We start from the raw sequence: 72,089 nt of genomic DNA on the forward strand, positions 1-72,089 counted from the left end.
TTTCACAATATGACTATTATGGAAATGTTTTGCGTTGCTACACATGTATAATCTATATTGAATTTCTTGTCTTCTTGGTGGGAGTGGGTGAGGAGGGGAGAAGGGAGACAATCTGGAACTCAAAGCTTAAAAATAAATGTTAAAAAATTTTAATTGTTTTTTACATGCAACTGGGAAATAAGATATACAGGCAATGGGGTACAGAAATTCATCTTGCCCTACAAGAAAGTAAGGGGGATTAGGAAGGATAGGGCAGATTGGGGGAAGAGGTATTCATTATGCTTGCCATCTTGGGGTGGGGGGTAGGGGAGAGATGGGAAGAAAATATGTAATTCAAAATCTTTGGGAAATGAATGTTGAAAACTAAAAAGAAATTTAAAAAATTAAAAAGAAATTGAAATGAACATCAATTGGGGAATGCCTGAATAAATTGTAATAAGCAATTATGATGCAATACTATTTTTTTTAGTTGAATTGATGTCTGATTTGATTTTCTTTTTTATCAAATGCTTTATTAACTTCTAGTTTGCATCATTCATTTCCACAAGATTTTGAGTTACAAATTTTCTTCCTTGTTTCCCCTACCCACCATCCCAAAATAGCAATCCCACTGAATATCCCCTCCTCTAATCTGCTCTCTCCCATATCTACTCCCATACCCCCTCCAACTTTCCAGTAGGTGGATCTCTATGCCCCTGTATATCTTATTTCCCATTTACATGTAAAATAATATTGATAATAGTATACATATATATATATATATATATATATATATGTATATATACATATTCATTCCCTTCCTCCCTTGTCACCCACCCTTACTGGGAAGATAAGCAATACAATATAGGTTGTACATGTGTAACTATGCAAAACATTTCCATACTAGATATATTGTAAAAGACTGACTAATATCCTCTTATCCCACCTCCTACTTGTTCTATTCTCTACTTTGATCCTGTCCATTTTCAAAAGTGGTGCTTCCTACTTCCTTCCCCCCCAGCCTGCCCTCCCTTCCATCATCCCCCCTCTCATTCCCTTCCCCCCTACTCTCCTGTAGGGTGAGACACCATATTTAGTGTTTATGTCATTCCCTCCCTAAGCCAAATTCAATGAGAATAAGGTTGACCCATTCCCTTTTGACTTCCTGTTCTTCCCCTCCTTTGTAACCATTTTCCCTTACCTCTTCTATATGAGATAGTTTGCCCCAATCTGTCTCTCCCTATCTCCTCTCATTATATTTCTCTCTCACATCTTAATTTCTTCTTTTATGTATCATCCCTTCCCATTAAACTGGTCCTTTGCCCTCTATCTATGTATACCTGTAAACATATATACACACATTGACATATGTATTCATATGCCCACATACCCTCCTATATATACATATATGTATGTGTGTATATATACATACATGTATATACATTTCTATTCCCTCCAATTATTTTCATACTGAGAAAAGTTTCATAAGTTACAATTATTGTTTTTCCACGTAGGAATGGAAATAGTTCAATTTTGATAAGTTCCTTATGATTTCTCTTCCCTGTTTACCTTCTCAAGCTTCTCTTGCTTCTTGTATCTGGATGTTAAATTTTCTATTCAACTGTGGTTTTTTTTTCATCAAGAATGCTTGAAAGTCATCTATTCCACTAAATTACAGTGTTTTCCCCTGAAACATGATACTCAGTTTTGCTGGGTAGGTGATTCTTGGTTTTAATCCCAGCTCAGGGTAGAAGCTGCTAGATCCTGTGTTATACTGATTGTGTTTCCACAATATTGAATACCACAGTATTCAAATTGTTTCTTCCTGGCTGCTTATAATATTTTCTCCTTGATCTGGGAATTCTGGAATCTGGCTATAATATTCCTAGGAGTTTTCTTTTTGGGATCTTTTCCAGGAGGTGATTAGTGGATTATTTCAACCTCTATTTTCCCCTCTGGTTTTAAAACATCAGGGCAATTTTACCTTGAGAATTTCTTGAAGAATGATTTCTAGGTTCTTTTTTTGATCATGGCTTTCCAGTAGTCCAATAATTTTTAAATTATCTCCCCTGTATCTATTTTCCAGGTCAGTGGTTTTTCCAATGAGATATTTCACATTGCCTTCTATTTTTTCATTTTTTTTGGATCTGTTTAATAGTATCTTGATTTCTCATAAGGTCACTAGCTTCCATTTGCTCCAATCTAATTCTGAAGGAATGATTCTCTTCAGTGAGCTTTTGAGATTCTTTTTCCATCTGGCAAATTCAGCTTTTTAAGGCATTCTTCTCCTCATTGCCTTTTTGAGCCTCTTTTGCCATTTGAGTTGGTCTGTTTTTTAAGGTATTATTTTCTTCAGTCAGGTTGTTGACTCTCATTTCATAATTTTCTTGCATCATTCTCATTTCTCTTCCCAATTTTTCCTCCACTTCTCTTATTTGGTTTTCAAAATCCTTTTTAAGCTTCTCTGTGGCTTGTAACCAGCTTGTACTTTTCTTGGAAGCTTTTGGTGCAGGAGTTCTGACCACACTGTCTTCCTCATGTTCCATGCTTTTATCCTTTTTGTCCCCAAAATAGGAGTCTAATGTTGTGTTTCTCTGTTTGCTTTGCTTCCCTCATTTACCCATGCTGCCACTCAGTTACTTGACTGTTGGGCTTTTTGTCACAGTAGGACTCTGCCACCAGATAGGGGAGCTTTGTAGCAAACACTGGGGTTTTCTTAGCTGCTGAAGGTTTGGTGCCCTGTCTGAAGCCTCCACACACTCTGGCAAGCTGGTCACACACCCTAGAACCTCCACCCTAGACCACAATCCAGATCCAAGAAGATTAAAGTAAGTGTGATTACCCCTCAGACTGGTCGGTTGGTCCCCTGCAGGCCAGGAGTTGAAGCTGCCATGTGGCGGTGGCTGCATGGCCATGGTGCTTCAGCAGCTTCTCCCTCCAGGGAATAAATGCTAGACCACGCTCCCAAGCTACCAGATCCCAAAGTCCACACTGCACTGACCTCTCACTTTGTCCTTAGCATCTATGTGTTGATAATTCTGGAAACCACCACAGCTGATCATGATCTGAAGTCCCTCCAGCTAGCACAGGGCTGGGGTAGGCTCCCAGAGCACTGCACTGCCTGTTCCCTCTTGGTCTGCCAGTCTGTCTTCAGTGGCAGGTTAGCTTCTCTGTGTCTTTTGTGGGTTCTGTAACTCTAAAGTTTGTTTAGAGTCACCTTTTACATGAATTCGAGGTGGTGGGAGCCAGAGTCCAGTGAAAGTCCTGTTTCTACACTGCCATCTTGACTCTGCCCTGATGCAATACTATTGTATTATAAGAAATGATGAGCATGATGCTCTCAGAAAAAAAAAAAAACTAGAAACACTTGCATTGGTCAATGTAATGTGAAATGTATTGGGTACAAAGTAACAGTAATAGTGTACCATGATTGGTTGTGAATGACTTAGCTATTCTCAGCAATAAAATGATCCATGACAACTCTGAAAGGCTTAAAATGAAAAATGCTATCCATCCCCAGAGAAGTAACTAATGGTGTTTGAATTTAGATTGAAGAAACTTTTTTTTCACTTTATTTTTCTTGATATTTTTCTCTGTTTTCTTTCACAATATGACTATTGTGGATATGTTTTGCATGATTATAAATATATAACCTATACAGAATTGCTTCCCTTCTCAGTGTGGGGAGAGGGGAGGAGTAAGGAGGGAGACAGAAAGAGAATTTGAAACTCAAACTTTTCAAAACAAATGTTAAAAATTGTTTTTTTATATTCAACTGGGGAAAAATTAAATACTAAATAAATGTAAAAAATAAAAAGAAAGCTCCATTTATTTCCCTACCTTCCAATATTTTAATAGGAATGAATGCAGTGTTTTATCCAAAACTTTTTCTGCAACTATTGAGATATTGACATCATTTTCTGTTGTTTTTGTTATTCATTTGGTTAACTGTGCTAATAGTTTTCCTAATATGGAACCAGTTCTATATTCCTGGTATAAATCTAACCTTGTTATAGGTGTTCTGGGCACAACTACCACTTTGGTGCCATAGACCTCTTCTGCTGACCTCCTAAGTTGCTCTGGGCTGGTAAATTGTTTTACCCCATCTTTTTTGCTACTTCTATGGCACCAGAATTTTATTTGAGGTGTTATTTTAAAGTTGTTTGGAAGGGAATTGGGGAGAGATCAGGCAAGTTCCTATCTTTACTTGGCCATCTTTGCTCCTGAGGGTTCAATGTCTTTTCTGATATGTCCTTTTATGGACATATTTAGGACATGTTTAGGACCGGTCCTAAACAAAGTTCACTATTGAATGTAGCATCTGAGCTAGACAGGTGAATATGCTGTAGGATCAGGTGGTTAGTTACTAGTCTGGAGCAGCTTTTCACCTAATACAGAATCTCAAGTGGGTTGGTTATCCACTGGACACTCAGCTGGGCTATTCTGCTCTTCAACTGGTATTGCTCCTAGATGGAAAAATAGTCTCCACAACTTCACATTTTAGGATGAACTGAGGCCTACAGCTGGTGTAGTTTCATGCTCTTTCAAAAAGACCAAAGACCCTTAACCTAGGATAGGCATAAGAATCTCCATGACTTCTCTCTCAGGTGAGTTCTGAGGATTTTTCCCCTCCCTGAGAGTGGGTGTCTGTGCAAAGAGGTATACTTTAGCCTTTTCTTTGAATACCCTGGATAAGCGTTGGGTCTCCTCAGTGAGACACAGCATTCTGACTAATGAATGTGTATTGCCTTATTGAATAGTTTGTGATGAACATGAAGTATGCTTCCCAAATCATCATCTCTGCAGAATACAACCATCTGCCCCATCACCACCAAACAATTATGAGTAGTTATGAAATTGGCACAGGTAGATAAAGTAGAAAGCACCCACATTCTCAAGCCTTTAAAATAGAACAGGCTACCTCAGGCAAAGGTCTTCCTCTCCCCACTCACAGCAACTACTCAGCATCCAGGAAGTGTGCTCCTAGCAGCTCCGAACCCTGACAGTACTCGGCAGGAGTCCTTAGCAGAAATTCTGGCTGGCTCAAAAAGGGGTTCGCGCCTCCACCTCCACCTCAGACTGCCGCTGCCGCCGTCGCCCCCACTGCTAGCCACTGCTAGCCACTGCAGGAAACTCTAGCTTGGCTTCTGCTTCCTCTTGCCCCACCCCTTCCTGCTACATCAGTAAATCCAATGGGGCATGGAAGATCTTTAAATCCCATAATCCTTACATTCGGCCCCAAAATCTTTCATGTCCCTTACTTGGCAAAAATACATTAGGAATAACTAGTGTCAACAGAATTTCACAACAATATAACAAGGATAGAACACAATAAACACAGAAAACCATATTTTAGGGTGGGGCTTGAGCACAAGCTCCCCATCATTCCCCCCACCCTGAACAAATGGGACCCCAAAATCTTGTGGTAAGGGGCAAAGGTCTCTTTTTCCATGGCTACTTGCTGCTGAAATTGGATGTAGAGCTGTCCCTGTCCCAAGGGGTCCCATTTGAGAGGTCAGTTCTTAATATGCTTGATGCCAGGTCCAAGTGTGACACGTCACAGTTGCAGACAGGGGGTGACATCCAGCTTAAGATATCAGGCATCTACAGGTGGAGGGTACCAAGCCTGAGGAAACAAATCTAGCAAACAAGGTGAACAGACAAAAAGTCAAGAAGAAGCAAAGAGACAATAACCAGACTATTGTAGCCTCACTCACGGTAGAATAAATGAGTTAAGGGTACAATTTTGTAATCATCTTCTCCAGAATAAACAATAGTTACAGTGTTATCCCTCCTATGTGCTATAATCTCTGCAGCCTTTGGAACATCATCTGGCTTCCGTTTTACCCATACTTTAGCTCCTGATTTTATTCTATCAGTAGAACCAAATCCTTCAGTTCCTCTGACAGTTATTTTGGAAAGAGGGTCAGTTTTTACAAGTGGTATTGTTTTACAAGGAATGATAATCACTTGAACTATCCTATCATTTTTATGAATCTGTATGGGCCCTTCGCCTAAATTATGGAATGTTACAACAATTTCTCCTTCATAATTAGAGTCTATTTCTCCAGCCAATACATGTATTCCTTGAGCTGCTAATCCTGATTTGGGTAAAATCTGTCCAAAGTGATTTTTAGGGATTCTTATGCATATCCCAGTGGAGATTTTTCTTATTTCTTTTCTGTCCAAACAAAAGTCCTCTAAACAATGTAAATCATACACCACCGAACCAGGTGTTCCTGGGTACGGTGCTGGGACATCTGGCCTCAAGGTAAAACACTCAATATTTGGGATCTTATGTGTTTGTTGTTTTCTAATTTGCAGATTTGGGGTCATCATTCTGGCTAGAGGTGTACTTCCTCCCAATGGTCTATTATTCAAATTATGTAAAGCCATGAACAAATTATCCTTCCAATGTAGATATGAATTATTGGAACTTAACTTCAGTAATCCATTCATTCTTTCAATTAACCCAGATGCTTCTGGATAATATGGAATATGATATATCCATTGTATATTGTTTAGTATACAATACTTCTTCATTTCATTGCCTTTGAAATGTGACCCATTGTCACTTTGAATCTGCATTAGGGTTCCATAATATAGACTTATGAGATCTAGAGTTTTACAAGTGTTTTTCTGGGTTGCATTCTTATAAGGACAAGCCACTAGTACACCTGAATAGGTGTCAACACAAGTACATATAAATCTGCATCCTTTATCTAGTGGTAGTGGACCAATATAACCTATTTGCCAGATTTGGGCTAGGACTTTTCCTCTTGCTATCTCTCCAGTTACTACCTGAGGAACAATTTCCTCCTTTTCCAGTTGACATATATGACATTCTTCTGCTATCTGTTTTAACAGTGAATGAGAGATACTAATATCTCAATCTTGTGCCCACTGGTGTGTGGCCTGGACCCCCAAATGGCCTGCTGTTTGGTGGATCCATTTTGCTAATACTGGATCATCAGTTGTTGTCAAAGTAGGGACAATATGTTCAGTAGCAATCTTTGCCAGTCAATCAGCATGAGCATTGTATTCACGTTCTGGCATGGTGAGGGCCACATGAACATCTACATGAAAAACTGACAAGTCAGTGACCAAAGACATGTTCCAGATATCTTTCCACAATTCTTTGCCCCAGACTTGTTTTCCATGAATTTCCCAATTTTCATTTTTCCACATGGGCATCCATGTAGCTAACCTATTAGCTACTGCCCATGAATCAGTGAATATATGACACTGTCCTCCTTGTTCTATTTTGATGGCTTGATATACTGCCATAAGTTCAGCATATTGGCTATTTGCACCTATCCCAGTACTTTCCAAAGTCCTTCTAGTACATGGGCTATAGGCCACTGCTTTCCAATGTCTTTTTTGGCCCAAATATTTTGCTGTCCCATCAGTAAACCATGCATGTCTCTTTTGTTCCTCAGTTAATACATCATATCCCTCATTCCATTTTACAGTGGACTGTACCAACTGTTGCTTTAGCTCAGGGAGTGTGTCATTCCTCTCAATTTCTATGTTTTCTACAAATTCATGTAGAGCAGAGACTCCACTTTTGCCTGTTTTCACCCTATTTTGAATATACCACTTCCATTTGATGATACTAGCCTCTTGGGCATGTCCAATTCTGTGAGAAGCTGGGGTACTCATTACCCAGGTCATAATTGGGATTCCAGGTCTTAATATCACTTCATGGCCCAGAGTCAGTTGTTCAGTCTCCACCAAAGCCCAATATGCAGCTAACAACTGCTTTTCCAAATGTGTATACTGGACTCCAGATGAAGGGAGTTTCCTACACCAAAATCCCAAAGGTACATTTCGGCTTTGTTGTTTTTGCCATAAGCTCCAGTTTGCATAATCATCTTGTACAATCACTTGCAATTCCACTGGACCATTTTGCATGGGCCACAAATCTAGGGCCAATTGTATGGCAGCCTTGGTTTCTTCAAAAGCTTTACTCTGCTCAAGTCCCCAATAGAATTCATATTTCTTCTGTGTGACTCTATATAAAGGTTTTAAAATCTGTCCCAAATATGGAATGTGGTGCCTCCAGTATCCAAACAATCCTATAAACTTTTGGGCCTCCTTATTATTGGTAGGGGTAGGAAAATCCTGAATCTTTTGTCGGGCTTGAGGAAGAATCTCCTGTAGCCCCTTGTTCCATTGTATATCCAAAAATTTCACATTTTGAGCTGGTCCTTGAACCTTTGCAGGGTTAATTTCCCACCCTTTACTTTTCACATGCTCAATTAGAAGGGTCAAACTCCTTTCCACTTCTTTTGCATCTTTTCCCTGTATCATGATATCATCAATGTAGTGGGTAAGCTGTAACCAGGCAGCTTTAATTCATCCAACTGTTCAGCCACAATCCTGTGACAAATAGTGGGGCTATGTATGTACCCTTGTGGCAAGCTAGTAAAAGTATATTGTCTACCCTGCCAAGTGAAAGCGAATTGGTCCCATTGTTTAGGGTCTATTGGGATAGTGAAGAAGGAATTTGCCAAGTCAATAACTGCATACGAAGTCCCATCATATTTCTGGATCCTTTCTATTAAGGTGATGGTATCTGGAACAGCAGCATACAAAGAAGGAGTCACCTTATTCAACTGTCTATAATCCACAGTCATTCTCCATGTCCCATCTGATTTTCTTACTGGCCAGACAGTATTATTCCATCTTGTGGTTGTAGGGAGTAACACTCCTGCTTCAACATATTCCTTTATAGTAGTGGTAATTTCATCTTGCCCACCTTGCACACGATACTGTTTTAAAGTAATTACTTCAGAAGGTTCAGGTAAAGTGATTGGGTCCATTTTTATTTTTCCCATTAAAACTGTACTAATTTCTATCTTCCTTGCAGCAAATTGGTATTTCCCTTCAGGTAAATTCAGAGTCATGACTCTCAATATATCTATTCCAATGATGTATTCAGGAATGGGTACAACAACCACAGTATATTCTTTCTTAGGTAACTGCCCAATTTTCATTGTTATTTTAACTTGTCTGGCTGATATTTCAGCCCCTCCTAGACCTGTGATGGTAATAGGAGTTCCATGTTTAAACTTATCAGGGTTTCCATAGATAAGTGTGGCCTCAGCCCCAGTATCCAGCAGTGCCCTAGTCATAGTAGTTGATCCATTCTTCCAATATATTGTTAAACCAATAGGGGGTCTGCAATCTCTTTTGTATATTTCTTTAATCTGGGCTGGGGCTTGGCCTATCTCCTATTCTTTCTGAAGGTGGGGAAAACTCAGATACAAAAATTCAGATTCAGGAGTACCTGCAGGGGTGGTTCCTGCTTCCCTATTCATTCTAATGCTAAATACCTTTTCTTGGTACAACTTATGCAGCTCTTTAGTTGGAATACCATCTATTCTTCTAAAGTCCACCCTTGCTCTTAATAGAGCAATAAACAGTTCCCTTCTTGTTGGTCTATTTTGTCTCTGTATCCTCTGGCTGTTTACTCTTCTCTCTTGAGGCAATTTGTCTTTTTCCCATTCCCCTAGGTCACTTAATTATAAAATCTTATCCAGCACCTCTAAAAGAGGGTGCCCTATTTATCCAATTAATAGTCAGAATTAGGTGCTTATAGGCAGGAGGAGCCATCTTCACTATGATATTTCTATGAGGAACTCCTAGGGGGGTATCATAATATGCATTTGCATTTCCAATCATGATAGCAGTTTTCATTACCTCCTCCTTTAGCTTTCTCATACAGTCTCTAAGTGAGTACCAGGGTCTGTCTCCCCTAGGCCACATAGAGTCAGTAGGATATTGCTTTTTGCATCCCTCTACAGCTAAAGCTAACAGATTAGTTTTGTTGTTACCTCCTTGAATATGGTGATCCCTAAAAGCTTGGTGTACAAAAGGAATCTGACTGATACTTATAAATTTTAAGCAGTCCTCACTGTCCAGTGTTATTCCTCCGGCACCTTCATCAGTGATTCTTACTATCCAAGACACTAAAGACTCCCCCATTCTTTGGGTGAATCTACTCAATATATCAGTGATCTCCTGTTGAGTGAAATACTCAATTATCTCCCTGGACTCTGTTTTGCCTTGGTGGTTCTCCTGTCTTCTTCGTATGGGGAGAGCTTCTACATTAGAAGACTCCTCATCTAACCTTGCTCCATTCTCCCCACACACATTCTCCTGGAAGCTGTCAGGGCAACTCTGCCCAGCCTTTACAAAAGCTGCATAAACATTCCTTCTGCTAGTTTTTTGCTTCCTTTTAGCTATATGAACAGTAGCTTGTTCCTGGACCACATGAGTCCCTCTAGTTTGCCCTTCTGAATGCCATGACACAGAAGAACCCTCAGGCAAACCAGCTGACTCCCTAGCCATCCAAGCTCTTTCCTCCAGCAGCTTATCCCTACTTTTACACATAAGGTGATAACTTGTTAGCAGGACCCAGCCTCTCCTGCACACTCCTGCCAGTTCTTTGCCTGGTTCTATGGGTATTCCTTGCAAACATCTTTCCAAATCTCCAGGTTCTCCCTCTTTTATCCTTGGTTCCCAGTTTTCACAGGGCCCTGTGCTTTTGGCCCATTCTCTGGCTAGAGAGGAATAAGGAAAATCCTCCCATCCTGGAATAACCATTTCTCCCTCTAAATCCCTACTGTTTCCAAATAGAGGCCTGACATTTTGTGATCCCATCCTGGTCGCCAAATGTATCAGCAATGCCATATTCACAATGCCTATGGAAATTACAGATATGCTGATATAATTATCCATCACAAAATACATCAGGCTTGCCATATGGGGGAATAAGCTAGAAAATTTATTAAAATACCAAAAGACTGAGTCCCAAAACCAGAAAGTCAAAGCCATCAGAGTAGTTATGAAATTGGCACAGGTAGATAAAGTAGAAAGCACCCACATTCTCAAGCCTTTAAAACAGAACAGGCTACCTCAGGTAAAAGTCTTTCTCTCCCCACTCACAGCAACTACTCAGCATCCAGGAAGCATGCTTCTAGCAGCTCCGGACCCTGGCAGTCCTCAGCAGGAGTCCTTAGCAGAAATTCTGGCTGGCTCAAAAAGGGGTTCGCGCCTCCACCTCCACCTCAGACTACCGCTGCCACCATCACCGCCACTGCAGGAAACTCTAGCTTGGCTTCTGCTTTCTCTTGCCCCACCCCTTCCTGTTACGTCAGCAAGTCCAATGTGGCATGGAAGATCTTTAAATCCCATAACCCTTACAGCCACTGAAAGAAGCTGCTAACTTCTGTTGAAATGTGAACACTCCTGAAAGACAGAACTTTAAAATGTTGTTACTGAACATGAAAAAGTGGCTTTGGCAATCTGAGAATGAGTAGTTTGAAATCCAGAGGTAGGAACATATGAAGATCCATTCTTTCTCCCTTCCAAGTTCCCGGCCATTGGGGTATTTATTTTCATGGTGGCAGTCAGATTATCATTTTCAACACTGGCATTTGACTAAGACTCCAGGGAATCAGTCTCTATGGATAGAGGCAAGGGTTACCAGTACAGTAAAATCATCCATCAACAAGGAAGGAAGGAAGAGGTTGTTCCTTTGAGTTAAGGTTATCTTGTGGCCATTCCCCAAGAAAAGAGATAGAGGAGCATCTAGGCATAGACTGAATTGGGTTTTGCAGGGTTTTTCCCTTTATTTGGCATTATTTTAATTGCTTAGAACAATCTAAAACAGAGATGGGGAACCCGTAGCCTTAAGGCTACATGTGACTTTCTCGGTCCTCGAGTGCAGCCCTTTGACTGAATTCAAACTTCAAATCCAAACAACAAATAATTGTTCTGTGATCATTTATCCACCTGGGGGAAAAATAAATACTAAATAAATACAAAAAAATAAAAAGAAAACTCCATTTATTTCTCTGCTTTCCAATATTTTAATAGGAATGAATGCAGTATTTTGTCTAAAACTTTTTCTGTAATATTGAGATAATGACATCATTTTATGTTATTTTTGTTATTGATATGGTCAATGAACCAATTCACATTTTTCTTGGAGACTTTTTATGTAGGAGCTTTGACTTTGTTGTCATGTTCTGGTTGTATATTTTGATCTTCTTTGTCTCCAAAGTAAGATTCTATACTCCGAGGGTTTTTTTTTTACACTGCTTGCTCATCTTCCCAGCCAAATACTTGACTTTCTAACTCTTTGTCAAGTTATGACTCTACTTCCAGTGGGGGTGGGGGGAGGAGTGGGTTTACTGTCCCAGGCTGCAGAGATTTTGTATCAGTTGCTTGATCCCCCACCATCTGTAGGATCAGAGCTCCAGAAATAGTCAGTACTGTTGTTGCTCCTGCTGCTGCCTCTGCCTCCACCTCCACCTCCATTGTCCTGGGGCTGGGGCTAGAAGCCAGTAGAATGATGTTCCTCTTTCAGCCAGGTCCCACAGAATTTTTCCACTGACCTTCTGTGCTGTCTTTGATGTTTGTGGGTTGAGAAGTCTGGAAACTGCCACAGCTGCCAGTGATTCAGTCCCTTTGACCTGCTCTGGTTCATTTGTACCAGCATGGTCCATACTGTACTGTGTTCTGCTCCCATTCTGGTGCAATAAATCCATTCTATCAAACTTCCAGGTTGTCTTGGGCTGGAGACTTATTTCACTCTGTCATTTTGTAGGTTCTGCAGCTCCAGAATTTGTTTAGAGTAATTTCCTATGGGTATTTGCTGGGATTTGGTGGAGATGTAAAGCAAGTCCCTCCTTTTACTCTACCATCTTGGCTCCACCCCACCCTCTCTTTTTTCTGCTCATTTTTCTGTGTTGCCCTTGCCTCTTAGAATGTAAGCTTCTTAAAGTAAGGAGTTTACATTCTTTACTGTCTTTGTGTTTGTTTTTGTATCCTGAGTACTGAATTCCTGTTATATTGTAAGATTTTAATGAATTCTTGTGGCCAGCCTGCTGCTCTATCTAGCCAACCTTCTTAGAAAATACTACCTGCTGTCTACCTAGAGATTTCATTTGGCACAATTTTCCAAAGTTAAGTATCATTAATCTTGTTTTAGAGGAGGGGTAGAGAACCTGTTCTAATAACAGCTGCGCAAAAGTCCAGAAATTTGGGACATGGCACTCTCCACTCTGGAAGCAGAGTTCTATCATAGCAAAAAGCTAAAAAGTCAAGTAATTGGCTGGGAAAATGAGCAAACAAAGGACAATACATGAGTCTACAGAATCGTTCTTTGGTGACAAAGAAGATCAAAACATAGAACCAGAAGAAGACAACATAGTCAAAACTTCTGTATCAAAAGCCTACAAGAAAATCAAGAATTCATGGCAGGTCATGGAGGAGCTCAAGAAGCATTTTTGAAAATCAAGTAAGAGAAAGATAGGAAAAATTGGAGTGAGAAATGAGAGTGATGAGAGAAAATAATGAAAAATGAGTCAATAGTCTGCTAAAGAAGACCCCCCCAGATACTGAAGAAAATAACATCTTAAAAAATAGACTAACTCAAATGCCAAAATAGTTCCAAAAAGCCAATGAGGAGAAAAATGCCTTAAAACAGATTTAAAAGAGTGAAAAAATAGAAGACAATGTAAAAATCTATCATTGGAAAAACCACTGACCTGGAAAATAGATCCAGGAAAGATAATTTTTAAATTATTGGACTACCTGAAGAGTCTGGACGTGGTTTTTCAAGAAATTTTCAGGGGAAAATGCCCTGATATTCTAGAAACAGAGGGTAAAATAGAAATGGAAAGAATTTGCCAATCACCTCTTGAAAGAGATTCCAAAAAGAAAGCTCCTAGGGTTATTGTAGTAAAACTCCAGAGTTCCCGAGTCAAGGAGAAAATATTACATTCAATCAGGAAGAAACAATTTGAGTATCGTGGAAACACAATCAGGATAATACAATATCTAGTGGCTTCTACATTAAGGGGTCCAAAGGCTTGGAATATGATATTCTGGAGGCCAAAGGAGGTAGGATTAACACCAAGAATCACCTGTCCAGGAAAACTGAGTATAATACTTTAGGGGAAAATATGGATATTTAATGAAACAGAGGACTTTCAAGCATTCTTGATGAAAAGAGCAGAGCTGAACAGAAAATTTGACTTCCAAGTACAAGAATCAAGAGAAGCATGAAATGGTAAACAAGAAAGAGAAATCATAAAGAAATAATTAATGTTGAACGGTATACATTCCTACATGGAAAGATGACATTTGTAACTCATGAGACTTTTCTTAGTGTTAGGATAATTGAAGGGAATACACATATATGTGTATATGGGCACGTGTATGTATTTATATAAGTGTATGTGTGCATATGTACACATAGAGGGCACAAGGTGAGCTCAATATGAAGGGATGATATCTAAAAAATAAAATTAAGAGGTGAGAGAGGAATATATTGGGAGGAGAAAGGAAGACATAGAATAGAATAAATTATCTCATATAAAAGAGTCAAGAGAAAGCTGTTACAATGGAGGGGAAGAGAAGGGAGGTGAAAGGGAATGATTCAACCTCACTCTCACTGGATTTGGCTTAAGGAGGGAATAACATACACACTCAATTAGGTGTCAACCTATAGGAAAATAGGAAGGAAGGGAATCAGAGGGCGCATGATAGAAGGGAAGGCGGATTGGGGAAGGGGTACACAGAAGCAAACACTTTTGCAAAAGGATAATGTCTGAGAGAGACAGGCCAGGATGCCAAGCCTTCGATGAGCAGAGAGAGGCAGGCCAAGACAAGGCCTGATCAATGCAGCGAGTTATCCCAACAACCACAAGGGCCATTACCAGGCCTATCAATGAAGGGCTGGGACTGGACAGAGCAAGGTAAGAATCAAATGCAGGGCCCTTGGCAGGGTCAGCAAATACTCCTGGGACTACCAATTCATAATCCAGAAATTTTAAAAGCCCCTCTCTGGACCTCCAGGGACCAGGATGACAGAGTGAACCCTGGCTGCTCCAAACCCCGCCCCCTCTGAAAACAGAGTAATTATTGCCCCAGGGCAAAACCCTAAACAGTAAAGGCTTGGGAACCCTAGAGGAAGGATGTGGCTAGGGTTCTGCCTCAAAATGGGTAGAAACCAGACTGCAAAGACAAAGACTCTGGAGTCCTACTATCATCAAAGGGAGGAACCAAAGAGTGAATGTAAATAGGAATTGTTTCTGCTTTGGCCAGAAACCCTGAGGGTCTTCCCTTCTCAGATTCATTTTTTTTCTGACTAGGTAAAGAGGCTATTCTCTGCCTCATTTCTTATTTAGCCTTAATCACTGAACAGGTATTGCCTCAGTCAAACTGAGACCTGTTAAAGACCTTATCTTAAAAGGCTAAGATCCCACATTACATCCTGGGCCATTAAAGAAAATGTGAGGTTGGTGACTGCATAACTCTCTCTCACTTAAATCCAATTCAGCTGCAGGTCATGGCATCACATCCCAGATGTGATGCTCTTCTTTGAGAGTGAAGGGTGTGTGTGGGGGAATTGAAACTTCTCAGAACTTTCCTCTCCCTTCCCCCACTACTTCTTCTGCTGTTAATCAGCAGCAAGCCCTTTCAGGAGGCTTTCAGATTTCCCCCTCTTCCCTTTCCCTTGCTGTCAATCAGCCTTCTTTTCGGGCTCCTCTGTTGTTTACCACTGGGGAAGATTTTTACTCTGAGACTTTAGCCAACTGCCCCACCACCACCAATAGGAGAAGGGACCCCATTAGGGCATAAATTCTTGTTCTGCCTTTTGTAAAGTGCCTTTTCCTCATGATTGGTCATGGGGAAGACTGTCCTCTTCACCTGGGCAAGAGAATAAATTCCTGTTCCTATCCTAAGAGATCTCCATGCTCTTGATTAAATTTTGGATGAGATTTTTCACCACAAACAAGGGCAAACAATAATTAATCCATTGTCAAGTGCTGACATTTCTACCTTGGCGACTCCTCTCAGGGCAATCTCCTTGGCCCGGGCTCTAGGTACCTCATGCCAGAACTATTTTAATAGCCTGCTGAGGGCTCTCCACACCTCAAAGTCTCATGCTACTCTAGGCCATTCTCTACTAAGATGTGAAATTGTTCTTTCTGAAGGGCTGGTCTGACCATGTAATTCTCTTATTCAATAAAGTCCAGCGATCCTCTTTTACCTACAGGAATAAAAATAAAATCCTTTTTGACTTTTAGACTGTGAACTCCTTCAAAGTAAGGACTGTTGTGCCTGGTTTTCCCCACCCCACTACCTCAAGTAGATAACTGCTGGGTCAGCTCTGCCCTCCCCCACTGGGTCTCCACCCTTTCCCCCAGTCAGCTCACTTTCGTAGAAGTGGGTGGACTTCTGGGTCAGGTGAGGGAGTTTCAAGGTGTGTACTGACCAATCACTGCTTATGTAAGGCCCCCTTTATAAACTGAGGTTCTGCCCCAGATCGGGGCTGTTGCTGGCTGCTGCTATTGCTATTGCTGTACCTGGGACATGTGGTAGTAACTGCTCAGCCTGCCATGTGGCCTGATCAACCAACATGGTGTTTTAATAAAAGGCCCATTCTAAAATCATTACTTGGGTCTTGCTCACGTTAATCTAGGTACAGCAGGACCAGCTTCTGCCTTTCTTTGTATGCCCCAAATTTATCACAATGCTTTACACACAGAAGGCACTTAATCAATGCCTACTCATCTGACTTGACTAATCTTATGGGGCCTCACCTTCCTCATCTATAAAATAAAGGGTCTAGGCAAGATGGGCCTGGGAAATCTCTTCCAGCTCTAGATCTATGATCAATAATGAAAGAACAGGGGCAGCTAGGTGGTGCAGTGAATAGAGCACTGGCCCTGGAATCAGGAGGACCTGAGTTCAAATCCAGCCTCAGACACTTAACACAAAAACTAGCTGTGTGACCCTGGGCCCTCCAATTACCCTCCAAAAAGTAAAAAAAAAAAAATAACGAAAGAGCATTGATTACAGAAAACATATCAAAGGAAACATTGAAACCCATGATCTATTGCTTTCTCACCAAAGAATATGCCAGAGGGGCAACTGACTTGAAAATGGACAGGTTACAGAGAGACTGAAGAGAATTCTCTTGGGATTCACCTGCTCCCAACAATTACTTAATTCCTCATTTCCCTATGAGATTTATTTCTTTCCCCTACATTACTATATATCCCTAAATTCCTAAGACCTTTGCTTCCAAAAATGATGATTTCATACATAAGATTCATATCTGCCCAAATAAAGGAGTTTGGCAGCCTAGATTCCAATAATCTAGACAAATGTCTACATCCTTCCAATAGTTCATTAGTGGAGATAAAAAAAATTAACATTCCAATGTTTCAGAATCTATAGGAACCCCAAAACTGAGACATTGCTCAGAGATGATATTGTTTCTATACAAAAAAGAAAAGTAACTGAGCAATCTTGGGTGTTTCATCCCCACCAGCCCTTTAGGGAGCTACCACTCTCCCCATATCTCACCAGCTCCCATTTACTGCTCTGACTGTCAGTTTTCTGCACTCTCCTAAGAGGGAGAAGAGCCCAACTTGGATGCAGAGCAGAGGAGGCCTAGTATCCTCATTTCCACCCAATCTGACATTTCTGCTACTGGTCAGAAATGGCCTCTCATAAAAATCATTAGGAAAAAGTAAGTTCTGGGCAGCCTCACTCCTTACATGGAATGAACTGATCACAAACATCACTCATGTAGAAAGTCTTTCCTGATAAGCATTATGGGTAAATGGTATGATAATTAAAAAAATTTAATTTCCTTCTACTTACCCCCAAATAGCACTAATTCAAGGGGAACTTGGATGAGACTGAGTTAAAGTCACTAATAAAACACTAACAAACTTCTATCAAAGGTCCAGGAAATGGATGGAAGTAGATTTCATAATGGTGGCCAAGAGGGAGAACTGTTAACTAAGTAAGACTTAAGAGGAACTCAGACAAGAAAACAATTGTGTTTACCCATAAATTGAGAAGACTTTGCATGACAATATCAACAGCCAGAATAATTGTTGATGGGGGAAATGACTTTCTCTCAATCATCTCTGATAAAGGTATATTATCTAAGACATGTAGGCAATGAACAAAATTTATAAGGCCAAGAGCCTCTGCCAATAGATGAGTGATCAAAGAAAATGAATAGTTCTCAAGTTTGCTCCAAATCACTAACAACAAGAGAAATGGAAATTAAAGTAACTCTGAGGTTTCACCCCTTCCCCAGCAACATTTTAAGATGATAACACATGAAAATTTTTTTTCATTTTCAAATGCTTTATTTTTTTTTTTATTAAGCAATCAGGGTTAAGTAACTTGCTCAAGGTTACACAGCCAGTTATTTCTGGGTGTGGTGCTGAGTGTCTGAGCCCGGGATTCGATCTCCAGGTCTTCTCAACACTGGAGCCAGTGCTCTTACTTGCTGTGCTACCTGGCCGCCCCTCAAATGCTTTATTAACTTCTGATTTACATCATTAATTTCCACCAGATTTTGAGTTGCAAATTTTCTCCCCATTTTTTTCCCTACCCACCACCCCAAAATAGCAATCCCACAGAATAACCCTCCTCCAATCTGCTCTCTCCCATATCTTCTCGCATATCCCCATCGAATTTCCAGTAGGGCATAGTGGATCTTTATGCCCCAGTGCCTGTATATCTTATTTCCCAATTACATATAAAATAGTATTAATAATAGTATATGTAAACATTTGATTTTAAAACTTTGAATTCCAGATTCATTTCCTTCCTCCCTTGTCACCCACCCATACTGGGAAGATAAGTTGTTCAGTATAGGTTGTACATGTGTACCTAATGGAAAAACATTAACATAGGGAGTAGAAGCAGGACCTCCAAGCAGCTCTGGCTTCCACTTTCCCCAATCAATGTAAAAAGGGGATTCTGAACAAACTGTGGAGCTGCAGAACCTACAAAACGACACAGAGAAGCCAACCTCCCACTGAGGACAGCCTGCCAGGCCGGCAGGAATCAGCCAGCACATAGCTCTGGGAGCCAAGCCCAGGGCGGGTCTGACCAGCTGCCTGCCAGAGGGACTCCAGATTAGCAGCAGTTGTGGACGTTTCCAGAATTATCAACACATAGATGTGAAGGACAAAGGGAGAGGTCAGTGCAGTCTGGACATTGGGACCCAGTAAGTGAGAGTGCCTGGCTTTTGCACCCTGGGTAAGAAGCCACTGAGATGCCTTGGTGTAGCCGGCACCATGTGTAAGCTTCAGCTCCTGGCCTGCAGACTGTAGGGGGACTAAGCGACCAGTCTGAGGGGTAATTGCTATTGCTTTAACCCGCTTGGATCTGGATTGCAGTCTAGGGTGGAGGTCCTGGGGTGTATGTCCAGCTTGCCAGATCATGTGGAGGCCTCAGAGAGGGCACACATCTAATACCTCTGGCAGCTGAGAAAAGCCCAGCAGTTGGGATGGAAGCTCCCCTGTCTGGTGGCAGAGTCCTACTGTGGCAAAAAGCGCAGGGGTCAAGTGACTGAGGGGTGACATGACCAGGTAAAGGAAACAAAGCAAACAGAAGATTTCAACATTAGACTCCTATTTTGGGGACAAAAAGGATCAAAGCATGGAACAGGAGGAAGACAGTGAAGTCAGAAGCCTGCACCAAAAGCTTCAAAGGAAAATACAAGCTGGTTACAGGCCATAGAGGACCTTAAGAAGCAGATAAGAGAAGTGGAGGAAAAATTGGGAAGAGAAATGAGACCAATACAAGAAAATTATAAAATGAGAGTCAACAGCCTGACTGAGGAAAACAACACCTTAAAAAACAGACTAACTCAAATGGCAAAGGAGACTCAAAAAGGCAATGAGGAGAAGAATGCTGTAAAAAGCCGAATTTTCCAGATGGAAAAAGAATCTCAAAAGCTCACTAAGCAGAATCATTGCTTCAGAATTAGATTGGAGCAAATGGAAGCTAATGACTTTATCAGAAATCAAGATGCTGTTAAATGGATCCAAAAAATGAAAGAAGAGAAGGCAATGAGAAATATCCCATTGGAAAAACCACTGACCTGGAAAATAGATCCAGGAGAGATCATTTAAAAATTATGGGACTACCTGAAAGCCATGATCAAAGTAAGAACCTAGAAATCATCCTCCAGGAAGCTCTCAAAGAAAACTACCCTGATGTTTTAGAACAAGAGGGCAAAATTGAGGTCGAAAGAATCCACCAATCACCTCCTGAAAAAGATCCCAAAAACAAAACTCCTAGGAATATTATAGCCAGGTTCCAGAATTCCCAGATTAAGGAGAGAATATTACAAGCAGCCAGGAAGAAACAATTTTGATATTGTGGAAACACAATCAGGATAACCCAGGATCTGGCAGCTTCTACACTGAGGGATTGAAGGGCCTGGAATATGATATTCCGGAGGGCAAAGGAGCTGGGATTAAAACCAAGAATCGCCTACCCAGCAAAACTGAATATCATGTTTCATGGGAAAATATGGTCATCCAGTGGACTAGAGGACTTCCAAGCATTCTTGATGAAAAAACCAGAGCTGAATAGAAAATTTGATATTCAGATGCAAGAAGCAAGAGAAGCATGAGAAGGTAAATAGGGAAAAGACATCATAAAGAACTTATCAAAGTTGAACTATTAACATTCCTACATGGAAAAACGATAACTGTAACTTATAAAACTTTTCTCAGTATAAGGATAGTTGAAGGGAATATAAAACATATATATATATATATATATATATATATATATATATATATATATATGTGTGTGTGTGTGTGTGTGTGTGTGTGTGTGTGTGTGTGTGTGTGTATATGTCTATATATGAGGGTATATGGGCATATGAATACATATGTGAATGTGTGTATATATGTTTACCGGTATACATAGATAGAGGGCACAGGACCAATCTAACAGGAAGGGATGACACTTAAAAGGTGAAATTAAGAGGCGAGAGAGGAATATAATGAGAGGAGATGGGGAGAGACAGAATGGGGTAAACTATCTCATATAGAAGAAGCAAGAGAAAATGGTTTCAATGGAGGGGAAGAATAGGAAGGGAAAAGGGAATCAGTCAACCTTATTCCCATTGAATTTGGCTAGGGGAGGGAATTAAATACACACAGTATTCTCACCCTACAGGAGAGTAGGGGGGAAGGGGATGAGAGGGGGGATGATAGAAGGGAGGGCAGGCTGGGCAGGAAGGAAGTTGGAAGCACCCACTTTTGAAAAGGGACAGGATATATACTATATTTCCCTCCCTCATATCACACCTCCCACTTGTTCTATTCTCTACTTTGATCCTTCCTGAGCCAAATTCAGTGAGAATAAGGTTGACCCATTCCCTTTTGCCTTCCTATTCTTCCCCTCCATTGTAACCATTTTCCCTGGCCTCTTCTATATGACATAGTTTACCCCATTCTGTCTCTCTCCATCTCCTCTCATTATATTCCTCTCTCACCTCTTAATTTCACCTTTTAAGTATCATCCCTTCCTATTAAATTTGTCCTGTGCTCTCTATCTTTATATTCTTGTAAATATATATACACACATTCACATATGTATTCATATGCCCATATACCCTCTGATATATATTTCTATTCCCTTCAACTATTTTCATACTGAGAAAAGTTTCATCAGTTACAATCATCATTTTTCCATTTAGGAATGTTAATAGTTGAACTTTGATAAGTGGCTTATGATTTCTTTTCCCTGTTTACCTTCTCAAGCTTCTCTTGCTTTTTGTATCTCAATGTCAAATTTTCTATTCAACTCTGGTTTTTTCATCAAGAATGCTTGAAATTCCTCTAGTCCACTGAAAGACCATATTTTCCCATGAAACATGGTACTTAGTTTTGCTGGGTAGGTGATTCTTGGTTTTAATCCCAGCTCCTTTGCCCTCTGGAATATCATATTCCAGGCCCTTCAATCCCTCAGTGTAGAAGCTGACATATCCTGTGTTATCCTGATTGTGTTTCCACAGTATTCAAATTGTTTCTTCCTGGCTGCTTGTAATATTTTCTCCATGATCTGGGAATTCCACAGCCTGGCTATAATGTTCTTAGGAGTTTTCTTTTTGGGATCTTTTTCAGTAGGTGATTGGTGGATTCTTTCAACCTCTATTTTTCCCTCTGGTTCTAAAACATCAGGGCAATTTTCCTTAAGAATTTCTTGGAGGATGATTTCTAGGTTCTTTTTTTGATCATGGCTTTCAGGTAGTTCAATAATTTTTAAATTATTTCTTCTGGATCTATTTTCCAGTTCAGTGTTTTTTCCCACAATATATTTCACATTGCCTTCCATTCTTTCATTTATTTGGATCTGTTTAACATCATCTTGATTTCTTATAAAGTCACTAGATTCCTTTTGCTCCACTCTAAATCTGAGGGAATGATTCTCCTCATTGAGCTTTTTGAGATTCTTTTTCCATTTGAAAAATTTGACTTTTTAAGGTATTCCTCTCCTTGTTGCCTTTTTGAGCCTCTTTTGCCATTTGAGTTAGTCTGGTTTTTAGATTTTATTTTCCTCAGTCAGGCTGTTGATTCTCATTTTGTAATTTTCTTGCATCAGTCTCATTTCTCTTCCCAATTTTTCCTCTACTTCTCTTATCTGCTTCTTAAGGTCCTCTGTGGCTCGTAACCAGCTCATATTTTCCTTTGAACATTTTGGCGCAGGGTTCTGACTTCACTGTCTTCCTCCTGTTCCATGCTTTGATCCTTTTTGTCCCCCAAATAGGAGTCTAATGTTGCATTCTTCTGTTTGTTTTGCTTCCTTTGCCTGGTCATGTCGCCCATCCATCACTTGACCCCTGGGATTTTTGCCATAGAAGGACTCTGCCTTTCGTCCCAAATGCTTGGGTTTTCTCAGCTGCCTGAGGTATTAGTTGGGTGCCCTCTCTGAAGCCTCCATGTGCTCTTTCAAGCTCATTACACACCCCAGGACCTCCACCCTAGACTGCAATCCAGATCCAAGAAGGTTAAAGCAAGAGCGATTACCCCTCAGACTGGTCACTTGGTTCCCCTACAGTCTGCAGGCCAGGATCTGAAGCTGCCACGTAGTGCAGGCTACACCAAGGTGTCTCAGTGGCTTCTCACCCTGGGGGCAAAAGCGTATGCTCTCCTAACTACTGGTCCCAAAGTCCAGACTGCACTGACCTCTCCCTTTGTCCTTCACATCTATGTGTTGATAAATCTGAAAATGGACAAAGCTGCTTGTGATCTGGAGTCCCTCCAGCTGGGGGCTGGTCAGGCCCACCCTGGGGCTAAAGCCTCTGGCTCATGCGGGCCTGGGCTCAACTTCCAGAGTGCTGCACTGGCTGATTCCTACTGGCCTGGCAGGCTGTCCTCAGTGGGAGGTTAGCTTCTCTGTGTCATTTTGTGGGTTCTGTAACTCCAAAGTTTATTCAGAGTGCCCTTTTATATGAATTGGGGAAGGTGGAAGGTGGAGCAGCATGGAGTTCCTGTTTCTACTCTGCTACCTTGACTGCCCCCCATGAAAATTGTTAATGTGGAAAGGATTATCAAAGAGAAGCAGACTGATTCCCTACTTGTGGAGATATGAAATGGTACAACTGTGAAAAAAAAAAAAACTATTTGTGGTTGTGCTTAAAAGTGTCAACATCTTCATACCCTTTGATCCTGAGATTCCACTGCTTAAAAATATATGCCAAGGGTGTCAAAGATGGAAAAAAATGATCTCAGATATGCATATATATATTATATACATATATATATATATCAAAATGTTCATAGCAACACTTTGTGGAGGTAAAGGAATAGAAATAAAGTAGGTGGCCATCAACTGAGAAAGAACTAGGCAAATCTTGGCACATGAATGTAATGGAATTGTATTGCAATAGAATAAAAAAAACAACGAAATTGAGAAATTCAGAGAAACATGTGAAAACTTAAATCAAATGATAAAGAATGTTATAAGCAGAACCAGGAAAGAAAAAAGCTCAAGACCACAAAATGAGGGGAGGATTAAAATGATGCTGATTGTAATTATCACTACCAAGCTTGGCCACAGAGAAGAGAAAACAAGCATTTCATGGAAGAAGTGGGGGAAATATTGGTATAAAATATTGCATATATTGTTGGATATATTTGAGTCATTTGATGGTTACTATAGAAATTTTGAGAAAAATTTTGTTATGAGGAAAGGCCAAAGAGGGGCAGGGTATATATTAAGCAATGAATATAACATAAATGCAAAAGGTATTACTAAAACTTTAATTTGTTTGAAGTGCAATGGAAAGACACCTGATAGACAAGCATGGGCTACAGTATATATAGAAGAATTGAACCGAAGTGATAGAAGAAAGTTATTAGAGAGATGTATCACCAGAGTGAGGGGAGAGGGAAAGGTAAGGATTTCTGGGCAGACAGATGGTGAGGGCCACTGGTTTCTATGTAATATCAAGAAATATAGAGGAAGGCCACCAGCAGGCAACTTCTAGAGGAATTATGGAAGGAAATGGAGAAGAGGCACACAGGATGAAAAGGTGTAGATGGATTGAAATCTGCACCTCTGAAGGCATTTCATACTTTGACAGATTCTACAAATCCCAAGTGCTGAAGTTTCCTCCCTCTGCTCCCCCCATTTTGTCTCCATATCACCAAGTACCAGTTGATTCTTAGTTTCCCAATTCTTAGGGTGAAGGTTCAAGGGACAAAAATGGATAAAATACGGGTACAGGAACAAAGGAGTGTGAAGGGGGTCTTTGAAGCTCTGTTAGGGAAGGGCCAAAGAGCCCAGACAGAATCAAAGGGAAGGAACTATTCCAGGGAAGGGGTCAGTAGAGTTAATGTCCTGGAGATCTGGGCAAAAGCAGGGGCCTCCAAACATGGGACAGAGGCAGAGAGGAGGCAACAGTTCCAGGGGACAGAGCCACAGGATCAGCTCAGGAACCCTGCAGAGGACAGAGAATGGACACAGAAGAGTCTACATGGGGGTCTGAAGCCACAAGTAGAGCCACTTATTCTCACCAAGAGTTCCCAAGTCTCTTCTTAACTTCAGGCCCCACTGGGTAGAGATTATAGGTATAAGAACCCTGATCCCACCTAGGCAGAAGGATCTTATCTGTTGATTGTTAGCCATGATTTCCTGGATAGGAAGAGAGACAGATATAAAAATGATAGTAAATCCTAGAGGCTCAGAAACAAAAGGCACCAAGCTTTTGAGCATTGTGGGACAGGGGACTCTTAACACTGCTTAACCCAGTACCTAATACCATAGAGGAAGCACTTAATTGATGCTTTATCCATCCATCTAAAACTGAGTGAGTGGATGAAGGAGAGGGGACATAACAGAGGGAAGGGCTAAAGGCTGGAACCTGACATCCCTCCCTAAGCTGTCTCTACTAGTGAATAAAGGATTCCCTAAGACCCTTGAGCCCTGGGATCTGGCCCTTCCTTGAAAGGAAGAGCTGAAGTCAGAGCCAGACCACCCCTTCACCTCTAACATGGAGTCAGATTTCTGGCATAACCAAATATCTTCTCTCCCCTGGAGGAGATCACAGAGGAGAGGGCTCAGGGCTTTTCCCAGAGTACTTCACCTTTCTGACTCCTCTTGTGGACAATTAGGCTAACCCCAAAGAAGATCAAGCCCAGCATGAAGCCCCCAACTCCGATCAGTATCTTACTCTGGGCAGACTGAGACTGTGCTCCTGGGGAGCAGAGACACCAAGGATCAAAACTTTCCCTCCAGGAGCCAGCCCCATGTGGGGAGCAGACGGGTCTGAGGGCAGCCTGAGAAGGTGGCTAAATCCTGTCTAAGAAAGGAAGGGACAGATGTGCAAAGGGCCTTTCAGAGCTCAGGAAGTGAAAGCTCACCAGGGGACACTCCCATCAATCCATCTCAAAGCCTGGCTCCCCTACCCCAGGGGAAGGGGTTTATAGGCTGATCACAGAGACCAAGAGGTGCCAGCAACTGACGGTGTAGGACATACGGTGAACTAAAGAGTCAGGCTAGGCAAGCATAGTTGGATAACAATGCTGCTTTAATGGAGTAGTATAATTGATTATATATCTTTCTTGTTTATGCATGGAAAGTTTTACAGTGAACTTTGAATCACCGGTTTCTCATGAATTCACACAGCTAAACATAGATATCAGTAATGACCTTGACTACCAAGCTGCTTCCTGCATGCCCAGACTGCTTGTAAGAGACACAGCAATATTTCTTGATACTGACTGTCAAATATTCTTCTTGGGGGAAGATATGGCACAGCTGTTCAGAGTGAACTTTGTACCCTCCTGGATTCAAACAAGTCAACAAGTCTGGACTCAGACATAACTCAAGTCCTTGAACTCAGAGCAAGTCACAAGTCTCTGGACTCAGACACAAGCTCAAGAATCCATTAGACTTGTTCCCCCACACAGAGAGAGGCCAGCTCCCAGGCCTGGGGCCAGTGAGGAGAATGACAATATTCTAGGTCTCCATAGCTCTTAGGTCAGCACTGCCAAGAGGGGCTGGGGTGAGGAAAGGGGGGAGGGTTAGTAGCACCACATGGGGTTTGTATCAGCTCAGGTCAGAAGAAAAGAGGGCATAGGATACACACTGAGGGATCTCAGAGCTAGCTCCATATCCTGAACAGTGTTAGAAATGGAGAATGAGGAAGCACTTTCTCACTCCAGTCCAAGATGGCAGGTCTCTGAAGGCTGGAGTACTCCAATTGGCAAGTGTAGACATCTCCATGCTTTGGGGTCATTTCCAGAATCACCAGGATGTGGTAGGTCCAGTCTCCATTGCTGATCAGGCCTGTGGACACAGCCCCAGCTGTCTCTTCCTGCCCATTCAGGAACCACCTGACTTCAATGTCCCCAGGACAGAAACCAGTGACAGAGCATCCTAATCCCTTTCCCTCATACTTCTTCCTTCCCATTCTCCTTCTTTGTTCCCAATCTCTCCCCTCCCCCTATCTTCCTTCCTGGCTCCTCCCACCTCCATCTCCTCCCTTCCTCCTCTCTCCCAATCCATCACCTCCCCCTCCCTTTATCCCTGCTCCCCCTTGTCTCTCTCCTGCTCTGGGGGCCCCTGTCCTCACATCTGCTATTCTGACCCCCCCCCACCTTCTTTCCTCTGCACCTGCCCTCTAACATCACAGCCTCTTCCTCCTCCCCTCCCTCTACACTTCTAGCACCTTCTCTTTTCTTCCCTCCCTGCTCTGCCCCTTCCCCAGGACGCCCACCCTTCTCCCGATCTCTCTTTCCTCTCCCTGGGTCCCTGCTGGGCTCCCTTGGTCCCCTCTCGCCTGGAGAGCACACTCACCACATCTGGGCACTAAGAATGGCTTACACCTTGTAGTTGTGCCTGAACAGAGTGTCCACGTAGGCCCGTCTCTGCTTCAGGAAATCCTTCTGGCTGTTCCAATACTCAACATCTGGCCGCCCCAGCCCCGGCACCGCCACAAACACCCCCACAAACACCCCCACGCCGCGTCGCTGTCGAAGAGCACACATTCCTCTGGATTGTAGATGTATTTCAGCACATACCACACGTGCTCCGTCCTGTTCACAAAGTAACACTCAAACTTAAGTTGCTCCCTGAAGTTCTCTGGGGGCAAACCCAGGGAAGTGCCAGCCCTGGCAGACACCCTGCCCTTGAATCCCTGACCACAATTTGGGCCTGACCAACGAAAATCCAGGCAACATTGGGCTGCTCTTCCTGCGCATGCTCATCCCCACTCTCTCTGAGGTCCAGAGACAGCAAGTGACTTTTCTGAGCTTACACCCACAAATCTGTAATGGAGGCAGGACTAGAACCCAGACCTTGAGGTTCCGAGAGAGGAGTCCTGTTTGTCTGCAGTGTCTTAACCACCTCTCAACCACACCCAGTCTGCTGCAAATACTCCCAGGAAAGTATTCAAGTATTGTCATATAAAATAGGTTTCAAATCAGATCATGAAGGAATAAACAGAGGAATTTATAAGTGATCAGAGAAGCACAAGGGAGCCATTGCTGTCTGTTGAGGAGAGGAGTGACTTAATCAGATTTGTTCTTAAGGAAAAACATTTTTAGATGTGTGACAGATGGTATGGAGTGAACAGAGACTTGAGGCAGGGACAGTGATTAGGAAGCAGTCATAATAATCTAGGTGACAGGTGATGGAGGTCTCAGCAGAAAGGGTTGCATGTAGAAGGAAACTGAGATTAGTTCAGCAAATATTGAATGGTGGTAATTGAGTGAACCCCACTAATTCCATCTTGTGACTCAGTTCTGTAGCTGGCTCAGTTCCCTTTCTATTAGATTACGAGCAGAGTCCAATTTCTGCCTTGTCAGAAAATTGTGTTCAATTGTGGGGTTTAGAAGAAAACCTTATTTCATTGTTTGAACCCAGGGCTTCATGGCTGGTGTGTGAGAAGGAAGAGTTTGGAGTCTGAGTCTGATATCAGAGAAGGTCTTTATTTTTTCTCATGAGAAAGGGCCCTGCCCCTGTTGCTCAAATGGTGTCTGTTAAGGAGAGCACCATATATAAGCAAGGCCATGGTTACATACTCCCTGATGCAGAAACCCCAACCCCCAACTGGCCTTCACTCCCTTTGGTGGGGAGGCAGGCTCACGATCTTGGGAATCTATCTTGGAGACAAAGAACACAGAAACATTTGGGTGTCCAAGGCAAGGCCAGGAAAGCAGTTTTTTCCTTATTTGGCATATCTTGTGCTGGGGTAGCCCTGGGGATGGTCTCCATTGCTCTAAGTCCCAGATTCCTGTAAGGTCAGGTGATTTCTAAACTTGGGCCTACTGGATGCTGAAGCCACTCTAAATTTGATGTTTCAGAATGGGGAAACTTCACTGCAAGTTATCCCTCAAACTGGGAAACTGGACCAGTTCTACGTGCTACTTAGAGACCCTTAACAAAGGCTGAGGTTGTGCTGAGCAGAAACAAGGGCAGATCCAGAGACTGAGGCAGAGTTTTATCACAATTGCACATCCCAAGTCACCTATAAATCTTATCTGAAAACTAGCCTCTTACTAATCAATTGGTTATTGGTTCCATGTTCCTTTTCCTGTTCACAGACCCTTGGGGGCGGGGGACACCACTTTTTATGATTTCAGGCAATTGCACATGTTCACTCTCCCCCTTCCAGCTTTGGAAGTTCCTAATCCTTCCTCCAGTTAGAATTCAAGTTACCTAATTTTTGTTTTCTTTTAATTCATTGGCCTTATTTCATTAATTATTTTTTATATATAAAAATCTGTTTCCCACTATATTTTGGGCCCAACCCTAAGCTGAGAAGGTTTGGTCACAGTTTGTTAGTGATTAGCATACATTGTTTAATAAATCAATATGATCAGAAACTCAAACCTTTGTTTCCTCAGTCATTTCATCTTTCACATGCCACATGTAAGGAATGTTATGTCAGTGACTCTGGGGGGAGGCAGAGTGAGGGAGTGAAAGATAAAACCAATATCATGAACCATGAGACTACAAGAATTGCATTATGTTCATTAGGAATAGGAAATTCTTAAAGAGATATGGTTAGGGTAGAAAGCAATGAGCTCAGTTTTGGACATGGGTTTAAGAGAGCTCAGAGATATCAGGTCTGAAATATCCAGGAGACAGATGGTGTTGCTGGACAGAGACTGGTGCAGGAACCAGAGAGTTGGAGTCATCTGAACAGAGATGGGAACTAACTCTATGGGAGCTGATGAAGTCACAGAGAGGAGATAGAGGAGAGAAGAGGGGCCAGGCTAGAACCTTAGGAAACACCCCCAACATTTAGGACATAGGATATAGATGGATAAAACAGCAAAGGGGACTGAGAAAGAATGACCAGATGGGCAAAGAGAGAACCAAGAGAGAGCAGAGTCACAAAAACCCAGAGAGGAGAGAATACCCAGGATCTGAGGGTGGAAATGGTATGATGCAGCAGAAAGTTCCTGAAAGATGAAGCCTGAGAAAAGACCATGGGCTTTGCCAATTAAGGCATAGATGCTTCCACAGAGAGACAGAGACAGACAGAGAAAGATAGACAGATATGAATTGACAATGGTTAAAAAAAGAAAATATAATTGGTATATCATTGAATTTTGGTCTACAAATATCCTTTAAAATGTATAGCCCAATAGATTTTTTGATAATAAAAAATGTTCCCTTTTTCAGCAACAGGAAATAAAAGATTGTCCTAAAATGTTCCATTGCCTATTTATGTGAGTGAGTGTTTTGACTTTTTCTAATTTTAAATAAAAATTCAGAAATGTACTTGATGCAGAACCAAATTTTACATTTAGAATTTTCAAAATTATAAGCGTGATAAAATTTTATATTTCATTACCATGTGATATAAATTTTAATTTGGAACTTTAGGAAAAAAGTTACCATTCTAGTTATTGTAAACACTTAATAAATCTAAGAGAATTTTATGGCTGTTTTGTAAAATAACCCCAGGCATTCACCACACATATTTCTACAGAAGGAGATTTGTGGAGCAAAAAGCAATGAAAATCACTGCTATAAACTAAACCCTATGATCCACCCTGTGACTGAATCATTATGTCTTTGGAAACTACATTGCCCAATGAGAAAGGGCATAAAAGAGGAAGCAGAGTTTGGAGGGGGATATTTGATATACTCTAATCAGAGTAATGGTAAACAAAAGGGTCAAAATGAGTTCTTCCATCTCTCAGTAAAAAGAAAAGGTACAGGAGAAGTTAGGAGGCAAAGAGGGATTGAAAGAGGAGGAAAGAGAGAGAGAGAGAGAGAGAGAGAGAGAGAGAGAGAGAGAGAGAGAGAGAGAGAGAGAGAGAGAGAGAGAGAGAGAGAGAGAGAGAGAGAGAGAGAGAGAGAGAGAGAGAGATCCATTAGCTCTATGGAGAAGAGTAGGAATTCAAATTAAGAGTACTGCATAGGGGGAGAGATATATCCCATAACAAATGAGGTGTTCAATTTACAATGGTTTGATTCTTGGGGACACCATGATCCATGGTTAACTTATTTCCTCTGACACAGTAGTCTATAGCCTTACCTAGGAGAAAGACATCAGAGTTACTAGGGGCTCCTGAATTTCATAAGGGTGAGAAAGCAAGGACTCAAAGAAAGCATTGATTGTCAAATGAAAAAGAAAATGATCACAAGGAAGTTGAATTGCAGTGATTTGGAACACGTGGTAATTTCTACTTTGGAATAAGGCTTCTATACTCATCAACTTCCCTGTGAATTGATACTTTACAACCAGGGCACAATACAAAAGAGAGACGAGGAGGCAAGACCTACATTGGAAATAACATCAAAAATTGATTTGAAGAGAAAAATGAAACTTGGTATTTTTGAAGTTTTAATTTCATGAGAAACACAAAGACATTAATGAAGGAGTAAATACACATCAAAACAGAATCAAGGAATAAAAACTAAAAGTATACATTAAGAAAGGGAAATTAAGTATAGAAAAAAAAGAAATCCTTTTTTTACCAAAGGATATAATTTTTTGGAAGAATTTGGAGAATTAGAGAGGGAGAATTTTGAATTAAATAATTAAATGAGAAAAGAAAAAGAAAGGGGGAAATAGGTAACTATAAGAAAGAAAGGAAATAAAATTAAAAGTGGAGTAAACATTAAAACTGAATAAAAGATTGACAAACAGAAGGGAGTGGTTATCAATAACAGGGAAAGAGCCTTAGAAAGCAGGGTTGTTTGAAATACTCTAAACAAAAGTAACTGTACAAAGTAATAATTTAGAAGGAGATAAAAATCCTTATTTGGAAACAAAAATTCTGAAGAGAAAAATGAAAAGAGCTGTTGGTTGGTGTATCAGGGAGAGATGACAATGGATTTTGGTGAAATGAGTCAAAGAACAGAGAGCAAACAGGAAGAGGATTTGGGGTTCCTGAATACCAACTTCAGCTACATTGCAATTTTACTAAAAGTCATCCCTGTTCTCAATCAATCAATCAATCAATCAGTCAACAGTTATTTAATAAGGGATTACAATGTGCCAGAAACTATGATAAGTGCTGTGGACAAAAAGCAAAAGTACTTCCCTTGTACTCCTGGTTGGGGCTCTCTGAGGAGTTGGTGTTTAGTGTTTCCTTGGAGTGTTTCCAACAAAGAATGACATATTCAGTACCAGCAGTTTTACAATCAGAAAATATGAAGCTAACTCTCTTAACTTCATTTTATTTTTTTCTTTTTCAATCATGCATTCATTTATGTATAGCTTACAGGATATTTAGCCATGAAGATGTTGATTAGACAATCATTATCCAAGGATAACTCAGTTGGATTTTTGTTCTTTTTTTGGCATTTAGGAGGGAGGAAGGCATGGCAATTGGGGCTAAGTGACTTACTCAAAGTCACACGGCTAGTAAGTGTTGTGTCTAAATCCAGATTTGAACTCAGGTCTTCCTGACTCCAGGGCTTGTTTTCTATTCACTGTGTCACCTAGTCGCCCCCTCTCTTAACTGTAAATGTGAATATATTGAGCAATCCAATAAAATTAAAGAGAGTGAAAGATTGAATAAGAAAACAAAGTTTCCCAAGATGTTGCTTACAAGACACTCTACTAAAAAAAAATAGAATAGCATTTCTATAACAATAACAAATTATCATGATAAATATGGACATCCTTGTTTTATCCCTGTCATAACTGGAAAGGCCTTTAGTGCTGTTTCTCTATCACAGATAGTGTTAGGTCTTCAGATTTAGATAGATTCTATTTGTCACACTAAGGAAAGATCTATTTATTCCTATTCTTTTCAACATCAAAAAAAAAAAAACAACAACAAATAAATGTAAGGTGGTATTTTCTCATAAGGCTTTTTCTTCACTTCCCCAAAATAGATTCAGAGGGCTGAAAACTCTCAACCTTCTCCACAAAACATTAGTCTAAGTCTTTCTTTCCTACCATTTTTACTGTCATGCTTAAATCACTAAACTCATTTTAACTTCGTTGCTATTGGGGGATAAGCTTGGCTTGCTTTCCCCTTAGAGGTGAAATAGGAAGGATTTTAATGAAACTAGATTATTTGGTACCCAGTCTTAGATATTATAGAAAACATTACAGAATGAGAATAATGTGGAGGGAATTTTCCCCTTCTGTCACTATGGAGGCAGTTCAGAAGTTGATACTGTGCTGGAGAAACCAAGAGGACTGATCCAGGATATAGTTTCTTTTGTCTTCATGATTGCATATTAACTAACTAAACAACCATATCCTACACAACCTTCACCAAGCCCTCTCTCACTTCCCTATCTCTGACCCAGGCAGGGCTTATTTCCTGTTGCAGACACATTCCCTGACCCCAAATGCACTAGTACCACTTTTTTTTTTTTCAAATTAGTGGTCCTGAAATCTATAGCCAGGAGCTCTTTGATCATACAAGAGGAGGCTAAGGATTCCCTGTCTTGGGGAAAGAGTCCTCTGAGCTATCATAGAATTATCTTCCAACCAAGGCTATCTTGTAGGTAGGAAGTACCACATGAAGGATCTTCTGACACTACCCAACTATCTCGCCTGCAGCATGTCTTGGCCTGGAAGCTGGACTTTCCAATAACTCCATCTTTGGGGTCTATAATTTGATTGACATTTGTCAGAACCTTGAAATTCATTATTTCAGCCTGCACAATGTCTATTTGTGAGTGTTTCATGAATACCAGGGACCATCTGTCAAGGTCAGAGTTGTTAAAATGGGAAAATGGCAGGATCTCTCAATTCCAGGAGGGTGTTTTTTTTGCCTTTCATTGTATCAAGTCTTTGTTGGAAATAGTATACATTGTGTTGCTCTTAATCGGTCTAAGGGAGTTTGGAGACCTTCTCTGTCCTTAGTAGACCTAATGCCTTCCCATAGAGCCCATGGTGGGAGGAGCTTGGCAAAACAGCAGAACAGGAAGGGTGGAACAGGAAGGAGAAGAGCAAAGCTTGAACATGAGCTAGGATCAAGCAAAACTGAGAGGAAGAATGCTTGTGATTTTGGCACTCTGTAGCAGGGTCTGTTGGTCTGTCAGACAAAAGCATGCTGTCTGTTATTTTTAGAGAGAAGTCCTGAAAGGGAACTTTATTGCTGTTACAGAAGCCCTGAAAGAGAATTTTACTTCTGTTTGCAGAAGTCCTGGGCCTTTACTGTTGTTTGGGTTTTATTTCTCAGTTAGAAGTGTTGTCTGTTGATTTGTGTTACTTTGTCAGACAGAAAGTGAATCGAAATGACAGTGCTGGCAATGTGTGTAAATATTGTTGTTGCTCTGTTAAGCTTTGTCTTCCTAGAAACAGAAACTTCAAAGAGTTTGGAGTGGAATAGTAAGCTGAAGCAGCAAACAGGAGAGGAGGGCTGCCTATGTGAGAGTCCAGGCAAGAGTCATGTGAATCCAGGCAAGAGCTGGGAGCAGTCAGCCTGTGGAATAGGAGCCATGGGGTTTGGAAGTCAACCTCGAATTAAGATGAAAGAACACTTTACTTGGGTACTCTATATTGATTGATGAGATTGTGATTTACTGTAACCTAGGGGTGAATGATGTTAATACTTTCTACTATCCCTTAAATATGATTGGAAGTCAGCCTCCAGTCAAGATGAAAGAAGACTTTACATGGGTACTCTATATCGACTGATGGGATTGTGACTTACTAAATTATATGTTTTGTTTAAGACTATGTGGCCACCTTAGTAATAAGTTGTTATGTTATATTGTTATGAATGTTGTGCTTCAGTTTCTTTAATGTTTTGCTTTAGTTTATTGCTGAATAAATAGAGAGTTCACTATACTATGTGATTAGATCCTTAAAGTTATGCACAATAACAGTCCTTGGGAGAGCTGTTTGTGACTGGTTTTACATCTCTGTCTTCTGGTTGCTTACAATTTAGTTGAGGAAAGAAAGACTTACTTCCAGCTTTTTGAAGTCATTATTGTTTTTTCTTTTAATCAGAGCTCTGAGATCTTTCAGAGTTTTGTTTGTCTGCTATTTAATATGAAGTGGTCCTGCTCAGATCCTGAAATTTTGTGCTTGGTAGGTACCTATTTTGTATCCATTTCTAGAGATTCACAATGTGATGTGCTTTCTCAGATGGAGATAATTTTAATTCATTGCAATGAGGTACTCTACTAAGTGTGGGGAGAAGTACCAGGTTAGTGGATAGTGATGATCTCAAAAAAGAAACCCTGAAGAGGATGTAAAATATGTTCTCTGGAGCTTTTAGAGCTAAGGTGCTACAGGTTTCTACTTAGGAAAAAAGATCATTATCTATGAAATCAAAACTTTTGCATTAAAGGAAAGATTTCTCAGCATTTAGAGATATAGCTCACAATAGTGGGAGATAAAAATTACATAGGTAAATAAGAAAAAGAACAGATGGGAACCTAGAGCCTAAGGAATGTGACTGTATCTCCACATAATTTAACTCCTAGAAATAGGCATGTTCTTTTGAGACAAGTCAATATAAAGCCTTTTCTCAAGAAGTTTCTAGCTTTCCCTTGATTCATATTTCTGCCATCACAACATCTCTCTTATTTGTCCCCTTCCTTTCCTCACACAGCCACCATCCTTGTTCAGATCCTCATTACTTCTCTAGATATTTCTCTCTGGACTTTGCCACCATGTTCAAGCTGCCTTCCTCCCTTGTCCCTAAATTCCACTTCTGTCAATGATGATTTCCCCTAGAACCTCCACTTTCAGGAATGGCCCCAAATAGTCATGCTTCATTTTCCAGATGTCAGCACAATACCTTCCAAGGGCACCTTCCCTCTCTCCCTCTGCCCCCAAGGTCTTGTCAAATTCTTCTAAATGTTGTCTTCTCCCATTCAAATGGGAGCTCCTTGAGAGCAGGATTGTCTTTGTGCCTGTATTTGTATCCCAAGCATTTAGGACAGTGCTTGGCATATAGTAAGTGCTTCATAAATGCTTGTGGGTTTGTTGACTTGACTCTTGTCTGGACCACTAAAATAGGCTTCTAATTGCTCTTCCTAATTCCTGTTTCTCTACACTCCAATTCCTTTTCCACTTAGGTGCAGAAAATGTTTTTCCTTAAGCATAGATTTGCCCATGTCATTCTCCTAATCCATAAACTCTGGTGGTTCCCTGTTATCCATAGGATCTTTTATTTCACATTTCAAGCTCTTCATAAGCTTCCCCTTTCTTCCCTTTCCAGTCTTCATACACTTGACTTTCTTCCCATATTCTAGACTCAACCACCCTGCCCTACCTGCTGCCTTCACTCATAACTCTTCATTGTTCATCACTGTTCCTTGTCATTGGCCATACCCCATGCCTAACAAATTCTTTCCTCATTTCTTACTCTTTTTTCTCTGAATGATTTACCTCAAATATCCTCCTTTTGGGGAGGCCTTTTTCACATTCGATAGCAGTCAAATTATCTGAGATTATCTTCAACTTCCTTTCTCTCATCTAACTCCTCTCTCTCCAAATATATGTACATATGTATGTATATATGTATCTATATGGCTATATATCTGTGTATGCGTGTGCACACACATGTATACATGCATGTATACTCATGTACTTACCTGTATATGTATGTGTATATATGTATGTGCATTTGAATTCTTAACTTACGGATTTTGGTCTAAGAAAGAAAAACATAATTAAGTTGTGTCCATTGTTTATTTCTCTAAGAGTGGGCAACATGCATGTGTGGGAGCTGCAATATTGGAACTGAGCTCATTTGGGGTAGGGTGCACAGTTTATATGGGGTAAACAGGGGTGATTTCACCCAATCATCATCTTACCTCTGAAGAAAAGAAATATGTCTTTTATCAGACCACCCCCAGGCTTTGGGCTATCTAGACAAAAGAATCTGTCTTCATGAAAGCCTCAGGAGAACACAATGGGCTTCCCTACCTTAGATTAAATTACTTGCGAGCTTGGATGGGGTTTGACCAGGATAAGGAGAATGAATGCAATCTCATTATCAGTAATGCTCTTCTGAAGAAAACTGAGCTTAAAGACAGGTCATCCCAACACTGATGCCGGTGCTCTTACTCGCTGAGTCACCTGGCTGCCCCTGTGATTTCCATGTCTAACCTTTGGATCCTGGAACAAATTTTAAAGATCTATCCATCTTTGTACCTCACCCTGCTCCCCCCATCTCCCATCCTCCACTATTAAATTTTTCCTAAAACTTTCATAACTAATCAGTGAAAAAATGAAGATGAGAAATTGAATTCCTTGGTCTGTACCTTAGGCCTTTTCCTGTGCCCTGTTGTCTATGAAGACATTGGCCCTCTTCCTCTGGGTATCAGAGCTGAGGGCCTAGTTCATTTGCTACTAGTGTAGGTTTGTGTAGTTAATGGCCTTACCTCGACCTTCTCTTGCCTCAGCCCTACATTGAAAACCCCATGAAATGACATAAGTCTATATGAGGACAGGGAAAATGAGTTATGTGGAAGAGGAGACTAAGAGAGAAAAGAGTCAAGGATGGATGATACCTAAGTTGACTCAAGGATGGACGCTACCTAAGGTGAGAGCCTGGTGGGGTGGGACCTCAGGTCAGACACAAATAGTCTGTGTGAACATTTGGGGTGGGTACTCTAAACTTGTACATACTGCATTTCCTTTGAACTCTTTCAGTTCTGCTTTGGTAACAGAGCACAGCACCTCTTCTGATGTGGGCACACGATGCTGAGGAGTCTTGTGCCAGTATCTCCCATATCACACAATCAATTCCAAAGTTCTTGAGAGAGACCTTGTATCATTTTTTCTGACCACCATGTGAATCTCTGCCCCATGTAAGTTCTCCATAAAATAGTCTTGGCAAGCTTATGTTTTGCATTCAAACAATGTGGCCAGTCCACTGGAGTTGTGCTCTCTAAAGTGGAGTTTGAAAGTTTGGCAGTTTAGTTTGTGCAAGGACTCCAGTGTCTGGTGCCTTATCCTGCCAGGTGATCTTCAGAATCTTCCTAAACCAATTCAGATGGAAGTGGTTGAGTTTCCTGGCATGGTGCTGGTAGACTGTCCAGGTTTCACAGATATATACGGATGAGGTCATCACAATGGCTCTGTAGACCTTCACTTTGGTAGTCAGTCTACTACCTCTTTTTTTTCTCATACTTTCCTTTGGAGCCTCCCAAACACTGAGATAGCTCTGGCAATGCATGCTCTTCAACCTCATTATCAATGTGTACATCTCTGGAAAGTATACTACCAAGCTAAGTGAACGTATCCAACAGCCTTCAAAACGTCTCCATTTGTTGTAACTGAAAGATGGTAGGTAATTCAGAGCCTAGGATGTCCTGGTCAGAACTGCAGTCTCACTGGTTGCTGCCTCATCCCTACTGGTTGCTGCTGCTTCTTGGGGCTTACAGGAGCCATGCTGTGAGAATACAACCATCCTAGGGCTTTCTAAGGGGAGTGCTCCTCTATTGTTGCCTCTAGAAGCAGAACCTTGAAGCGCTCTGGGTCTACAGTGGAGTTGGGATGCTATGGGTTTGCTTGCTTGTGCTCTTTGCTTTTGTCCATGGGTGACTGGTTAACTTTTTTGAAGATTTTTGGAGTAGAAGAAATCATGTTTGGCAGTTTCTTATCCAGTTTTTCTATGATTATTTGACCTGGTATGAATTTCAGATTTTTGTTGGAGTAATGTGAGGAGCTAGGCAGTCTTCCAATGTTTAGGCACCATCTTGTTCAGAAGCCAATATTTTCTCCTTAAATAGATTAAGAGTTTTGGGAAGGCAGGGACTGTTTCAATGATGGTTTGTATCCCCTAGCCTCTAGGAGACCCTTAATAAAATGCTTCTTATTTGATTGATGTAAGTTTCATAGAGGCATCTATGGCATCTGACAGTGATAAGTCTATGGGGACACTGCTGAATGGGAAGGAGAGAATTCCATTTCAGAGCTCTTTGCAGCTCCTAATGTGGTCAAAGCACCAAAGTGTGAGATAGATTAGGGAAAGATAAAGAGGTTAGACAAGAGAAGGCCTAGCTTTTGTAGAGGTTATGATTACTTTCAGGTAGGGGGATTAAGATCTGTGCCAAAAAAACTCTATTAAAAATTAATACATAGGAGAGTTACAAAATGCATTGTGCAAAGCCAGGGGGATATAAATATTCCAGACAACTAGAATCTGAAGTTTTCTGGAGGATGTGACATTTGAATTAGACATTATAAGGTTAATTTGGGGGGCATCTAAGTGGCACAGTGAGTAAAGCACCGGCCCTGGAGTCAGGAGGACCTGAGTTCGGATCCAGCCTCAGACACTTAACACACACACACACACACACACACACACACATACGCACACACACACAACTAGCCGTGTAAACTTGGGCAAGTTCCTTAACCCCAATTGCCCTCCAAAAGGCAAAAAATAAAGGTTAATTTGGACTAACAGAGATAAGAAAGGAAAGTTTACGTATCTACAATCTGTAGTTGGACACATACTTCTTTTTTCTGCACATATGGTAACAGGGGATTAGTTGGGTAGAGTCTGGCTGATTTCTTTTTGTCTGTCATTAGTCTGATCTCAATGTCATCTGTCTGCCAATATGAGAACATTTGTCCTCAGAAGGGGTAGAAAAAACAACTGCACTTTCTTTTGACTAGGCTAGGAATCTTTACTAGATGTTAGGCCAAATGACCAAATTTCCCTTTAATCTGGTATGCTGTGTCCCTATTCAGTATCTACTGTGTGCTCTAATTCAAAGCAACAGAGACCCTAATACAGAACAATAAAGGGAGAAGGCCTAGTTAGTGCTTTTGAGTCATAACTATGGTGATAATCTAATGCAAAACCCATCAATGTCCATTTGCAGCTTCGGGGTTGCTATACGTGTAAATGAAAGAGTGAGGATTTCGACTGACCATAGGAAGGTGAAATTGATCTAACTTGATCAATCTCTCTCTACCCTTTGCCTACTCATCTACATGGGTGAGCAGAAGAGACTAAGAGTTCTGAAAGTTGGGAATGCTGAAACTTTGGTGCTGTGCATGATTTTAATTGAACACGGAAAACAGTGGGATTCCTTTCTTTACCTTTACTTTATCCATGATGAATTCTCAGTGAGATGCCAGTGTATAACCTTCTTCAAACATCTAAATTTTAAGGTTTGTATAGCCCTTATTATGACATTACTAGAGCAAATGACCTGTAGGCCCATTTCACTAGACTAGTGGTCCTTTCAGTCCAAGGAAATCACATTTATAGAGTGCTTAGCACAGGGCCTGACTAAGTATACACTTAAGAAAAAGTTATTCCCCATCCTCTCCCCTCCTCTTCCCTTTCCAACCCTTAGACTTCTACTTCTGTTCCCATCCGTCTATCCATAAACCAGTGATCCCAGGCCAGCCTTTTTGATCTGACCATCCTCCAACATCAGGGACTATTAAAAAACAAAGATAGCTGTTCTGATGAATCATATTCCCTGTATTATGATAACCAGATGTTCCCCTCAGATAGTCACTTGAAGGAGCCAAAAGAACTTCTTGCTCTTCTTCCTTGGTCCTCTCTGGTTCATAAGAGCAAATTGGGAACCGTTTTCTTGCTGTGGAAGTCAGAAAGAGACTGGCTGCTCCAAATTGACGCTCCTTGGGGGGCGGGGGGAGGAGAGGGCGGGGAAGCATTGTTTCTCTTGCCTATTGATCAATGGGCAATAACCACACTTGCTGTCCACCACAGGGACTATTGTAAACTTGCATGTTGAATTAGCAAAATATTGCATCTATTATTTGGTTCTTTTTATTGTAGACATTTCTATTAATGACACTGTCTGATGCCTTCTGTAATCTAACTGATGATTCTGGATTTAGATCTAGATCAAGTCTTCCCTGGCACTCATGCAGACTCCACTGACATAGCTAAGAAGGTCTTTAAGGAATTCATTGCCAATAAGGATTGACAATCACTTTAGGCAGTAATAATTGCACACATTTAATTGGTCAGATGGGAAAATATTTCTATATAATATATGAACATGTTATATAAATATATAGTATAAATACAAAATTAATATTACATAGTTATATTTTGAACATCTGACATAAAATGTGTGCCACTATTTTATATATGTTATACATATAAAAGAACTAAAGTATAGCTACCATCTCCGATCCATCAGGGCTGTGGAAAACAGAAATGTCAATATAAACACATGATTGGTCAAAGTTTGTTCAAGAAATTGGTTTCAAAGAGCTTGCAACCACAAAATCTAATTGAAGGCTCTCTGTTTATGGGAAAGGAGAGCAAGGGACCCATATTTATACTCCTTAACTACATTATGACTGGATCATATGACACACCTATATTACAACAGGATACTACAACGCTGGCAGTAATCTGAGCCAGACTGAAGTGTAATCTAGCCTGACTTTTGAATTGTATCCCAATGCTCAATATGATTCAGTCTGGCCTAATCTGTTTATTCTCCTTTTATGCTAACCTGTGGGTGTTTTATGGTTACATGCCCCAAGAATGTATCTCCAAGCTAGACTAATAATACCTCCCTGACACTGACCCAGGTTAGGGGGAGGGATGGGCTGGGGTGGTTGTACCAGCAGGCTCCAGTCCACCTGCAGATCACAGGGTGACAGAAAGCTCATCTGGCTCCAGCTGCTAGTGTCCTCTAGTGGTTCTATTTTTAAGAAAGGACAGGAAAGTGTCAAAATGCTGGAGAGTTCCCTGACTGGGGTCAGATTATGAAGGCCTTCAGATGCTAAACAGGGGACTGATTATTTAATTCTAGGGACAATTGGGAGCCACTGGAAGTTTTTGAGAAGGAGATACTACAGTCAATCTTATTATGCTTCACCAATATCATTTAATCACTTTTTTGCATTATGAATTCAAGAAGCTAAGGAAACTGAAGGCAAGGAGACCAAGTAGGAGACTATTGCCATATTCCAGTGAAGAGGTAACATCCGAGTTCCTTGGTAATTGCTAGATTCTAGCAATTGGGTGATCTTCTTCCATCAGGAAAATCTAGGTGTTCTAAGAGAGTCTTCCAATGAAACCTCTGCCTAAGAACTAATAATGTAGTTCAGTGCTGATCCAGACTGGTTCTCCCATCTCTGAGGTTGCCCAATCCTGGAGCACATAAGAGAGCATTTAAGTTCTTATTCTGCAAGTTTATTGTCAGTTCCTGTGAGCTGGGGACTACCCTGACTGTCACTCTTGTGTCTCTTGTCCTTTCCCTGTCCCCAGAATGCTGTGCTTGTGGACACAAGTTCTGGTGATGACCCTACTGGTGCTGAATTCCCTAGTGGCTGCAAGACTAAAGACAGCCGGGGCGGCCAGGTAGCTCAGCAAGTAAGAGCACCGCCCCAACATTGGGATGTCCTGGGGATCGAATCCGGGCTCAGATACTTAGCACCACACCCAGAAATAACTGGCCGTGTAACCTTGAGCAAGTTACTTAACCCCAACTGCTTAAAAAAAAAAGACTAAAGACAGCCCAGGTAAGTATAGAACAGTAGCTACCCAGACAGTATAGGTGGAGAAATATGAGAAATGTTCCTCTCCACATGGCCCAGACCAAAGAAGGGCTGGGAGTAGGCTGGCACTTGGCAGGATGGAAAGGTGGGAGAAGCTAGTCTCTAAAGTCCCATTATCCTATTCCTGTGATTCCCTTCTCCCTTTATCCCAGGTATAGTCTTGCTTCCCCTTCTTTTCACTGTTCCTAAACTCATCCTTTCTCAGGGGATCAGAGTCTCTCCCCATCAAACTTATATCTAAACTTTCTTGTCTTCCTAAACACCTTCTCATAGATGGTCTAATTTACTAAACTGATTTCAACTTTGGTGTTTGTAGGGTAAGAGCTTTCCTGATTTGCTTACTCCTCTCCAGAAAAAATGAGAGGATTTGAAAACCTTGTGCTAAGCCAAGGTATTTGGGGTCCACCCCTAGCCTTAGGTTTAACAGGGTAATGGCAGGCATTTTTCTGATGCATCCCTCCCAGTTTTGAGGCACACTATGAGCTAGACAGACCAAGGGGACTAGCCCAGCATGGGATTTGTTTTATCTTCAAGATCCCTTGTTAATGAACTGAAGAAATATTCAATGTCCAATGTCCCCTAAATTTCTACTTCTCTGTTTCAGTCTGGGATTATTTCCTGTTGTGACTGACAGATATACATCCTGGGCCCAAATCAGCCATTAGTATCACTGGTCTCCTTGCTACTGCTTCCTGAATGCAGAGTCTAGATCATAGGCCTTCTTGAATATAGATGGGATTAATCAACCCAAGAATAAGCATTTATTAAGTGCCTCCCATGTGTCTGGCCCTATACTTGCTGCTGAGGATAGGAAGGAACAAGACCCAACCTAGTTCCTGCCCTCAAGGTGCTTAGAGTCTCTCAGAGGAGACAGCTGGTACAGATAGAATTCAACACAAGTACAAGCTAATTTAGGGAGGGAGGGCACTAGCATGTCTGGGTATCAGGAAAGACTTCATGTTGAAAGTGTTGCTGGATCTTTGTTCTGAAGGAAGTAAGGCACTGTAGCAGGTAGAGAAGAAGAGGGGCTGCATTCCAGGCACAGTGAACAGCCAATGCAAAAAATGAAGATGTGAGATGGAATGTGGTGTAGGGACAGTGAAAAGATTAATTTGGTGAGGCCATAAAGTTCAGGGAGGGGAAAAATGTATATAATGAAACAGGAGAGGTAGGTTGGGGCCACTTTGTAAAAAAAAATCTCCATTCTCTAAAGGGGACCTTCTAGATTATGAAAGAAACCCCACTATCCAGAGCTAAATTTGCTAGTAGATTGTGATCAGATCAAAGGCCCTTTATTACTCTCCTAAGCATCTTCCCTAAGCTTTTCCTGGCCTCTGGCCTGACCATCTCCTTCCTAATCAGGTTATTCACCTGACTTGGATTCATCATCCAGGATGGATCTAGGAAACCCTTCAATTTCTGGATGCTCAGTGCAGTACAACACTCTGGGGAGAGTATCCTATGTCTAACATCCATTGCCAGGGGCTGAGCCTGAGATAGGGCGCTGTCCAGGGTAGAAAAGTCAGGTCCTGAAGAAGGGAAACCCAGCAATGGGTTCTCAGCCTGAGCAGAATGATGGCTGCTTAGACAGTTCCCTAGGATCAGTCCAGCCTAGAGGTAGCCCTTAGAGATATGAGGAAGCAGTGCTCCAATGTAACCAGTCATCCAAAGTAGAGATATTTATTAAGTAACTGTTCTCTACTCAGCCTGTGCTTGGGGATATGGGGAATACAAAGTATCAGAGACACCCTGACCCGCATGACAATGTAGCTAATGACCCAAGTTTCTACCTAACCTTTGTGTGGTACAGAGGGGAAGTACAGCAAGACTAGAAAGCAGGGAGATATTCCTATGACATAGGATGGTCAAGGAAGGAGAAGGCAAGATCTGAGCCGGGCCAAGATATGAAGAGAGATAGCAAGTGTTCATTCACTACATTTGCCTGGATATATGTTGTATTTGAAGGTTTTCCAAGTGATTTTTGTAAATTACAAATATTATTTCCTTATCAAGACAACTGTAGGAGGTAAGTGTCATCATTATCCCCACTTTACAGGTAAAGAAATTGAGGAATACAGAAGTTAAGTGACTTGCCCAGAGTCAATAGTCAGAAAGTATATGGGGCTGAGCTTGAACTCAAGTCATCCTGATTCCAGGTCCAGTGTTCTATCCCCTAGACCACCTACATGTTTCTTTCACTTACTTAAACAACAATCATTGAGGTTTTATCACAAGAGAGTCATTGTGACAGGGCCTGTGGGGCTCATTAAAAAGTACAGGAAGTTGCCTTTGCCCCTGGAGCTTGTAATCTAGCTGGGAGAAAAAAGTACAGACCCGTAAGTCTCTCCTCCTTCCCTACCTCCACCCTACTCCTTACCTTCTCCCTTCTTCCCTTCCACTGGAGGTTCTGAGGTGAGCAACCCTGTTCTACCTCCCCTGTTGCTTTCCCAGCCTCTCCCTTCCCTTAAAAGCCCTGGTCCTGGGGCAGATGGCTGCAGCCCACCTGCATGTCAGGGTTCAGAACTTGATCCCATCAGGGCTTATCCCTTTAAAGTGGTGAATGGGCAAAGCCCTCAGACTGTAGCTATTGAGGATGAATCTGAGGTCTTTAATGCTAACTCTGGCTTAGCCTGTAGCTAGGAATGAGGGGGCCAGACCCTGTTTCTTTTCTACTTTTTCAATAACCTCCAACCTTCCTTATCACAGAATATCAAACTCACCCAGCCAGAGTGGCAGTCTAAATACCTTCAATTTATAGCTGACTTAGCCTTCCAGCTCACCAAGACCCTGGCAACTCAGGATAAGGAGGATTTAGAAGCAAAAAGGGAGTTTCAAACTAAGAAAGATCAGCTTTAGTATCTGACAGCTCCCACTCCAAGTCCACACCCCACTCCTGACATAGCTAAGGGCTACAAGTCTGGTATTTGCCACTTTGCAAGAAAACAGGACATTGGAAGGCAGGACGTAGGTCACAGCTTAGGGTTCTAGAATATCAGAAAAACAAGAGGCACCAAGACCACCCCCAATGACCATAGAGGTGCTCCAAGCAAAAAGTTGCAGTATTTAACCTCCATCCACTCCTAACCTGACAGATCTTGAATCCTTAAATAATAGTAGCCAATTCACCCTCTTTTTGTCATTAAATGTAGGCCTTGTATTTGTATCTGTACTGTCAGTTTGTCTGTCAATGTGTGTGTCTCTGTGTCTGTATCTTGTGTGCTTTGAATGAGTTTGCTATCTTGCAAGATCTAAAACCACAGACAGTCAAAGAAATCTATAAAACTCTCTTCCTTGTGGTTTCTGGTCTGGCTGACCTGGAATTATAATGAAAATTTAGAGATAGCTAAAAACATCTTAGCATATTTTGAGAATTAATCATTAAGAAGTAGGGAATTGATTATATTGGGATTGCTGGAGAGACTGTAGATAGACAGTCACAAAACACCTACCCTCAATAAAGATCACTCAGCATTCCCCATTCTCTCCCCAGTATTTCAGTCTGGGGATCTTTCTTTAACAACCAGAAGTTTCTATTAAATACTCTTATCCCAAATCAGATAAGAGAAGAGAATGCAGTAGAATGGTCGGGATAGTACTTGAAGACTGGCAATAGCCTTAACTGCCTCTGTCCCTGGGTAATTTGTAGTGTACCATTCTAGGCAAGGTTTGGAAATGTCACCCGGGTTGTGTGTATTCTGCCCACCCCTGGCCCAGTAGCTGCAAATCGCCTCAGGCTCAGTACATTTTGCAGTTCTGGGAAAGGGAGAGTTGGAAGGATCAGGCCTGTGGGGAACATTCCCTAAGCCCTCCCTCCAAGAAATATCACTGGGAAGACAGCCTCTGATCCAGGTAAATTATACACTTATCTGTTCTAGTTGCAAAAGTGTATTTTACCTCTGTTTGACCTGTTTCCTGAAATTATAAAGAAAAAATAATAATGTTATAGGATCAAAATGGTATACTGATTGAAAAATGTATAGTATAATAACAGGCATATGTTGGATATAACATTATTATCTCTCTAACTTTGAAGTGGTTTTTGAATGCCAGGAGTGATAAGATCAATCATTTTACATGTCATTTGAAATTCATTGTTATGTTGCTGCCATATTTCTAAAATTGTATTGTGTTTCTAAAAGTCTGCTTAGCTACTGAAATTAAAAAAAACATTTTTGGAGTAGAAATGGTGTTACAGTAATTTTTAAAATCTGGATTGTGTGGCATGTGAATTGGATTTTGTTGTTGTTGTTGTTGTGTTTTGTAGAATTCTTATTGAGCAAATGAGAAATTCTGAAAGAAAAAAATATATATATATATGGATGTGGTTTTCAAGCTTGCTTCATTTATGTTACTAATGTTAATTTGAAAGTTTAAAATTGTTTTGCTATCATGGGAGATTGTTAACCAAGGTATCTGGGGTTATTGCATAAATCAAGTATTTACAAAAGTATGCCTGTGAAAAATAATTATTGGCAATAATGTGGAGAAAAGACCCTGTGAATCCTCTTTTAAGTTTTGTAAAACCTAAAATTGTTCGTGTGTATGGAGAGCAGGAGTTGGGTGCCCCTAGAAACCATCTATATGAGCAAGGTCATCAGCCCCAGGAAAGGAACTTGTTTTTGATATGTAGTTCCAAACCATGAACCTGGCTTGATGAGAAGTTGCAAGTCTATGTGAAATAAGTAGAAGGGATTTCTAACGATTGGCTTTTAAACCAGGACAAGTTTACATTTGAGAAGGAAAGATGCTAAATGGAATCCCTTTCATATAAAAGACCTAGCAAATCTTTATTGCTTATTGCAGCTGCATGAGAATAAAATAATTGTAACTAGCTTTAAACTGTGATTGGGGAAATTTGCTTAAAGGTAAAAGGTACTTGGGACCATGATTAATTTTGTCTTGAGTTTGAATTTGGATATAGTTATCTGCATTAAATCAGTATCTAAGAGAAATGCCACAAGCTACACAGAGGGAAGGCTATTTTTTGTGTTGTTAACAGGTGAGAGTCTGCATTTGGGAAAAGTTGAAGGTAGAACCTTAGCCTTAGTCCGGGATGGGATCCCTCCTGGCTCAGTTTCCCCATGGTGTTCCTTTGAAAAGGGAATGTCTTGGGGCAGCCAGGTAGCACAGCGAGTAAGAGCACTGGCTCCACTGTCGGGATGACTTGTGGATCGAATCTGGGCTCAGACATTTAGCACCCACCCAGAAACACCTGGCCGTGTAACCTTGAGCAAGTTACTTAACCCTTAACCCCAATTGCTTAGGGGTGGCCAGGTGGCTCAGCAAGTAAGAGCACTGGCTCCAGTGTCAGGATGACCTGGGGTTCAAATCCAGACTCAGATACTTAGCACCACACCCAGAAATAACTGGCCGTGTAACCTTGAGCAAGTTACTTAACCCTGACGGCTTTAAAAAAAAAAATAAAATAAAATGGAATGTCTTCCACCTGAACATTCCTGAGTCTACCTATGAGGTGGAACGCATACTGCATGGTTGCAGAACTGTGACTCTATCTGAATTTAAACAGAGCCAAGGATGTTTTGTCCTGTATGTCACATGTCCCTGCTTTTTTTCCCTTCTATAGCAAATTTCTATGATTAGAGCAAGTAATGAGTAAAATATATGAGCTCTGTTATGTTATCTTACTGGGAAATCTAAGATTACTTTTTCATCTAGAATTAGAATATGTGGCTCACCTTAAGATGTTCCCATTGTTTAAAGAGTTTCTAAAAGCAATAGCTTTTTAATGCACTAACTGTGATCAGTCTCTTAACTGTTACCAATGTGAGATTCTATTACAGCACCCTTTCAACTAAGAAACTTTGTGATCTAGGAATTCTGTATTGTACCTTAAGAATTTATGTTACTGAAGGACACTAACTTATTTTAATGAATTCCAGTTTTAAAAGTCTATATTTGCTTTAAGGAAAAAGAAAGATATCATTTAAAACTTTCCAAAAAATTCAAAATATTTTTTAAAGAAAGGAAATACTTTTAGAAAAGGTGTTTTGAAAAGTCTTGTGACATATGTATTTTTGAAGGTCTACTAAATTTTCAAGATGAATTATTGTTAACTAATGCAATAAGTTGTAAAGCAGAAGAGATCTTGCTGTTTTAATCTGAATTTGTAGTTACTTCATTGCCTCAGCAAAAGGTTAACATTTGTATTTGAATGCATACATAACAGAGTTATGTTAGTAAAAGAATAACAACTTATGAGCTATCTTGTTTATGGCTAAAAATGTAAAGGAAAACTTAATCCAGATAATGAGTTTGAGAGATATAGAAAGATAAATAAAGGTTTTATTGGAAATATGGAAGTCAGATAAGAAGGTTTGGGGACAAATGGGGGTTTATCCAAGCCCCTCCTGTCTCTAGATAATAGTTTTGAATACCTGTATATCAGTTTTAGATGGTTTAAATACATTGAGAGAGTGTAAGGAAGTATTTTAGGAAGACAGAAAGATTTGTAATTTGATTTTATAATTAATAACTCAATCAAATTTTAGATGACCCTAACTGAAGTATATCAGTCTATATTTATTTGCTATTTAAGATTTTGGAGACTGCAATTTACTATTGTTTTAAACTTTGATTACAGGGATAGTTGTCATAAAAGCCTGTAATGGAATGGCATGGGCTTCAGGCTGAGAACTGCTAAATAGTGGATGTCTGTGCCTGGGAAAGATTTTGAAGACAACTTTGGACACTGCCTGGGTGGAATCTTTGACTCTATTTTCCAACTGGGCATTTCCTTTCTGAAAAGGAAAATTTCCCACTTACTCCTAAGCCCTGCCTTTTAGCACCTAGTGGCTACATGATTGCCTATCAGAAATGACTATTGCCTGGAATCAAACAGAGCTAAGGAAGTTTTTTTTTTTCCTTCTGGTAAGCTACATGCCATTTCCCTTCTTTTTCTTTTATAGCAAATTTATCAAGAAGTCATATTCATGACCAAATAAATAAATATAGAGATAACATCCTCCAAATGAGGAAATGATAAGACCAAGTAATAAGACAATAGCAAATTTTGAGAAAAGCAACAGGATCAGACTGATTCCTCTAAGAACTATATACAGATGTATAAGATTAGATTCCAAAATTTTTCTATCAAGGAAATTCAAACTTTAAGCATGTTTGGTAATAAGATCTCAAGTTTGGATTTTTGCACAAAAATTGTATAACAGTAGAAAAAAAGTGAAATTATTTCTTCTTTATTAAAGTATCTTTCTGATAACTTTAAAAGGCAGATGAACTCATTTTATGGATAGATCTTCACATTTTAAAGGATTCCTATACCAGGTACAGGATTTAGGTAAGGATGGAAATAAATAATAAATAAACTGAAAGTTCTCTGAGGTTTCAAAAATGTGGAACCAAATTTAAGTGATATTACTCATTTATATTAAGTCAGAATTATTTGGGAACCTCTAGATCTGAACCAAAAGAGCAGAACTCTCTTTCTGAAATGTATAACTATGTGAGGTATCTGGGATTCAAAAAGGTGCTTTTTAAATGGATACTGGGAATAAGTCACTGGGACACAAGGAAATTGACGTTAATTAGCACTGGTAATAATGATTCTGTTGATTTGTATGGTTCATGCAGTTTTTTTTTTTTTTTTGTTATCTTAGTGACATATGATCTCCCTTCCCAAAACTGGTTCACTGTGAGCCATCTAAGTAGTTTGATCTGTACCTCACTTAATGTAATTATGCAATTTTGTAAAACTGTGAGGAAGACTTTATTGTACTGTTTGATTTTGAGCCTAGCCTTGCATGGCTGGGAAATTGAACCATTTCTATGTGCCTTTGGTGTCAAATCATATGTTTCTGGGAGGGCCCTGTCAGATCTGTCTGACTACTCCAGCTTGACATAAAAAAAAAAAAATACCCCTGCTCCTCAGTGGACATCTGAGACAAGGGACCTGAAAAAGATGACATCAGTTAAAGACAGCTTTCCCAAGAGTCTGGACCAGGCCTGCACAAGAACCATTCCCTCCCTGAGGCCTCCTTGCATACCCAAGACTGGTTCTTTATATCTTTTTATGGCTTTAGCTTATTTTTCTGTATTGCCACTATGCTACCTTGATCCCCCTTGCAGCCTGTTCCTTTTGCTTGTATTGCAATTGCCTTACAGTAACTGCCCATATCTGGGTGTCCCATATTTCAGGAAGTGATAGGGGAAAACCTGAATTAATCTAGATAAGGATATTGGGAAAGCTACCAAGAAGAGAGTTTTTTTTAATACCTTCTTTGGTCAAGAAACAAAATATTAATGAATTTGTTCCTGATCAAAATGGAGGAAATTATAATCATGAAATATTATATTTTGGCCAAAGTCTGAATTAATCAAACAGACTACTTTCCCTTGCCTTCTGTGTCAGCACAACACCAGAAACCAGATAAGGCTGGAGATAGGATTCCCCCTTATCTTGGGAGAAAAACAGACATCCTGAGATCACAAAATGCAAATAGACCTTGCTACTTTTGTTGTCAATTTGCATTTACAACCAAGGAACTTCTTTCTCACATATAGATGGTAACAAATGGAAGTCATAAAGTTTTGTGACATAGTAATCCTGAATTGGGATGGATCTAAAATGTATAAAAAGTCTTCTGATTTATCTGTTCATCAGTTAGGATGTAGCTCTCCTAACTCTTTGTACAAGTTTCTCTAGCTTAAGGGAACAAGGAATAAATATGCTGTAATAGTATATCCTAATTTGTCTCCTTTATTTTTTTCCAAATGTTTTATTAACCTCTGATCCACATCATTAATTTCCGCCAGATTTTGAGTTACAAATTCTCTCCTTGTCCTTCCACCACCCCAGAATATCCCACAGGCTATTCCCTCCTTCAATCTGCTCCCTCCCACATCTTCTCCCACACACCCTTAAACTTTTTCAGTAGAGCATGGTGGATCTCTATGCCCCAGTGCCTATATATCTTCTTTCCCAATTACATGTAAGATAGTATTAGTAATAGTATATATATATATATATATATATATATATATATATATATATATATATGTATGTATGTATATATATATATATATAATTTTAAACATTTGATTTTTAAATCTTTGAATTCCAGATTCATTCCCTTCCTCCCTTGTCACCCACCCTTACTGAGAAGATAAGCAGTTCAGTACAGGTTGTACATGTGTAGCTAATGCAAAAGATTAACATAGTAGATATATTATAAAAGACTGACTATATTTCCCTCCCTCCTATCCCACCACCCACTTATTCTATTATCTACCCTGATCCCATCCCTTTTCAAAAGTGAGTGCTTCCAACTTCCCTTCCCCACAGACTGCCCTCCCTTCCATCATCCCCTTCTCATCCCCTTCCCCCTGCTCTCCTGTAGGGTGAGATACCCCATTCAGTGTGTATTTCATTCCCTCCCTGAGCCATATTCAGTGAGAATAAGGTTGACCCATTCCCCCTTGCCTTTCTATTCTTCCCCTCCATTGTAACCCCTTTCCCTTGCTTCTTCTTTATGAGATAATTTACCCCATTCTGTCTCTCTCCATCTCCTCTCATTATATTCCTCTCACCTCTTAATTTCCCCTTCTAAGTATCATCCTTTCCTATTAAATTAGTCCTGTGCCCTCTATCTATGTATACCTGTAAGCATATATACATACATTCACATATGTATTCGTACGCCCATATATCCTCCAATATAGACACACACACATATATTTCTACTCTCTTCAACTATTTTCATACTGAGAAAAGTTTTATCAGTTTCAATTGTCATTTTTCCATGGAGGAATGTTAATAGTTCAACTTTAATCAGTGGCATGTGATTTGTTTTCCCTGTTTACCTTCTCAAGCTTCTCTTGCTTCTTGTATCTCAATGTCAAATTTTCTATTCAACTCTGGTTTTTTCATTAAGAATGCTTGAAAGTCCTCTATTCCACTGAATGACCATATTTTCCCCTGAAACATGAGACTCAGTTTTGCTGGGTAGGTGATTCTTGGTTTTAATCCCAGCTCCTTTGCCCTCGGGAATATTGTATTCCAAGCCCTTCAATCCCTCAATGTAGAAGCTACCATATCCTGGGTTATCCTGATTGTGTTTCCACAATATTCAAATTGTTTCTTCCTGGATGCTTGTAATATTCTCTCCTTGATCTGGAGTTCCATATTCCTAAGAGTTTTCTTTTTGGGATCTTTTCTCAGGAGGCGATTGATGGATTCTATCAACCTCTATTTTGCCTTCTGATTCTAGAACATCAGGGCAATTTTCCTTGAGAATTTCTTGGAGAATTATTTTTAGGTTCTTTCTCTGATCATGGCTTTCAGGTAGACCAATAAGTTTTAAATTATTTCTTCTGGATCTATTTCCCAGGTCAGTGGTTTTCCCCATGAAATATATGACATTGCCTTCTATTTTTTTCATTTATTTCGATCTATTTAACATCATCTTGATTTCTCTTAAAGTCACTAGCGTCCCTTTGCTTCAATCTAAATCAGAGGGAAAGATTCTCCTCATTGAGCTTTTGAGATCCTTTTTCCATCTGGCAAATTCAGCTTTTCAAGGCATTCCTCTCCTCATTGCCTTTTCGAGCCTCTTTTGCCAATTGAGTTAGTCTGTTTTTTAAAGTGGGATTTTCCTCAGTCAGGCTGTTGCCTCTCATTTCATAATTTTCTTGCATTGTTCTCATTTCTTTTCCCAATTCTTCCTCCATTTCTCTTATCTGCTTCTTAAGGTCCGCTATGGCCTGTAACCAGCTCATATTTTCCTTTGAAGCTTTTGGTGCAGGAGTTCTCACTTCACTGTCTTCCTCCTGTTCCATGCTTTGATCCTTTTTGTCCTCAAAATAGGAGTCTAATGTTGGATTCTTCTGTTTGTTTTGCTTCTTTGTCTGGTCATGTCACCCCTCAGTCACTTGACCCTGGACTTTTTGCTGCAATAGCACTCAACCTTTCGTCCCAAACACTGGGGTTTTCTCAGCTGCCTGAGGTATTAATTGGGTGCCCTCTCTGAGGCCTCCACACGCTCTGGCAAGCTGGTCATGAACTCCAGGACCTCAACCCTAGACTGCAATCCAGATCCAAGCAGGTTAAAGCAAGAGTGATTACCCCTCAGACTGGTTGATTGGTCCCCCTGCAATCTGTAGGCCAGGAGCTGAAGCTGCAACATGATGCTGGCTGTGATGGGTGTCTCAGTGGTTTCTCACCCTGGGGGCAAAAGCTGATGCACTCCTGACTATTGGGTCCCAAAGTCCATACTGCACTGACCTCTCACTTTGTCCTCAGCATCTTTGTGTTGATGAATCTGGAAATGGCCACAGCTTCTGCTGACCTGGAGTCCCTCCAGCCCTCGGCTGGTCAGACCTGCCCTGGGGCTAAAACCTCCAGCTCACCCTGGGCTTGGCTCCCAGAGTGCTGCACTGGCTGCTTGCTGCCAGCCTGCTGGGCTGTCCTCAGTGGGAGGTTAGCTTCTCTGTGTCATTTTGTGGGTTCTGCAGCTCCAAAGTTTGTTCAGAGTCCCCTGTTTACATGAATTGGGGAAGGTGGAAGCCAGAGCCCTAGGAAGGTCCTGCATCTACTCTGCCATCTTGACTCTGACTCCAATTTGTCTCCTTTAACCAAACTTTTTTAATAGATCAACAACACATTATAGGTACATGCATACACACATACATATATTCATACAAATATACACATTCAATTAAAATGAAAGGTAGTTTTTGGAGGGCGGGTACTGGTAGGAAATGCTTCATTTAGAAGGTGGAATGTGAGCTGAGTCTCAAAGGAAAGGATTTGAGGAGACATCAGTGAAGAAGGAATGCATTCGAAGCCTGGGAGATAACCAGAGCAAAGGCATGGAGATAGGAGATGATGGAGATTTGGGTGGGAGCATCAATAACAAGGCCCTAGAATTTGGCTGTGGTCAGGTGGAGATTATCAGAAGGCAGTGGTGAGTCAGTCACAGGGCCCTAAGCCCACAAGCTCTGTCTCTCTTTACCCTTCAGGGCCCTGGTTTTACTTAACTTCATGGAGAAAAGATCATTGTTATCAGAACAAAGCCCCACCTAGGTAAAGGAAGTTACCTGGTAGTTGTTGGCTTTGCCTTCCTGGGAGATTTGACAGACAGAAATATTCAAAAAAACACTGGTGAATCAATGATCCTCAAAAGGGAAGAGAGTAGAACAGCTGGGCAAAGTGGAATAAGAAGCTGATCCTTCAGACCCAGCCTTCCTCAGGTCATGGCAGCTTGTAGATCTAGTCTCCTGTTGCTCACTCTTCTCCTCCACAATATCTTGGACTTTCCCACAGTGCAACCCCCTGCTTGCAGTGATGAGCTGAGGGCTATGGGGCCCTAGGATCTTGGCGTCCTCAGTGGCCCCAGCACTAGAAGCTAGCCTCCTATGGGGATTCTGTAATTAGCCTGTGTGCTCCTTTCCCCAGAATAGGAGAACTAAGTTTCTCTTCCCACTTCCCTTTAACCAAGTGCTCAAGCACTCAGACTTGCCTGCCCACCACACCAGGATGGCTCCTGGAGGGAAAATTGTGATCCTTGTTGTGTCTTTTCCCAAGGAGCACTGTTCAGATTTGCCCAGATAAAGTTACTGAGTGGAGTCGGGGGCCTTGTACTAGGACTGATCTTCCTTGGGCTTGGCCTTACTATTTACCTTAGGAGTCAGAAAGGTGAGAGACTGGTGGGATGGTCCTGAGGTCTCCTTATTCTCTCCAAGGGAGGAGCTGGGGTCTGGAGTTGGCTGGGGCTGGGAGTCTGGTGCAGGTGTGAGGAGGCCCTCTGACTCTGACTGCAGCTCTTCATCACATTGACTTTAAAAAGGGAGCTGAGGACGACAGATCCCAGGTCTCAAAGGCTTTTACACAAAGGCAGCTTTTTGAGACATCTTGTATCTCTGCTCTGAGAACCTCCACACCTCCAGAAGCACAGAGGGAGCTTCTTATTCCATTTTGCCCAGCTGTTCTACCCTCTTCCCTTTTGTGGATCATTTATTCACCAGGGTTTTTTTGTGAATACTTCTGTCTGTCAAATCTCCCAGGAAGGCAAAGCCAACAGCAACCAGGTAACTTCTTCCACCTAGTGTTCTTTCCTTTCACATTTATACAGTCTGTATCTGTTTTCCCCTCTGTTTCCATTTACTTTGTTCTGCATTTAACTCTTCTCACATTTTTCTGAATGCTTCATAATCATTGTGTCTGGTCAAATAATCAGTCATGTACCACAATTCATTTAACCATTTCCCAACAATTAAGCAGCCACTTTGTTTCCACCTGTTTGTTACAAAAAAAATTGCTATTAATATATTAGTGTATATGGTGCCATTCTTTGTATGTTTTTACCTCCTTGGAATATATACACCTAGCAGTGGCATCTATGGTTCAAACAGTGTGGATCTTTTAGCCACTTATTCAACTTAATTCCAAATTGCTTTCCAGAATGGTTAGACCAATTTGCCAACAGAATTCTAGATTATCTACCTGTCCCTGAAGCCCTCTAAGTCTTCATGTTCAGTTTCCTGTGTGCAAAGGAAAATATCAGAATTATTTTGTTTTGGATTTGTTTTTTTGGAGGGCATTTGGGGTTAAGTGACTTGCCCAGGGTCACATGGCTAGTTTTTGTGTTAAGTTTGAACTCAGATCCTCATGACTTCAGGGCTGGTGCTCTACTCACTGCGCCACCTAGCTGCCCCAATTTTTCCAATTGTTAATGACTTAGTGGCATCTTTCATTTGGTTGTGAGTAGTTTACAATTTTGCTTTTAACAAGTTCGTTCATACCCTTTGACACCTTATTGACTGGAGTATGCTTCTTGGTCGTATACTTGTTTCCTATATATTTTTTATATCAGATACTTGTTAGGAATTTTGATTAAAATTTTTTCCCCAATTTACAACTTCCTTTTTAAGGTGGCTTTGACTTATTTTGTTCAAGACCAAAAAAAATTCAGTTTCACAGAATCAAAAATTCCTATTTATCTTTTTTATCACCTCTCTCTCTCTCTCTCTCTCTCTCTCTCTCTCTCTCTCTCTCTCTCTCTCTCTCTCTCTCTCTCTCTCTCTCTCTCTCTCCCCCCCTCTACCACCCCCCCCCACCTGCACCAAGGAAAGAAGATGAAAAACAACCCTTTCCTTTTCCCAAGCAGCTCAGAAAGAGAAACTTCTCTTCTTGCCTGGAAAGAGATGAGCTGGTGGCTTCCTCACTTATTCACAGACAGGTAACCCTGATCTCACATGTACAGATGAGCTCTACCAGCCAGAGACCAACTTAGCCCATCAGCCAGGCTGCCTGGGAAGCTGGGGCAAAGCCAAGGGAGTGGAAGGTTCTTAGGAAAGGTGTGTGTGTGTGTGTGTGTGTGTGTGTGTGTGAGTGTGTGTGTGCTTATTCACTTTCACCTAACAGGACTTACTAAGATCTGCAGTCACAGAGTTTCCATCATTTTCAGTTTCCTCATCTGTAAGATGAGAATAATAATAGCTCCCACCCCCCAGGCTTTTTGTGAGGATCCAATGAGATAACAATTACAGAGTGCTTAGCACAGTGCCCACGACACACTAGTTACTCTATGAATGTTAATGATAATAATAATAACAATTAGCAGAAATAAATAGCAAATAATAACTATGACTACAGGTAACATTTATATAGTAATTACAATAAATAATAATATATTTTTTATTAGGAGTAGTATTATTATGTTTTAGCCATGGTTCACCACAAGTGATAACCTAAACACATAAAAGGGGCATTACATTCCTTTTTATCAGTGTTGAGCTAATAACTTTATCTCTGGAGGGTTCTAGGTAAATCTCCCTCCTTTGGCATTTTATTGTTCTCTTCTTGGTAGATATGAATCCTGCATTCCAAAAGTATATAACAGGGTGTGGGGTTGGGGATCAGCCCAGATGGCAGAGTAAAAGCAGGGACTCCCCTGAGCTTGCCCATAAATTTCTTCATTTACCTCTAAAAACTGAATATGAACAATTTTTAGAGTGGCAGAATCCACTAGCAGACAGTGTGGCAGATTTCCAGCCCAGACCAACATCATGGAATATGTTGGTATTCACATGTAGCATATGTTGGGTGGGGAAGGGGGGAGGGGGGGAGTAAAGAGCACAACATGCAGAGCATGTGGCCTGCACCAGCACAGACCTGAACAAAGCAGAACTGGAGCAAGCCCAGGAGAACTGATTCAACCACTGCAGGGGCGATTCCCAAACCTCTCACAACAGGGCAGAGTTCTGTTGGAGCTTGGTAAGAGACACAAGCAGGGCCTCTGGCAGCAGCAGCAGTTACTCCTGGAGCTATCAGACCACAGTCTAGATGTTTAAAAATCACCTACCTTAACTTCAGAGAGTCAAGATGGCAGAGTAAACTGTAGCTGCTCTAATCTCCATCTCTGACCCTAAAATCCCAGAGAATATTGCCTCAGTGTAAAATCCTGAAATAGTGGAACCAGCGGAAGGCTAGGGAGATCTACAGAAAGGGTGTGGCTGTGACTATGCCCAGGCTTTAGGGGAACAATGCAGGACAGGAGGCACCCCAGTAGCAGATCCTGAACCCCAGGGGGATGGAACCAGCAATTACCAACTCCAGAACCCCAGGTGTGCCTGCACACAACCAGGGGAATCAGCCAATACCAGTGTGGCCCTGGCCAACAGCTGCTGAGTCTGCCTGAGCTCTCATCCAAGGGGTGGGGAGGAGGAGACCTGAAACAGCCAGACCACCTCTCCCCCACACCTCACGCTAAGATATACAGAGAACTGAATCAAATCTATAAGAATACAAGTTATTCTCCAATTGATAAATGGTCAAAGGATATGAAGTAGTTTTGAGAGGAAGAAATTAAAGACATCTATAAGCATATGAAAAAATGCTGTAAATTACTAGTGATTAGAGAAATGCAAATCAAAACAACTCTTAGGTACCACATCTCACTGGTCAGATTAGTTAACATGACCAAACAAGAAAATTATACATGCTGGAGAAGATGTGGGAAAATTGGAACACTAATGCATTGTTGGTGGAGTTGTGAACTGATCCAACAATTCTGGTGGGCAAACCGGAACTATGCCCAAAGGGATATAAACATGTGCATACCCTTTGTTCCTGTAATACTACTTCTAGGGCTATATCCCAAAGAGATCATACAAATGGGAAAAGGACTTGTATGTACAACAATATCTATAGCAGCTCTTTGGCTGGTGGCAAAGAATTGGAAATGAAGGGGATGCCCTTCAAATGGCTATCAAGTTGTGGTATATGAATACAATGGAATACTCTTGTGCTATAAGAAATGACAAGCAGATTGACTTCATAATAATCTGGAGAGTCTTATATAAACTGATGCTGAGTGAGGGGAGCAGAACCAGGAGAACTTCTACAGACACATTGTATCTGTGATGACTAACTTTGATAGATTGGATTCTTCTCAGCAATACAAGTTTATAAGACAACTCCAAAGGACTCATGAAGGAAAAGGCTATCCACATCCAGAGAAAGAATGACAGAGTCTGACTGCAGATTGAAGCAAACTGTTTGTTCTCTCTCTCTCTTTTTGTTTTGTTTCTTTTTCCTCATTCATTCTATTGGTTATAATTCTTCTCTACAACTTGACTAATGTTTAATGTGAAGGTATATGTAGAACCTATATCAGATCTAATGCCAGAAGCTTTTAATGATTTGGTAAGAATTGCCTAAATATTCAGGAAGGCAATGATCATGTCCTAGGTCAGGGCATCTGAACACACTGAATACTTGTAGTTCCCTGGTCTGAGCTGTCCATGTGATTTTTGAAGAAGGCAATGCCCAGAGAAAGCAACAGTGGACTCCAGACCACTACCATTCCATGCCTAGAAAGTCTCTTGAGAAATATGTTATCTAATACCAATCTGAAAAGTAAAGCTGGAAAAATGAGTAGACAAAGAAGCCCTCATTGTAAGTAATTGCTAGGGTTCCGAGGATCCAATTTGGAAGAGAAGAAAGCTGAAATAGATTGAAGAAGAATACTACTTGGTGTTTTGGTGACAAGTTAAGTTATAATACCTAGAAGAAATGATGCAATCATTTAAAAAATTATTTTTAAAAATAATTGAAGTTGACATTGCCAAGGAAAGAATAGTGCTAAAGGAAATAAATAGAAAAAATGAGAAATTTGGAGGAAAAACTTGGAGAATTAACTGTTTAGCAGAGGAAATGCAAACACTTAGCCAATCAGTGGACTGGCAATATCTCTTAATTTTTTATCTGAAAAAATCTTGAAGTTGTCAAGGATCTACAAGAAAATGACCTAAGTGTCCATTTGCAAAGTTTAAAAATTTGTAATCAGAAAACTCACCGGCCAATATCACTACATCCCCCAATGCTGATGAGTCTGAGATGCACTTAATTCAGCATGATGGATTGATGATCCATGACTGCTTCCTGCTAGCCAGGGTGTATGGCTTACTGAAAATCTTTCTTACATCCAAGGTGTGGGAAAAATGAGGGTCACTGGAATCTTTCCACAAAATGGGGACTGATGTACAATTTTGATAAGAAAAATGGCACTGATTTTCTCACACAGAATTGTATTTTTTTCCACTTCAGCATGAAGGGACTGAGTATACAGCAAAGATGGTTCTCCCGAGCTGCCACAACCTGATTGTCTGCTCTGTCACTGGTTTCCTTCCTTAAAGACTAATGGCTTTTGATTGGGAAGAGGCAACTAGGGTTGGAGACATCTGCCTAATCTACAATGGAGTCTGAACTTCTCAGGCCCTTAATGATGTTGGGAATGGGCACCCACTTCTGAAGTGTGGAGATGTCTGCATCTGCCAAATGGAGAATATTGGTTTTCATCATCATCATTGTCATCATCATCAACAAATATGGAAGTCGTTGTCTCCCAGCTATCCATCTGGGCAGCACAGGAACCTGCCATTTCAGATTGATTCAGGGAGTGGAAGGGGACAGGGAATTCTTTGAAGGTTAGTGGGGGTTGCAATACTCCAGTTTTCTCACTAATATTCAGTTTTTCCTAATTGCCCATCTTTCTTTTTCTCACCCCACAATCACAGGAAGGATATAACTTCTAGTAAGATAGAATAGAAGTAATACTAGAGAGCATCAATGAGTCAGTAATTATCTGAGTATTATTGCATCTTCAGCATTGTTAAACTCTGTGGGGAACAGAGAATGATCAGTTTGGTCTCTGTCTTCTGAGTGCTTACAATTTAATTGAAGAAAGGAAGACTTCCTTAAAACTTTTTGAAGTCACTATTGTTTTGTCTTTTAATCAGAGCTCTGTGGCCTTTCAGAGTTTTGTTTATCTGCTATTTAATATGGTGTGGTCCTGTTCAGATCCTTCAGATATTTTGTGATTGGCATTTTGTCTCCATTTCTAGAGATTCACAATGAGATGTGCTTTCTCAGACAGGGCCAATTTTAATTCATTGCAATGACAGACTCTACTAAGTGTAGATAGTAATAATTTCAAAAAAAAAAAACCTCTTAAAAGGATGTAAAAATATGTTATCTGTAGCTCTTAGAACTAGGGTGCTACAGGTTTCCACTTAGGAAAAAAGATCATTCTCTATGAAATCATAACTTTTGAAAACAAGGAAAGATTCCTCAGCATTTAGAGATATAACTCAAAATAGTGGGAGATAATTACATAGGTAAATATGAAAATGAAGAGATGGGAACCTAGAACACGAGTAACATCACTGTATCTCTAAATGATTTGCCTCCTGGGGAGGGAAGTTGTCTTGAGGCATATTCTTTTGAAACAAGTCAATATAAAGACTTTGCTCAAGGAGTTTCTAGTTTGCCCTTGACCTATTTGTCTGCCATCACATCTCTCCTATTTGTCCCCTTCTCTTTCCTCACTAAACCACCATCCTTGTTCTGATCCTCATTACTTCTCTGGATGCTTCTCTCTGGACTTTGCCACCATGTTGCAGTTGCTTTCCTCCTTTGTCCCACTTCTTTCAATGATGATTTCCCCTACAATCTCCATCTTGAGGAATGGCCCCAAATAGTCATGCTTCATTTTCCAGACATTGGCACCATACCTTCCAAGGGCACCTTCCCTCTCTTCCTCTACACCCAATGTCTTCTCACCTTCATCTAATGTTTTCTCTCATTAGAATGGAAGTTCCTTGAGAGCAAGTTTGTCTTTGTGCATGTATTTGTACCCAAAGCATTTATGATAGTGACTGGCAAATAATAAATGTTTCACAAATGCTTGAGGGCTTCTTGACTTGACTCTTGTCTGGACCATTACACTAGAATTCTACTTGGTCTTCCTACTTCAGGTTTCTCTATGCCCCTATTCCTTTTCCATTTAGGTGCAAAAATGTTTGGGGCTTTGTTTTATGGTCACAACTGCATTTATTTCAGTAATTTTAAACTGACCCCCCTCCCAGAATTTACTTTTTTATATTTAGTTTTCAATATTCATTTCCACAAGATTTTGAGTTCCAAATTTTCTCCCCCATCTCCCCTATACCCCACACCAAGATAGTAAGCATGTTGATTACTCCTTCCTCCAGTCTGCCCTCTCTTTTATTCCCGCCTATCCCTCCCCTTACCCCCTTACACCTTACTTTCTAATAGGGCAAGATGGAATTCTGTACCCCATTATCTGTATATCTTATATCTTGGTTTTTACTTGGTTTTAACATTTGTTTTTAAAACTTTGAGTTCCAGATTCTCTACCTTCTTCCCTCATCACTCACCCCCCCCCTTCCCGGGAAGACAAGTAATTCAATATAGGTTTATACATGTCTAGTTATGCAAAGCATCTTTATAGTAATCATATTGTGAAAGAGTAACTATTTTTCCCTCCATCCTATTTCACCCTCCATTTATTCTATTTTCTCCTTGATCCTGTTCCTTTTCAAAAGTGTTTTCTTCTGACTAGCCTCTCCCCCAATATTCCCTCCTTTCTGCCACCCATCCCTCTTATCCCCTTTGTCCCTACTTTCCTGTAGGGTAAGATACCCAATTTAGTGTGTATGTTATTCTCTTCTTAAGCCAAATTGAATGAAAGTAAGACACATATGTGTATAACACATATGTATATATACATATATGTATGTGTGTATATATGTGTTTGTGTATGTGTGCATGTGTGTATTACAAGTAGTCAGGAAGAAACAATTCTGACTACTTGTAATATTTTCTCCTTGACCTGGGAACTTTAGAATTTTGATATAATTTTTCCTAAGAGTTTTCTTTTGAGGATTGGACCTGGAATGTTTCTTCAGCCCATTAACAAGGGATCATAAAGATAAAAGAAACCCCATCTTGGCTCAGCCCCCTTGGTCTCTCTAGCTCATAGCTGACCTGTCCCAGGGGGAAAATTCCAGCCATTACCATCTTGACTCAAAGGCTAGGGATGAATCCCAAATACCTTGGCTTCACAGAAAGCTTTCAAATTTTCCATTTCTTCCAAGGAAAGGAAAGTTCTTTGCCTATAATACAACACCAAAGTTGAAATCAGTTTAGCAAATTAGGCCATCTTTGTGAAGGGGTTTAGGAGGACAGGAAAATTTAGGTGGGAGTTTGATGGGAGAGGAGAGACTCAGGGCCCCTGAAAAGGGATGGTTTTAGGGATGGAGAATGAAAGGGGAGACGAGTGTAACTGGAGCTTCTACTTCTAGTGAACACCAAATGGCGGATGATGCCGGTGCTGCAGGAGGTTCGGGAGGCCCCAGAGGCCCCGGGGTTGGAGGCTGGGGAGGCTTTCTCGGTGGCTTCGGTAGTGGGGGCCGAGGTCTAGGCTGGAGTTGTGGTCAAGGCCGTGGCCGTGGCCACGGGGCCCGGGGAGGAAAGGCAGTAGACAAGGAGCGGGTTCCTGTCACTAAGCTGGGCCTGCTAGTCAAGGACAGGAAGATCAAGTCTTTGGAAGAGATCTATTCCAGAGATTCAGACAAGCCTAGAATTAGCCATTAAAGGAGTGAGGAGGCTCTGCTCCAGTGTAACCAGTCATCCAAAGTAGAAATGTTTAGTAAGTAACTGTTCTCTACCCAGTCCTGTGCTTGGGGGTCTGGGGAACACAAAGTATCAGAGAAAGTCCAACCCACATGAAAGAAAATAGGTACTTGTTATGGAGCAGTTACATCTGATGTTAATGTAGCCCCAGCTTTGTGAGCTCTGTAGCTCTGTGTACGGCTGTGATGAAGAGAGACTCAAGCAGAGCTCACCAGCTGGTGACACTCAGGGAACCTGCAGTTCTGGAACTGGATTTGAGAGAAGTCCTGGCAGAGAGAAGCTGGGCGCTAAAACTAGTAACCATTTCAACCATCAACTGCATGGGGAAAAACATGGGCAGGATCGAGTAGGCACCTGATCTTCCAGTGCTGGTTCATCTACCTTCTAGTCCTCAGTCCAATAAACATCAGGTGCCTACAATATGAATTGAAAGAAGGGAGTGTTTTTTCCTCCCATCCCCAGTCAAGAACTGATGGGCATCTTGGTGAGACTGTAGTTATTGGAAACCTTACTTTCCTCGTCATTTGTCTATTAAAGAGGGATTAGCTCAAAGCCTGTATCTTCACTAAAATAGTGGATAATGTCTAGTCACGTTAGAAGAGGGCTGAACTCAGGAAGAAATTCTTATTAGACTTGATGGTCAGGGGCAGGCTTTGGGATCTTCTTATGCCAATGAATTACACCCACCCTACCTGTTTCGCTGTCCTTCATTACTATAATTTCATTCCCCACCCCCCATCCATGATAGAGAAGAAAATGTGGTGACTGTTAAATACTTTTCTGTTGTCATTAATGCTGGTGTGGGTAGAGATTTGGAAAGGTTTGTATCTATGTTGAGTAACAGGATACACATCCCTAGTTTACAAAACTGAGGTATGAGCAGACTGGTTAATTTGGAGACCCAAATACATTAGAGCAATACATTGAAATAATCATGCTTCACATAGACAGGGGTACTTTTCTACAAACAGGTGAGCCTATAAGCAAAGGGAAAAAAAAAAACTTTTGTGTGCAAATACTTAGACAGTCTTAAGCATCATGGAAAGAAGGCTTCTAAGCACCTATTTCAATCACTTTCGTGGCCATTAGAACAAATTATTCTTGTCCACCCATACCACCAGGGAAAGTCTTCACATGCTTCAGGTAGACATCCATCTAACCAACTGATGGGTTTGAGGTCCAGCAGCTACCCTCAACCTGGTTTAGCCCATCTATTATACTCGTTTACTAGGGTGTGGCTAGTAAATATGCTACAGCTCCTTGTAGCCATATGTGAGAGTCGGGTAACCAGTTAGCTGAACATCAAAAGTGGAACATACCCTGAGAAAGGCTTGGCAGGTCTTTGCATAAGAGATACTAGTCTTCTCTGAACATGTGGGTGTCCCTGGGAGTTTACAATAAATTTTGATTTTGCTTATTTTGTATTAGCCTCTTCTATATGGCCTGCATTAAAAGTGATTTTTTAAAGAAATAAGTTAAATAAGAACATTTTATACATAAACCAGCCCTCCCTCCTATCTATAATTTATTATACTAAAGTCTTCTTCCCAATAAGAAGAGACTTACCTCTAGTGACCCTTTGATTTTACTTTTAGTGGACATAAGGTTTTAGAATAGGCAGGAAAAATAGTCCCTCAGTCTTCTCAGCCCTGGTCAGGTTGAGGCTACAGAGAAGACAGACAAGAAATAAAGGGGAATTCATAGTGATGGGGGGATGGCAATAGGTTACACGGGAACTCTGATCCTTATCAATGACCAGAATCCCTGCGATTTAATCTGGAAAGAATTCAGTAGGCCCAAGCAGACTTGGAGTCAGGATTGTAAAAGTTTATTGTTATGCTTTACAGCAGGCAAGGGTCCTTAGGGAACATGCAAGCTTAAAGAAGGTATAGGCATAGTTTTTAAGGAGTCTAGGCAATAAATCAGATGTCAATTATGCTAACTAGGTGAGTAAGGGTGGGATTAGGGAGGAGTTAAGGAGTGGTCAGTGCTTAAAGGAACATGAACTTTTAATGTCAACTGCAGAGCCGTATTGCCCATAATTCCCTGGGAAATAGCCCAAGGGAGGGTGTGATAGTAATGGCAGTTAAAGATTCCCCTGTATTGGCTTGGTTTTCAAATTGATTGTGTTAAAACCCAGAGTTTGTTAATCCCACCTGTGGGATGGGCTTGTTGATGTGAAAAGAAAGTCCTGAACTGGGAGGAGCTGGTGATGTAGATTTGGAGAGACACTAGAGAGAGGCGGAAGATCTTTTTGGAAGCAGCACCTCGTGGAGAGAGAGAGACTAAGAGAATTGCTGGTGGCCGCTTTGAATTGCCCTGAACTTCTGAGACCTGCCCCCTGAGCTGCCAAGGACTGAGGAGACATGGCTGTTTTGCTGGTACTTTGTCTGTCTGTTTTGATGTTGTTTTGCCAGATTTGTCCACTGGTGAAAGACAGTCAGTCCTTTTGTTGAAGAAGTCCTGGAACCTGGCTGTTCGCTAAGAAGCCCTGAGACTGTCCTGCAGACAGAGAGTGAATACTGTCCACTGGTGAGGGACAGTGCTGTTGTTGCAGGGGTCTGGAGACTGTCCTGCAGACAGAATGAATACTGTCCACTGGTGAGGGACAGTGCTGTGGTTGCAGGGGTCTGGGAGCCTTTCTGTTGGTTCAGAAGCCCTGAAGAAGGATTTTCTTGTTGTATGTTTACAGAAATCCTGGGAGAGGGCTTTGCTAATGTGTTCAGGGGTTCTAGGACTGTTCTACAGACAGAGGATAAATTCATGAAGGGACTGGCAATGTATCTTGTGGCTTTGCTAAGCCTTGTCTCCCCAGGAACTAAGATTGCTGAGAACTTGCCTCGTGTCAAGATGAAGAAAAGACCTCCATTTGGGTATTAAGTGCTGTGTTTAAACTTGATGTAACTCTGGGGTAGATTCAATTGTGATCCAGGGGTGGGGAACTTTTGACCTTATGTTTGGAAACTAATCTCCATTTGAGAAGAGGGGCTTTGTGGTGGACTTAATTAAGGTATAGCCTAGGGGTGGAGAAGTATTTAGAACAGAGACTTTGTAATTGATTGAATGATTGGAAGGTCCAGGGGTGGGGTAGTACTTGGAGATTATTTAATCACGCTTAGTTAATGCTGTATTTTGAATGATGTCATGTTTTGATCTTCTCTGTTCTTGGTTTGTCACTGAATAAAATAGAGAGCACCTATGCTGGTATTTTGAACCTGGGAAGTTGCCTTCTTTTGGCATTACATTACAGAGGGCTACCTGGAGGTGTGGTTTTAGGCCTGAAATGTCACTAAGTCAGCTACTGGTCAAGGGCTGACGGAGAAGTGCCTAGTCTGTCACCCATCAGTGTCATGTTTGACAAGAAGGATGTTGGGAACCAAGGCTAACAGAAACTCAGTATGTGTATATTTGACTAAGGAGTTAACCTATAGATAGTGCCTTGAAGGATTCATAGGGGCAGCTGGCCACTTACTAAGGGGAGACAACATTTGCCTAAGCTAAAATGTTTATAGATGGTTTAGTGAAGGATTCATAGGTGTATCTTGTTATTGTTCCAAGCAGAGATAAACAATTCATGAGTTGTTGCTGGGCAGAGTGCTGGCAGGGGGAAGGGGCAGAGTTAATGCTCTGAGGCTGGGGAGGGGGAAATATGATTTTGCAGACTGGTTATACAAAGTGATTTTTTTTTGAAGCAATAGGGGTTAAGTAACTTGCTCAAGGTTACAGGGCCAGTTATTTTTGGGTGTGGTGCTGAGTGTCTGAGCCCGGGATTCGATCTCCAGGTCATCCCAACACTGGAGCTGGTGCTCTTACTCGCTGAGCCACCTGGCCACCCCTTACAAATTGATTTTACAAACTGATGTGACAAACTGATATTACAGACATAGATCCCAAGCACCCCATCAATAGTATTATAAATTAATTAGAGATTAAATTTGCAACTAAAATGTAAGTTCTATATTGCAAATGTCAAATTCATAGCTTTTATATGACTGTTTTATAAATGCTGAAATGTCTTAGTAAATTTTGTTTTTGGAGAATGTGTGGTTGCACCTCCCTAGGACTAAGGTTACATGTAAATAGTACTTAAGAACTTCTGTCATTTGGCTTTCCCCTTGAGGGTGACAGGTTCATTGTTTTAGTAGGTGGTGATTTCACTACTTAGAGAATGCTAAGGAATCCTTAAAGCCAAGGTGGGGAAATGGCATACAGACTGTAGCCTTTAAACCCTATCAGGTGAAAATTTGTTCTTAGGTGGATATTTTACCTTATCACCATATTTTCTGTGAGTGATTCAAGAGAACTTAATTATTTAAATAAATTAGGTAGTTAGGCAAAACAGAAGTAACTCAAAGGACTCCTATGTAGAGCAGTAGATACAGTGCAGGGCCTGAAGGCAGGAAATCTCATTTCCTGGTTTCAAGTCTGACCTCAGGCATTTACTAGCTTTTTGATCCTGGGCAAGTCCCTTAATTCTGACTGTCTCAGTTTCCTCACTGGAAAATGACCTGAAGAAGGAAATGGCAAATTATTCCCATATCCTTCCCAAGAAAACCCCAAATCGAATCACAAAGAGCTGGACACAGTTGAAAATGGTGGAACAGCAATAAAAATGCAACTTGAAATAGAAAAGTTATACAATTAATTAGTTCAGTATAAGGAAAATCATACAGAAGAGATTCAGCTGAGTGTAAGAGTGGGACATAATTGGGAAATAGTGATGAGTTAGACCAAGAAAGTAAGGAAAGAGAAATGAAATGTTGCATAAGCATGTAACAATATGCAGTTTTGAAGTTTCTAAACTTTAATCAAAGTCTAGAAGGGGAAAGAGAAAGCAAGTAGAGGTAAGAGAACAGATAGAAAGTTAAAGAAAGTTGGATTCTATTTGCACTGACAATATGAATCGAGGTTATTAAGATATAAGAGGGGCGGCCAGGTGGCTCAGCGAGTAAGAGCACCGGCTCCAGTATTGGGACGACCTGGAGATCGAATCCCGGGCTCAGACACTCAGCACCACACCCAGAAATAACTGGCCGTGTAACCTTGAGCAAGTTACTTAACCCCGATTGCTTAAAAAAAAAAAAAAGATATAAGGCCTTAGAGTTTTGGAAAATGAGAACTGAGGAAGCTTTCTGTCTCACTGAAATACAAAAGATAGGAGAAACTTTCTATACCTATAAATTTATGGACACCAGTTGGAGAAATGCCTGTTAGCAATTTTAAATCAAAAATATTTTAGCAAGTTATGTTGTACCCAGAAAACATGAGCAAAACCCAAGTAACCATTTAGAATTGGACCCTTTATTATATGCCCTGCTGGCAGATCAGGCCACATGGCGGGCTGATGAGGTAGCACTCCACTGTCCCCGGGACGTACAGCAGAGATCTCAGGCAAAGCCTCAGCTTTTAAAGGGAGGCCATATGGCCAACGGTTAGGTTAAACATAAGTAGAAACTTGCAGAGGCCAAAAACAGTGATTGGTCAGTACACACCTTGAAATTCCCGCCTGGCCACCAAGTCTCCCTGACCCGGAAGCCCACCCACCTCTGTGAAGGTGGGCTGACTGAGGAAAGGCCCACATCTGTTGGGGGAGGGTGGAACTGACCTGGCAGTCTGCTTACTTCCCTGAGGGTGGGTTGAGGTCAGGGGATGGGAAAACCAGGCACTACAGTTACAACACTTACCAAATGGAAACTATAGAAATAATCTTTAAGGATGAAATTGAGTATAACATACTAAAATTTTGTCCTTAAAAAAAAAAAAAACAACTAAAAGGGTATGTTCTCAAAATTATGTGGAGAATATAGACATATTATGTTTACAATGTGCACATTTTTGGATAGGCCCCAAAAAAGGGACATAAGAAATGTGAGGCTGCTGTCACAAGTCTTTGGAAGTAAAGCAACTGAAAGTAGTGGGTTCTATAATTTGAGATGTTAGTAGCTGATGACCCTTGGGGAAATTGTGATTTTAATTGAGAAGATTTGCAATTTTAAATTCAGATTTCTTTTGATTGAGTTTGTTCTGCTCATTTTGTTCTTCATTATTTCATGCAAGTCTTTCCACATTTTTCTAAGATCATTGAGCTCTTCTTTTCTTATAGTGTAGTAATATTCTATCATAATCATATAACACAAATTTTTCAGACATTCCCCAAATGATAGGTATCCCTGAACCAGCTCTTTGCCACCACCAAGAGAGCTGATAGAAACATTTTAGAATATTCTAAATTATTTGCCTTTTTCCCTAATCATCTTTGGAAAATAGACATAGTAGTGTTATTTCTGGGTCAAAGGGTATAGGTAGTTTAATAACTCTTTGGGCATAATCTCAGACTGTTTTACAAAATGATTGTATCAGTTCACAATTCCAGCAGTTATGAATTAGTATCCCAGATAAAGGTCTCATATCTCAAATACATAAACAACTTTGTCAAATCTATAAGAAGAAGAGTCATTCTCCAAATAATAAATGGTCAAATGATATAAACAGACTGCATGCCAGTGAAAAAATCAAAACAATTTATAGTCACATGAGAAAAAACTCTAAATAATTATTGATTAGAGAAATTCCAATGAAAATAAACTTGAGATATCATTTTACACCTACAAGATTGGCTAAAATGATTGAAGGGGAATGCAACAAATATTGGAAGGGACATAGAAAAATTGGGACCAAAATTAAAAGACCAAATTGATAGTTGGTTTTCTATATGATTCAGAAATGCATTCAAATCAAGTGATGTTATTTGATTGGCAAGAAGTTTTGTTTTATGCTTTAAAATTATGTAATATTGCTTATTTTACTGTTAGACTTCTATTTTTACTTGTATTGTGATTTTGTATAAGAAACGTTATAAATTTGGAAAAAACAATACTTAAAGAAAAATGTAATTGTATCCTTAGAAAATTACTTTTAAAAAAAATTATATGCTTTTAGGCTATGAATGAAACAGTTAAAGAATGTGGGCAATATATTTAAACACTTTAGGTATATTTTGTTTTAAAATGAACAAGAATAATAACTTACCCTTTGGGAAATGTACAGAACTTATAAATTCTCTGTATGCCCCTAGTTATTTGGGGACTTACCAGGTTCCTTCGGACCTTCTATTTGGGTGAGGTAAAAAATTATCACCTTGAGGTGGCCAGGTAGCACAGCGAGTAAGAGTACCGGCTCCAATGTCGGGATGACCTGGGGATCGAATCTGGGCTCAGACACTTAGCACCCACCCAGAAATACCTGGCCATTTAACCTTGAGCAAGTTACTTAACCCCAATTGCTTAGGGGTGGCCAGGTGGCTCAGCAAGTAAGAGCACCGGCTCCAGTGTCGGGATGACCTGGAGATCAAATCCAGGCTCAGATACTTAGCACCACACCCAGAAAAACTGGCTGAGCAACCTTGAGCAAGTTACTTAACCCCAATTGCTTTTTTAAAAAATTATCACCTTGCTGACTGTATATTATGAAATTTTAAAGTAATAAAATGATTTAATGAGAAACTAGGACCTCTCACTGTTGCATAAGGTTTGTTTTATAACAAAATATTTTGATCTAATGAAATGTTTGACCACTGGATATGAAAATAATAGAATTATACCTGGAATCATATGCATTGAAATTATACTTTTAAGCCCACTTAGTTTCAATAGACCCCAGATTGAAAGATTTTATTTTTGCCTTAAGGGTTAATATGCTATACCATCTTATATGGATATTTGTCAGACTTGAAGCTTACAAAGTGACCAGAATTTTTCTGGGTTTTGAGTAAGCTATCATGTAGTCAATGTATGTGTGTAATTGTGGAATGTAATTATTTTCTTAACTTACAATTCTTGATATCTGTCCCAGAATGAATTTAACCTGGAAAGGTGGTAGAAGGCAAGACCTTGAACATGCTTAATTTTAACTGTTATAGGAACAGCATGAGGAAAAATAATATTAATAATAACTGTACTTAGCCCTAAACTGTGATTAGTGATAATTGCTACTTGAGGTAAAATTTATTGGGATTGTATTTTTATATTATTGTGAGTTTAGACCTTAGGCATAACTGCCTAAATTATCATGAAATCAATTAACTGTCATTCAAGGGAAAAGCCATATTGTGCTCAAATGGAGTGTAATCTAAGAACTGCTGTGGGTGGGTGTTTATGCCAGAGAAAGGTGAGACAGCCTTACAAAGAAAATGGCAGGATACTCTTGAGTTAACTCCCCATTATTCTATTTCCACTCTGAAGAGGAAAATGTCCCCACATAGTTTGTTATGAGCCTGGTTATGACACTTTGTGAATAATGTGGACCTTTACTGAATAACTATTTTCTTTTAAAAAAAAAAGGTTTAACTATGACTCTGACATTGAATTAATAAAGATCTAGGGAAACTTTATTCTGTTACAATTATGTAAGGTTAATTTGTGCCCTTGAAGAGACAGTCTTGGTATTGTTGTAACCATATCCTAACTTCTTCCTTTCATACCAAATGTTGAAAACCATGATGGATAAAGACTGTAAATGATTTTTTTCTTAATATAATGAATCTTTTCATTGCAATACTCAAAGATCTCTGGCTTACTACAATAAAGTACACATATGAAAGACCTTAATTTTTTTAACTTCACTATTTTAAATTTTTTATTATTATTTCTTTCAAGATCCTATCCTAAATAACTAGGTAATTTAGTTCTTAGGCTTGCTATTCATCTCCTTGTTAATGATTGTGCATTCATGTGTAATATCAGGTCTGCACAGTGCAACCTCTTTTCTAGATGAAGTGATGAGGTATGTGTGTGTATGTGTGTGTGTGTGTGTGTGTGTGTGTATACTCAAAGAGGGGCTAGGATGAAGACATAATGAAATAAAGATATAAAAGTT

General features: G+C 40.6%; 1 pseudogene; it reads right to left on the minus strand.

The window, feature by feature from the left end:
• Positions 1-24,623: 24,623 nt before the first annotated feature.
• Positions 24,624-60,159, minus strand: LOC138144606 (boLa class II histocompatibility antigen, DQB*0101 beta chain-like; annotated as a pseudogene).
• Between the last annotated feature and the right edge of the window lie 11,930 nt (positions 60,160-72,089).

This window comes from Petaurus breviceps, unplaced genomic scaffold (genome assembly GCF_028583685.1).
Source record: "Petaurus breviceps papuanus isolate PSGF00001 unplaced genomic scaffold, PetGlider_PUasm1.0 90701, whole genome shotgun sequence".
In the NCBI taxonomy this organism is placed as follows: domain Eukaryota; kingdom Metazoa; phylum Chordata; class Mammalia; order Diprotodontia; family Petauridae; genus Petaurus; species Petaurus breviceps.